Below are 72,089 nucleotides of genomic sequence, written 5' to 3'. Positions count from 1 at the left end.
ATGACAGGTACTTCAAGTCTTTGAATATAGAAATCAAAGATGACCTAAGTATTTGGAAAAATTTCCATACTCTTGGTATGTAGAGAATAAGGTCCGCTTGACAAAACCAGTCTAGAGATTTAGATGGGGTTTTGTCCCCATGAAAATCCCATCTAAATTTTTCAAAAGATGGTAAAACATTTCTTAAATTCTTCTGGAATAACAATAATCCCAATATAGGTAAAACTAATTTCATCAGTAAAAGCTGATTTAGGGGAACCAGTACCCTGTATCTCAGGCCGAACTACAAAGCAAAGTTTTAAATACTGCATGGTAAGAGCACAGTGACAGATAGGAAGATCAATAGAATTGATGTCCAAACCCACACAACTATGGCCACTTGATATTTGACAAAGAATAAAATCCATGCAGTGAGAAAAAGATAGCCTTTGAACCACAAACTGTGCTGTTCAAGTGAAGGTCAGCATGCAGAAGCATGTGAATACATCGAACTCCTTTTAATAAGTTCAAGTCCCAATATATCAGGGGCCTCCACATAAAAGGAGACACTTTGATACTAATAGAAAAAAAAAAAAAAAAAACAAAAACAAAAAAAAACTTGGGAAGAGCCTTGAGCTCCCAGGCTCAGGGAAAATTTTCCTAAACAGAACACCACTAGTTTATTCACTTAGATCAAGAATTGACAAATGATACCAAATAAATATAGAAAGTTACTATAAAGCAAAGGAATCTGTCAATGTGACAAAATGGCAACCAACTAATTGGGAAGAGATCTTTATCAAACAAATATCTGACAGAGGAAAATATCCAGTATATATGACTCAAAGGAATCAAATAAACCTATTAAAAAGTGGGGTACAGAGCTGACCAAAGAATTTCACAGGAGCAATATAGAATGGCTGAGACACAACTAAAAATCGTTGAACAATCTTAATCATCAGCGAAATGTGAATAAAAATGACTCTGCGATTTTACCCCCACAATTCAAAATGGCTAAGATTAAAAATGTAGGAGATAAGAGGTGCCGATTAAGATGTGGAGAGTGGGACGGTAGCGGCGGCGGCGGCGGCAGCTGTGCAGCAGTGGCTGGTCCAGCTGAAGGGCCATCAGCAGTGGAACCAAGGCAACACAGGGTCCAGTTAGGCCCTGCGCCCATGACCACTGACCTTCGCTGACCAGCCAGGCGGCAAGCAGCTGCGGTTGTGCGGCACCTTTCCTGCACGGAAGCCACTTCAGAACTCGGCCTCCCACCAGTCAGGAGAGGTGCATCCATCTTGGTTTCGGACTCCAGGGATCGGACAGACTGAGGTACACAAACATAATCCGAGGCCAACACCGCGGTGGTCTGAGCCTGACGGTCGTTGGCCTGCACCCAGGCCCTGGGCTGGTCGGGGGGCCATCAGGGTGCCAACCCAGCCAGGAGTTTTTTTGCCCAGGCCTGCGCACGCACCACCATTTTGCCTGCAGGATGACAGAGAGCTCTGGCAGGCAGACCTGTAACAGGCATAGCCTGAGGCTAACAAAGCGGGGGTCTAGGCCCCAAAAGGCACAGGACTGACCCCAAGAACTGGGCGGCTTGGTGGGCCATATGTGAGTCAACCCGCCCAGGAGGTTGTTAGTACAGCAGACTCTTCTGGCACTTTCAGGGAGCGTGGGCGCGCACACCCGCCATCCTAATCACCTGGCGGACCTAATTAACAGTCATAGCCCTAGGGGAACTTTGCTCGGACCTTGGCCTCCCAGGCTTTTGCCTGGACCCAGGGCCTGGGCGGCCAGGCTAACCTTGTGTGCGCCAGCCCAGTTGGGGGATCAGCTGCCCAGCAGAGTGAGCGGAACACAGGGGAGGTCACAGCAGCATACACCGTCGGCACTCCCTGGGGGTGCACACGGGCTCCATCTGGTCCACAGACACAATCTGGGGCAAGTCCTCAGGTGGGAGCCCTCAGCTCAACTCTCTCTGCTTCCGGATCCAGATCAGCCTGGGCGGCGGCACCACATCTCCAGGTCCTGCAAGAGGCTAGCTGGGCTTCCGGGTGGCCAGCAGGGAGAAGTCAGTGTGCTCCAGTGAATCCAGCGGGCCCCAGCGGGAGCCTTCGGGTGCCTGCTTTGGGATCTGAATAGAATGGGCAGCAGCACCCTGTCTACAAGCAGTGCAGGAGGTAAGCTGTGCACAAGAGGCCAACTGGAAAGGGGCAGCTTGCACTGGTGAGTCCAGCACTGCCAAGACAAACTAACACCAGTGAGAACTAGATGGCAAAAGGCAAACGCAGGAACGTCACTAACAGAAATCAAGGCAATATGGCAACATCTGAACACAATTCTCCTCTACCAACATTTCCTAGATACGCCATCACACCAGTAAAACAAGATTTGGATTTAAAATCACTGGTCATGATGCTGGTACAGGAACACATGAAGGACATACTTAAAGAAATTCAGGAGAAAATGGACCAAAAGTTAGAAACCCTTGTAAGGGAAACAGAAAAATCATTGAAAGAAATCCAGGAGAATACAAAAGCTAACAAGGAAGAAATGCAAAAAACACTTAAAGAATTACAGGAGAACTTTGGTCAACAGGCTGAGGCCATGAAAGAGGAAACACAAAAATCTCTTAAAGAAATACAGGAGAACTTTGGTCAACAGGCTGAGGTCATGAAAGAGGAAACACAAAAATCTCTTAAAGAATTACAGGAAAGCACAAACAAGCAAGTGAAGGAGCTAAGCAAAACCATCCGGGATCTAAAATGAGAAGTAGAAACAACCATGAAAACTCAAAGGGAGACAATATTGGAGATAGAAAACCTTGGGAAGAAATCAGGGGACAGAGATGCAAATATCAACAACAGAATACAAGAGATATAAGAAAGAATCTCAGATGCTGAAGATTCCATAGAAACCATGGACTCAACAGTTAAAGAAAATGCAAAATGCAAAAAGCTTGTAACCCAAAATATCCAGGAAATCCAGGACACAATGAGAAGACCAAACCTAAGGATTATAGGCATAGATGAGAGTGAAGATTTACAACTTAAAGGGCCAGCAAATATCTTCAATAAAATTATGGAAGAAAACTTCCCCAACCTAAAGAGAGAGATGCCCATGAATATACAAGAAGCCAACAGAACTCAAAACAGACTGGACCAGAACAGAAATACTTCCCATCACATAATAATCAAAACACCAAATGTTCTAAACAAAGAAAGAATACTAAAGGCAGTAAGAGAAAAAGGCCAAGCAACATATAAAGGAAGACCTATCAGAATCACAGCAGACTTTTCACCTGAGACTATGAAGGCTAGAAAGTCCTGGGCAGATCTCATGCAGACTCTAAGAGAACACAAATGCCAACCAAAACTACTATATCCAGCAAAACTCTCAATCACCATAGATGGAGAAACTAAGATATTTCATGACAAAACCAAGTTTACCCAATATCTATCCACAAACCCAGCCCTAAAAAGGATAATAGGAGGACAACACCAATACAAGGAGGGAAACTTCACCCTGGAATAAGTAAGATAGTAACCTTTCATCAAACCCAAAAGAAGTTAAGCATTCAAATTTAAAAAATAACGTCAAAAATGATAGGAAGTAACAATCACTATTCCTTAATATCTCTTAACATCAATGGACTTAATACCCCAATAAAAAGACACAGACTAACGGAATGGATATGTAAACAGGACCCTAAATTTTGCTGCTTACAGGAAACACACCTCAGTGTCAAAGACAAACACTACCTTAGAGTAAAAGGCTGGAAGACAATTTTACAAGCAAATGGTCTCAGGAAACAAGCTGGAGTAACCATTTTAATATCAGATAAAATTGACTTTCAACCCAAAGTCATCAAAAAGACCCTGAGGGACACTACTACCTGGTCAAAGGAAAAATACAAAAAGAAGAAATGTCAATCCTGAACATCTATGCCCCAAATGCAAGGGCACCCTCTTTCGTAAAAGAAACTTTATTAAAACTAAAAGCACACATTGCACCTAACACAATAATTGTTGGGTGACTTCAACACTGCACTTTCCTCAATGGATCGATCAGGAAAACAGAAACTAAACAGGGACACAATGAAACTAATTTAAGCTTTGGACCAATTAGATTTAACAGATATATATAGAACATTCTATCCTAAAACAAAAGAATATACCTTTTTCTCAGCACCTCATGGTACCTTCTCCAAAATCGACCATATAATTGGTCACAAGACAGACCTCAACAAATATAAGAAGATAGAACTAACCCCATGCCTCCTATCTGATCACTATGGAGTAAAAGTGGTCTTCAATAGCAACAGAAACAACAGAAAATCCACATACACGTGGAAACTGAGCAATACTCTACTCTATGATACCTTGGTCAAGGAAGAAATAAAGAAAGAAATTAAAGACTTTTTAGAACACAATGAAAATGAAAACACAACATACCCAAGTCTATGGGACACAATGAAAGCAGTGCTAAGAGGAAAACTCATAGCCCTGAGTGCCTCCAAATAGAAAATGGAGAGAGCATACATTACCAGCTTAATGACACACCTGAAAGCCCTGGAACAAAAAGAAGCTATTTCGCCCAGGAGGAGTAGAAGGCAGGAAATCATCAAACTCAGGGCCGAAATCAATCAAGTAGAAACAAAGAGAACCATACAAAAAAATCAACAAAACCAGGAGCTGGTTCTTTGAGAAAATCAACAAGATAGATAAACCCTTAGCCAGACTGACCAAAGGGCACAGGGAAAGTATGCAAATTAACAAACTTAGAAATGAAAAGGGAGATATAACAATGGAAACTGAGGAAATCCAAAAAATCATCAGATCCTACTACAAGAGCCTGTACTCAACACAACTGGAGAATCTGGAGGAAATGGACAATTTCCTTGACAGATACCAAATACCAAAATTAAATCAGGACCAACTAGACCATCTAAACAGTCCCATAATGCCTAAAGAAATAGAAGGAGTCATAGAAAGTCTTCCAACCAAAAAAAGCACAGGATCAGATGGCTTCAGTTCAGAATTCTACCAGACCTTCAAAGAAGAGTTAACACCAATACTCTTCAAACTATTCCACAAAATAGAAACAGAAGGAACATTACCCAATTCCTTCTACGAAGCCAGAATTATGCTGATACCAAAACCACAAAAAGATCCAACAAAGAAAGAGAACTTCAGACCAATTTCCCTTATGAACATCGATGCAAAAATACTCAATAAAATTCTTGCCAACAGAATCCAAGAACACATCAAAACGATCATCCACCATGATCCAGTAGGCTTTACCCCGGTAATGCAGGGTTGGTTCAATATACGGATATCCATCAATACAATCCACTACATAAACAAACTGAAATAACAAAACCACATGGTCATTTCATTGGACGCTGAAAAAGCATTTGACAAAATTCAGCATCCTTTCATCCTTAAAGTCTTGGAGAGAACAGGAATTTAAGGCCCATACCTAAACATAGTAAAAGCAATATATAGCAAACCGGTAGCCAGCATCAAACTAAATGGAGAGAAACTTGAAGCAATCCCACTGAAATCAGGGACCAGACAAGGCTGCCGCCTTTCTCCTTATCTTTTCAATATTGTACTTGAGATACTAGCTCGGGCAATTTGACAACATAAGGAGGTCAAAGGGATACAAATTGGAAAGGAAGAACTATCGTAATTTGCAGACGGCATGATCGTCTACCTAAGTGACCCAAAGAACTCGACTAGAGAACTCCTACAGCTGATAAACAACTTCAGCAAAGTGGCAGGTTATAAAATCAACTCAAGCAAATCAGTGTCCTTCCTATACTCAAAGGATAAGCAGGATGAGAAAGAAATTAGGGAAATGACCCCCTTCACAATAGCCACAAACAGTATAAAGTATCTTGGGGTGACTCTTACCAAACATGTGAAAGATCTGCATGACAAGAACTTCAAGACTCTGAAGAAGGAAATGGAAGAAGACCTCAAAAAATGGGAAAACCTCCCATGCTCATGAATGGATAGAATCAATATAGTTAAAATGGCCATTTTGCCAAAAGCAATATACAGATTCAATGCAATACCCATCAAAATCCCAACTCAATTCTTCACAGAGTTAGAAAGAGCAATTATCAAATTCATCTGGAACAACAAAAAACCCAGGACAGCTAAAACTATTCTCAGCAACATAAAAAATCTGGGGGAATCAGTATCCCTTACCTCAAGCAATACTACAGAGCAATAGTTTTAAAAACTGCATGATATTGGTACAGTGACAGGCAGGAGGATCAATGGAACAGGATTGAAGATCCAGAAATGAACTCACACACCTATGGCCACTTGATCCTCGACAAAGAGGCTGAAAACATCCGATGGAAAAAAGATAGCCTTTTCAACAAATGGTGCTGGTTCAACTGGAGGTCAGCATGCAGAAGAATGCGAATTGATTCATCCTTGTCTCCTTGTACTAAACTCGAATCCAAATGGATCAAGGACCTCCACATAAAGCCAGACACTCTGAAGCTTATAGAAAAGAAACTGGGGAAGACCCTTGAGGACATCGGTGCAGGGAGAAAGTTTCTGAACAGAACACCAATAGCGTATACTCTAAGAGCAAGAATTGACGAATGGGACCTCATAAAATTACAAAGTTTCTGTAAGGCAAAGGACACCATCAAGAGGATAAATCGGCAACCAACAAATTGGGAAAAGATCTTCACCAATCCTACATCAGATAGAGGGCTAATATCCAATATATATAAAGAACTCAAGAAGTTAGACTCCAGAAAACCGAACAACCCTATTAAAAATGGGGGTACAGAGTTAAACAAAGAATTCTCACCTGAAGAACTTCGGATGGCGGAGAAGCATCTTAAAAAATGCTCAACTTCATTAGTCATTAGGGAAATGCAAATCAAAACAACCCTAAGATTTCATCTTACACTAGTCAGAATGGCTAAGATTAAAAATTCAGGAGACAGCAGGTGTTGGAGATGGTGTGGAGAAAGAGGAACACTCCTCCACTGCTGGTGGTGTTGCAAATTGGTACAACCTCTCTGGAAAGCAGTCTGGCGGTTCCTTCGAAAACTGGGCACCTCACTTCCTGCTATACCACTCCTGGGCATATACCCAGAAGACTCCCCACCTTGTAATAAGGATACATGCTCTACTATGTTCATAGCAGCCCTATTTATAATTGCCAGATGCTGGAAAGAACCCAGGTATCCCTCAACAGAAGAGTGGATGCAAAAAATGTGGTATATCTACACAATGGAGTACTATTCAGCCATTAGAAACAATGAATTCATGAAATTCTTAGGCAAATGGATGGAGCTAGAGAACATCATACTAAGTCAGGTACCCCAGACTCAAAAGTGAATCATCATATGCACTTACTAATAAGTGGTTATTAACCTAGAAAACTGGAATACCCAAAACATAATCCACACATCAAATGAGATACAAGAAGAAAGGAGGAGTGGCCCCTGGTTCTGGAAAGACTCAGTGAAACAGTATTCGGCAAAACCAGACCGGGGAAGTGGGAAGGGGTGGGAGGGAGGACAGGGGAAGAGAAGGGGGCTTACGGGACTTTCGGGGAGTGGAGGGGCTAGAAAAGGGGAAATCATTTGAAATGTAAATAAATTATATCGAATTAAAAAATTTAAAAAAAAAGATGTGGAGTAAGCGGAACACTTCTTCATTGCTAGTAGGTCGCAAATTGGTAAAACCACTTTGAAAAATCAGTCTGGACCTTCGTCAAAAGACTGGGTATGTTACTACTGGGGAACCCTAATATACCAATCTTGGGCATATACCCAGAATATTCCACAGCATGTAATAAGGACACATGCTCTGCTATGGTCTTACAAGCTTCGTTTTTAATAGCGAGAAGCTGTAAAGATCTCAGATGACTAGAAACTGACAAATGCATACAGAAAAAGAGACATTTATAAACAATGGAATATTACTCAGCAATTAAAAGAAGTGAATTCATTAAATTTCCCAGCAAATGGATAGAGCTGGAAAATATGACCCTGAGTGAGGGAACCCCATCTCAAAATAACACACATGGTATGCACTCACTAATAAAATGATATTAACCCAGAAGCTTGGAAACCTAAGACACAATTCACATATAACTTAATCTCAAATTGAAGGAAGGACAAAATATGGATATTCTGGCTCTTCTTAGAGTGGGAAGAAAATACCGAGAGAAGGAGATTCAGGGACAAATTGTGCAGCACAGGCTGAATGAAAAAAATAAATACATCCAGAGACTACACAACTTAGTGATCCATCCCATATACATTAGAAACCACAAATAAAATAAATAATGCCCACAGGCATTTTCAGACTGTAGATGGATAGAGCTGTCACCTTGAATTCTTTGCTAGTGCATGACAAATATAGCACGAGATCATCTCAGCCAGCCAATGAACTGAGCACAGGGACCAATGTCAGGTTTCTAGAGAAAGGACCCAAAAAGATGAAGGGGTTTGCCTCACCATAGGAGGAACAATATGAGATCCAGATACTCCCAGAACACACAATGTAAAAAAAAATCAACCAATGTGTAGACATGGCTCCAGAGAAAAAGGCAGCAGAGGATGGACTTCTTGGACATCAAAGGAAGGAGAGACAATTTGTCCTGGAAAGTTTTGATGGAGCAGTGTAGGGGAATACCAAGATATGGAAGCTGGAGGTGGTTGATTGCATAAGTGGGGAGAGGAGAGTGTTGCACTACTTTCAGAGGTGTGTCAGAAAAAATAGGCAAAATCCTTTGAAATTTAAATAAATAATGTAACTAATAGAGGAAAATAGAGAGAAAAATGAATATGACCGTAAACTTCTATTACAGGCTAAATTTAATCATCAAATTGCTAAACACCATTTATTTATAGAAATTACAAATTTGAAATTATAAAATACTTCTTGCTCTCATACACATATTCAGTACATTCCAACCAAACTAATATGCCATCATCCATAACCAATTCTTCTATTTTATTACATTTTCTTTATATCATTATTTTTTTCCTTTTAATCTTTTTTTAAGTTTTCTGTTATTTAAGGTTTAATTAATTTATTATTATTGTTGTTTAAATATTTGTTTACAAGTACATGTTTGATAACATGTGTAAACAAGTTACAGTGAAGTTTTATATTCTGAAGTTTAAATATTCTGAATACCACTGATCTAAATTAATTCATCCAATGTATCTAAGTGCGTGTTTATAGGTTGGTAAGAATTTGAGAAATATTGAGAAAGGATACCTATATTGAGAAAGGATACCTAAGCCTATGTAGGCGTTGGTTTATATTTTCTTTATTTTTGTGAAGACCATATTGGCCTACAGTTCATGGTGATCTCCTTAGGGCTAAAATTGCACATATCCCTTGGACATACTAATTTTTGTCCTTTCCTTAAAAATACTCACTGATAAAAATCAATTCCTCACAAGAGAATCTTATGCATACTTTAGTTAGAGTTTTCAATCAACTTATCAGCTAAAAGTTTTATAATATTCGAACTAAGATTCTATCATAAAAATTTTCAGAGGCATATAGTTCTGCAGTTCACTTCACTTCTGGGGAGATTAAAGGAGACGGCCTTCATTATGTTCCTTATTCCCTATCTTTATGGTACAGTAGTTGTGAGATGCTACAGATAAGTCACTCAGGGAAAATTAAAGACAGCTTAAATTATTGGTTCTAGACCATGTTTCTTCTAGTGACAATCATGGTGCCTTGGAGGCTTCTGATGAGCAAACAGGGTTTCCATGCTCTAGGTTAACTCAGGACATATTACAAGAGTGCCGCGTGGCATAGCATGGTATGATGAATACCTTGGCATGACATGGTATGAAGAAGACTCACTTTTCTCCTGACCCTGAGTGATGGTCCTTTGTGAGAAGCATAAAACTTGCTTGTCCAGACAATGTATTTATGATTGGAATGGATGCACTGGCTTACTCATTGTGAAAATGATATTAAACATGTTTTGGAGAAAGAAATCCCCAGCGATGGAAGGTTATAGTTTTAAATCCATGTAGTGGCTATTCCTGGTTGTCAACTTGAGTATATTTTGAATGAACTACAGTCTAAAATTGGAAGACTTGCCTATGATCCTTATTTGGAGGCTCAGAGATATAAGTTTCTGGCCTGGATCTTGTTATAGAGATCTTGAAGCATAGTTGCTAAGACAAGGAGATTTCTGAGTTCAAGATCATTTGGGATTAAAGGCATGGGTGCACACACCTTTAATCTGGGCCACACCCTCTGCTGGAAAACTACAACCTTTAATCTGGGCCACACTCTCTGTTAGAACCTACAGCCTTTAATCTGGGCTACAACATTTGCTGGACATATAAGGACATTAGAAGAAGGAAGGTTTACTCTCTCTCTCTTCCTTGCCTGCTTGCCTCATGGGCCTAAGAAACTGCTAGATCCTTGTTCTTTCATCCACAGCTGATGCTGACCATTGTTGGGGAGTTGGACTATAGACTGTAAGTCATCGACAAATTCCCTAACTATATAAAGACTATCCATACATTCTGTGAATCTAGAGAACCCAAAGTAATACAATCCAGGTCTATATAAATATATTATTAGGATGGAGAACTCTAGATTCTATGCTTCCTCTCCTGTAAACAAGTTGTTCTTAGTGGTGTTCAAGATCTCCAGATCCAGCATTTGGATCTGGTCAAAAGCAATACAACTCCTGTCATTCTGACTTAAGAATTTGGGTATTAAATTTTGCAACTATTAAATAAATTTTCTCTTTCTAGTTTGACATCATGCCCATAAATCATTTGGCACTATTTAAAACATTTTGAAGGGATTACTAAAAACAATAGACCACTGTCTGCAAAAAGAAGCATGGTAAGATTTATGTTTGTGTACAGTGTGGATAATGGAAGAATTTTTCATTTCTTCCAGGAAGAAAAATGTTGTAATTTCAATTCTTATTGTAGAACCCATCAACAAACACAGAATACATAAAAAAACTTTTATTGAAGGATGGTTTTGGAGCAGAAGGTAATATCACCTTACTGGTAGGAGAGTATATGCTAAGGGGTAATGTTGTTGTACAATACACTGATTTAAGTGTCAAAATGTTTGATATTGAGTTTCATTAACAAATGACCTAGGATGAGGTAGCAGAACACCTAGACATGCCACTGAATAGAAACATATGGCTCATTACACACACATACACACACACACACACACACTCATGCACACATGCCACACACACACACACACTCACACATGCATACACACACAAACTAACAAAAACAATAATAAAAACAAAAAACAAATGTACACAGTATCTTTGAAAAAATCCAGAATTTCAAAGGATACTGAATAGAAAACCGAAAAAAAAAAAAAAAAAAGGAAGGAAACTACGCTTTAGAAAAGCAAGAAACTACTCAATAATAATTTTCAACACATCCACAGGGAGATAACTACAGAAACAAAGAAAATTACAGTAGAAATAGCAGGAAGTAAAAGTCACTATTCCTTAATATTCTTTTAATCAATGCACACAATTCCCCCAATGGAAAGACATAGATTAATAGACTGGATATGTGAACAGGACCCAATATTTTGCTGTATACAGGAAACTTATCTCAGTGTCAAAGACAAACACTACTTCAGAGTAAAAAGCTGGAAATTTTTTTCCAAGCAAATGATCCAAGGAAGTGAGCTGGATTAGCCATTCAAATAAAAGTGACTTTCAACCTAAAGTTGTCAAAAAAGACACAGGACACTTCATGCCCCTCAAAGGAAATATCCACCAAGAAGGACTCTCAATTCTGAATATTTATGCTCCAAATACAAGGTCACCTGCATTCATAATGGAAATTTTACTAAAGCTTAAAGCACACTTCACACCACACAATAATTGATGGTGACTTCAACACCCCACGATCTTCAATGGACAGATCAGGGAAACACAAAATAAACAGAGTAAAAATAACAATTTTTAGACCAAAAGGATCGAATAGATCAAAAGAATATACTTTTTAAGCTCCTCATGTAACTGTCTCCAAAAGATAGCCATATCATTATTCACAAAACAGACCTCAACAGATATTAGAGTACCCATATAATCCCATGCCTCCTGTCAGATTACTATGGAGAAATTTTTGTATTCAATAGAAACAATGACAACAGAAATCCTACATACACATGCAAGCTGAACAATGCTCTACACAATGATATATTGGTCAAGTTAGAAATATAGAAATAAAACAAAAAAATTGTTAATAAAGAAACAAAATAAATTTTTGGTATTTAATGAAAATGATGGCAGAGCATTCCCAAATTTATGGAATACTATGAAAGCTGTCCTAAAAGGAATATCCATAGTTCAGTGTGCCTCCAAAAGAAGCTGGAGGAAACACATACTAGTAAGGAGTTGGAGGAAACACACACTAGCAACTTAACAGCACACCTGGAAGCTTTAAAACAGAAAGGAACTAATACACCAAAGAGGAATAGAATGCAGGAAACCACTGAATCACTGCTGAAATCAAATAAGTAAAAGAAAAATAAGACTCTACAAAACATCAAGATATCATTGCATTTATCAACTCTTTCATTCTGCTTAGCGTAAGAGTAACATTTGTTTGTTTCAAACTCTTCAATCAGGGATATGTAGATTATTTCCAGCCTAATGTCTTTGACATAATAGGAAGCCCCCGTAACTGTTGTGAAAGAAAGGTAAATAAATTCAAATGTTCTGAAGATGTACATGAACCAATCACAATTGTTAAAAAAAAAAAAAGTGACTTAGATGATGTATAAAGACATTTTCTTATACTCCTAGTTTGGCATCTACTACAACCGTTATTATAGATGACTCCACAAGAAAACAATGGACTCATATGTAAAGACCAACAACTCAATATAAGTCAGAAGATTATCATACCTTATGAAGGGGATAATGAAGTATTTTAACAGCCAGAGATGTCAAGGATATAAAAATCAAAGCTAAAGAATCAACCTTACTCTGCTAATAGTGGTTCTATTTGACTGTTACAAAAAAAACAATGCATCTCTATGGAAACCCTGCATATTTATGTTATAATTTCTGTTTATATGGGTCTCAGATCAGAGGGAATAGGTACTGTTCCTTTTCCTTTTGCTTTTTTAATATCCACGTCTACCTAATAGGTTTTCTAGCCTAGCATCCTTAGGAAGAAATCTGAATAGATTCATTGCAACATTATCACTAGTACGCATATTTTTTTTTTAAATATGGACAAATGACTGGGTTGTGTGTGGTTTATGTTGTAGAAGAGATAAGGTTATAGAATGTGATGTGAGAGAACATATTAAATGAAAAAAAGACAGAAAGTCAGCATGTAGGGCTATAAAAATAAATTATGTTCAATGTTAGTCTCTATGGTAAAAATGAGCAAAACTTTCACAACTTAGGAAGGATTTATTTTCATAATGTTCTATTATAGTTTACTATATTATATTACTTTGAAGGGTTTTTAATTATATCTGTAGCACAATACAGGATTGTATACAAATCGATATACATATATATCGATTATATATATATATATATGTATCGATATACAGGTTATACTTGAGACACTATCACCTTGTTTCTACTTCCCAAGAATATGGGTGGAGAGAAGAAGGATTATAGGGCATCTGGGGAGATGGGGGACTGGGAAAGTTGAAATCATTTGGGATGAAAACAAAGAATAAAAAAGAAATGGGGCCACCAAGTATAACGAGGAAATTACTAGTCACTTAGGTTTGGGCTTCCTTCATGCTATGAACTCAATGTGTCAACTCTCTTTTCTCAATCCTATTGTTCCTTTAGCCAAAATCTATTGTTTTCTGACTTTAGACAGATAATATATACAGAGACCTATATCCAGGCAGACTTTTGTATGTTAGGTGTACAAAAGAGAAAAGCTAATCCAGCTCAAGGAATTTTCTTTGCTGTTTCTCCACTCTTTTAATTTCCTCGGCCTGGAATTAATCAAATGATTGCCAGCACCATCACTGCTGCATTATCTGTCAGTTAAGGAAAAGTGGGCATCTTTTAAGGATTTAATGGCTTCTATGACTATTTTTCTATCCAACATCTCACAATGAAATTTGTCTTGCCTGCTTTTCAAGGATGATTGTTCAGAAACTTGTACGAGACAGAGTGATTCTCCTCATGATTCAACATGGTTTGGATTTGTGGGACTATTTGGCAGTGAGTTCCAGGACAATCAGGGCAATACAGAAAAACTTGCCTCCACGAAAACTAACAAACAAGCAAACAAATGAAAAGATCTTCTGCCTTATTCACCATAGAGGACTATGAAATGGCCAGGAAACATGTACATAAATATACAACAACTAGTGGCCAGGAAAATATTTAAGAAATATACAACATAGAATGGCCAGGAAATTGTAGAAAAATTTACATCATCATTATTCCTTAGAGAAATTTAAAGAGGAATCACCCTGAGATTCCACCTAACATCTGTCACAATGGCTTATATTAAATATAGTGGAGAAAATATTTAGATAAAGAAACAATCTTCTTTAAATTGAAAAAACGAGTACATTCTTTCCAGACCTCTATGTAATTTTACATCATCTGAGTGAGCAAACCCAGACCCAGAATGATTGGCGGGGCATGTGTTAACTAATAAATGGATATAAAAAGTACAGATTAGAGGTGACAACACAAAAGCCGCAATTAATGTATCAAAAAGTATGGTATAAATGAGGAGACTTTAGTCCCACTTTAAAACAGGAACACAACAAGCACATGAGGGAGAGAAATGGGAAAACCTTTGTAGGATGCTATAAAGTAAGGGAAATGGCAGGTGCTAGATTCGGGATGTTAAAAATAGAAGATCACGGGTTCTGGAAAATGAATGGAATGTGGACATGATTACCTTTAATGAAGGTGTAATGGCTGATGGCTTGCAGAAATACATAGAGCATTGAAATGTAAGACATTTCTAAGACCCAATAGGTGTGAATTTTCTTTTTTCCTTATATGTAAATCTGGGTTATTTATGTGACATGTTTATGATTGTTAGCATGCTTATTTTGAGAAGAATTTCATGATATTTATGTAAAACAACATACCAAAAACCTACATTTAAATATAATTCATGGTGAGATGGAACCTGGAGATTACTCCTCAAGTATATTTTTAAATCCCACAGCCCCAGTAGATGGATGGGACAATATTCCTCACTTCAATATTTTTGACCCAGACTTCCTCACCTCTTAAAATATTGCAGGAGAAAAAAAATGATCTGAGACTTAAGGAAAAGCAAAGTAACATCTGACCTAACTTGGGTTCCATCCCATGTGGAGGAAGTGAACCCTGGACTATTATTTTTACTATGTTGTGATTGCAGGTTGGAGACTAAGAGCACTTTCTTCTGAATGGCTGTACCAGTAGAAAACCGAGACAAACATACATATTTATTACCAGACATCGGATTGAGGTCATGGAATACAATGTAAGATGGAGGGAAAGAGGTTAAGCTTCAAGTATCTTTGATCCCTTCGATTTCACAAAATCTAAAGCAGAAACATTCTTACAGTTGCAGATCTAACACTCCAGGTAAATTAGGGTGAAGTTCATTGCCTTATTCTCCTTTAGTTGTAGAGTCAATCTAGTAGAAACTCTATGATTTAGGGAATGGGGATATGAGGTAGATTTGCTTGGGATCAGCCTCTCACAGGACAATGAAGAAGGGCAGTTGTAAGAAACACTGAGAAAGGAGAAAAACATGTTTGATACAAATATATATTTAATAAACATTCACATCATCATTTAATATTTTTGTACACTTCCTAGAAGGCTCAAAAATTTTAATAATAAATTTCAACTCTCAGTACTTTAAGTTATTTCACATTATAGTAGATCCCAGAAACATTCATGATATGGATATTCATGGCTACATTTTTACTACAAATTTGTCTTCAACAAAAATAAGGAAATTTAATTATATCTCATTCTCAACTTAAATGGTGAACATAGAATATGGCAAAAAAAAAAATTCAGTTTTGTGTGATCCAAGAAAAAATTAAGAGTTAACAAATAATACATTATAAAAATCTGTTTCATTGAATTCAAATTTAATTATAATATCCATTATTATGTTATAAACAAAAAACGAAAAATAAAGTTAATATAGTGAATGTTGTACAGAAGGAATATCAGAAAATACAGAGTCAGGGAAGAGGTAAAATTATAAAGCTATTTAACTTTTAATATTATTAAATTATAAAAATGCTAATTATTAAATTGAAAATAATCTTAAAGTGACTTTTAAACTGCTTAGCACATGGATCTTTGCTTATTTTAAAGGCACCACGCAGAAGAACTAAGTGTAATTAAAGAAACACAGGTGAATTTTCTGATTAAAAGAACATCCTTCAGGTTTTCTTGGTTACTTCCTGTTGGATAAAGAAATGTGTCCATTTAATTAGAAGAATAATGACTGTTGAGTTGGTTGATGGGAAATAGTAAGGATCAAAATTTAGCTGGGTAATTTAATCCAAAATAAAATGTATTTTTTTCCAATAAAATCGATTCTCTTAACAATTTGAATGTAAAGGTGAATGAATACATACATGAAATCCCTAACACTTTACAGATCATTAGATTTTGATTTTGCAAAGCTAATTTTATGCTTGTAATGTCTATTATTAGTTGTGTGCACTGTCCAAATTTCAATTCTATTTGAGATGCATTTTAGAATTTCATTACCTTGCTTTTAAACTGTCACATTAGGAGACATTCTTTATGACTTCCTTCTGTTTTAAGACCTCCAAGCATATATTTTATAGATTTAGGGATATGAAACAATGTCTTGTGTTCCTTCTCACAAATTGTTTATCTCAAAATCACATATGAATACTTATATTTTGATTATTTTGTTTAATGAGAGAGTGTGTGTGTGATAGGCATAAATGGAAGAAAGGGTACGATTGCATTGTAATTCAAACAAAACTAAAATAAAAGAACAGTGGGAGGAGAATTTTTATCAGTCCTCAGGTGTATAAAATCAATTATCAGCCATTATAAAATTCTCTTAGTCTTATATACTTCTGCTGCAATATTCTATTTCAATTTTCCCTTTTGAATACATTGATTATTAATATTTTTCCATTTGTTTAGAAATCAGAAAAAAAGTCAGTTTAAAACAAAAATATGTGGCACTTTTTATATACAATTTTTGCGAATTCAATCCATGCAACAAATAATATTTTCTCTTCTTCTTGGGGGTAACATAAAAGATTTTTCTAGACAACAAAATGAATGGATTCAATCTGATTTTGAGACAAGTAAATATCTTATGCAAATGATAAAAGAGTAACAATATGGGTCTCTTTATTCATATATAATTTTGAGATTATTGCCAACCTTATATTTATAAATAGATATAGTCTTTATTTACATTTCAAATATTATCCCATTTCCTGGTTATCCCTCTGACAACATCTGATCCCTTCACTGCCTCCCAAATGGTCACCAAAGGAACAAATCCTACTTACCTATGCCAACATTCCACTCTAAGTGGTCATTGAGCCTTCACAGGACCAATGTTCCTTCTTTCCTTTGTTGTCCAAGAATTTCATCCTCTACTATATATTCAGTTGGAACCAAGGAACCATCCTTGTGTACTCAAAGGCTTAGTCCCTGAAAGACCTGGGGTTACCTGATAGTTTCATTTCTTGATCATCCTATGGGGTACAAGCTACTTAATCTGCTTGGATCCTTTCTCTAGCTCCAGCATTGGGGAACTTTTACTCAGTTCAATATGTGGTAGAGAACGCCCACCTCTGTATTTGTGGTGGCAATACACAGTTCTCTCATACTCATGTTAACAAGTGCTTGTTGACATTCACAATAGTGTCTGGTTTGGGGGACTGTTTATGTGAAGGATCCCCAGAAGGGGCAAGCTCTTTTTCTTCTGTCTTTATTAGTATGCCTTTCATGGCAAAAAATAATGGGCTTAAAAAACGTACGGTGTAGAAATTTGGTCACAAAGCTAGACTCAATTTCCTGTCTATCAACATTTTTGTATCTTTGACCTTATGAAATTTGCTTTCTACGTGGAATCTCATGGTGTAAATATTGTGTTCGACAGGAAAAGAACACTGGTGTGCTCTCTTACTTTGTTGGCCATATTCATTCTTCTTTGAATCTCTCCAGCTTATATTTTTATTTTGGTGGGGGGTTTTCTCAGAAAGACATGTTAAATATGAAGATAATTTAGTGAGACCATAGATGTTGAAGAGTACATTTATATGTTGATGTAATAAAACAAGTATGGAGAAATAATATTGAAAAATTAACTCTTTGAAACTAAAACTTTTATTTCACACAAATGTTTATATTAAACTCAATTGAATTAGTAGTTCCGATTTCTCTCCATGTATTGCACCTTTCAATTTATTAAATGGATTTAGTATAAACAGGGTATTTACTATCATCATCTCCCTTGCCTAGATGAAATGTTTTTATTCATAGATTGTTTTCAGAGTATTATAGCAAGCAAAATTGCTCAAAGAATGGAGATTTATAAAATTAAGTTTATGGACACAATTCATTCCATCTGCACTTAAGATAATGTGAATTAGAGATTACAACATAGCTAAAAATTAAGATTTGAAGCAAAATCTAGGAATGTTTTCAGGATGGCAGATGTTGCAAATCATGAATAAATAATGTGAATTTAAAAGATTGGTGGAATGATGAAGTTGAATGAAATTAATCTTTATATTAATTATTTGTTCTTTGATGATTTTGAATTTCAAATTGATAAATATAAGCTCACGTTAAGAACAGAGTCAGTAAAATGGCTCAAACACATTTTCTATCATTGCATAATAAAGGCCATATGGATAAGGCAAATACGCTGAGCTAATATATATATATATATATATATATATATATATATATATATATATATATATATATATATTGTAAATAATGTCACCAATTTTAACATAATTTTTAACACAGACTACAGGTATCTTATAATGAATAGGAAGTAAAATATATTTTATGACTAATATTTTCTGGAGGTCCTTGAAACAAACAAACTGAATGAGAATTGTACACTCCCAATGATTAATGGTCACTCAATATGAGAATTCACTAATTGTTACAGTGTATTTGTACTATTTAATAAATTGCATTTACATGGCAATAAGGGAATGCAATTTTTATTTTTATAATATTTATTTACTACCAATAATAATTCATTTTAATTAAAAATTAAATGTTCTCATATGTCTGCCAAAATATTAATTCTTTTGGAATATCTACAGTTTTAAAGCAATCCCAATTAAAATCATATCTAAATTCTCCCAAAGTTAGAAAAGCAATTCTTAAATTCTACTGGAATAACAAAAATTCCAGTAGAGGTCAAACAATTTTCATAAGTAAAAGTACTTCCAGGGGACTCAGTATCCTGGATCTCAGGTGATACTAAAAAGTGATAATGTTGAATACTGAATCGTAATAGTATAGTGATATGTAGGTAGATCAATGGAACAGAACTGTTGACCAAGCAATGAACCCATACACCGATGGTAACTTTATATTTGAGAAAGAACAAAATGCATGCAGTGAATATAAGATAGCCTTTTCAACAAACGGTGCTGGTTCAAGTGCAGGTCAGTATGCAGAAGCATGTAAATAGATACATTATCTTCTTTTACTGAACTCAAGTCCCTGTTGATCACGGACCTCCACATAAAACCAGACATATTTAAACGAATAGAAAGGAAACTAGGGAAGAGCCTGGAGCTCATGGTCACAGGAGGAATTTTCCTAAACAGAACACCAAAGATTTATTCTTTTAGATCAAAAATTGACAAATGACACCTCATGCAATAGAAAGATACTGTAAAGCATAGGACCTTGTCACTGTTACAGACAAAAGGAAATATCAAGGATACAAGACTTCAGAGAGTGAAATATCCTTATTTAAAACAGGTTACAAAGCTAACAAAAGAATTTTCACCTGAGGGATATATAATGGGTGAGAAGCAGCCAAAGAAATGTTCAACAATCTTAGTCATCAGGGAAATGCAAATCCAAACGACCTTAAAGATCTTAAAGAAAGTGAATTTCACTTCCCATAATTCAGAATGGCTAACATCAAAACTCCAGTAGATAAGAGTTGCTGGCTAAGATGTATAAAAAGAGGAATACTTTTCAACTGCTGGTGGGTCGCAAATTGGTACAATTACTCGGAAAAATCAGTCTGAAAGTTTATCAAAACCTGGGCATGATTCTACCAGAGTATCCTGCTATGCCAGTTCTGGGCATATAACCGGAAGATTCCCCAGCTGGTAATAAGGACACATGCTCCATTATGTTCATAGCAGTCAAGTTTATAATAGCATGAAGCCGGAAAGAAAAGAATAAAAGAATAATAAAAATCCTCTGTTGTCCCCCAACAGAGGAATGGAAACAGAAACTATGAAAAATATATCTATACACAATGGATCACCATTCAGCTCTTTAAAAGAATGAAGTCTTGAAAATTTCCAGCAATTGCATACAAATGGAAAATACGATCCTGAGTGTGGTATCCCAATCACAAAAGAACACACTCACTGACAATGGATATTAGCTCAGGAGCTTGGAATTCCAAAGACACAATTCACATCTAAAATTAACCTCAATTTTAAAAATAAGCAAAGTATGTAAAGGACGTGTATTCATTGCATTATAAAGGAATATACAAACATCAAAAATGCTGAGCTAAATTATGTTTACTTTTGTATATATTACGAGCAATTGCAAGATACTTTTCCACATATACTACAGGTATCTTAAATTATAATGGACACAATGTCAATTATATTTCACCAACAATATTTTCAGGATGTAACAGAAATAGTCAAACTAACAGGATGAGAAAAGAACACTCCCAATGATTAATGGTCTCACACACACACACAAAAAAAAAAAATCCTCCCGTGTATTTTCTATTCTGAATCAATTCAACTATGGAATAATCCTTGTCCAGAATTGGAATTCAAATGTTAAAATCTAGTCAAATAGAAGACATATACTATTTAGAATTTTCTTTAAAAATCATTTGGCAGCATCATGAATATGCTGTGCCATGCTTATACTGTAGAGGCAGGTCTGTTTCTGATTGACTTATTAGTAAATGTGAAGCTGTGAGAATCTCAACATTTTTATCTAGTAATTTCATAAAATTCTGGTATGTATTTACAAATAACATATTTATACTATATAATAAAATTCATTGGGAGTAAAGAAGTATATTTTTTAGTTTTATCATATTTATTTTGTACACCCTAGCATATTGAAAGTCCTCATAAATCTGCAAAACATACCTATTCTTTTGGAATATTACATGTACAGCATTATTAAATTTTAGAAAATGGGAAAGGGATGTAGTCGTCAATTTTTCTTAATTATGTATAAACTTTGATAAAATATATTATTTACAGCTCTTGAAAATTTAATTCAAATAATATCACTGAATGTTTTGAATAAATGTAAGTTGAACAAATGATCATGTGTCCAGTCATATAGTTTATTTTGCTTCTAGTCTTATCATTCAGATCAACTCTGTGAAGAAGAAAATGACAATGAAGAAAAAGGGTTAGTAAAAATGGTACTATTAAGCATGTTAATTTTTAAAATCTGATGTGGAAAATTGAGACTACTTTAGAAATTCAATTGTTATATAAAAAGTTTTGCTGGGGTAAACAAATGAAGAAACAAAAGAGAAATAATTTACTTAGGCTAAATAAAGCACGGGAAGAAAGTTTTTTGCTAATGACATTCTTGAATTCTCTACCTAACATTGAATAGTTTAAGTATACATACATCAAAAATGCTGAGCTAAATTATTTTTACTTTTGTATATATTACGAGCAATTGCAACATACTTTTCCACATATACTACAGGTATCTTAAATTATTTGGGGGTAATAAAATAATGAAAAATATAGCAAAATATTCTCTAGGTGTATGTCCCAATTATTTCTGCTATTGCATATGGTGGGTTATTTTCAACAATCTCAATGCAGTCAGGATCACAACGTGAGGCAAGACATATGATAAGGCAAAACCTATTCCAGACCAGTGATATTTTGAAGCAGAATATATTTTCAATGGATACTCACTAAATCTTAGATAGGGTTCCTTATATTGTTAGCTTTGCAAAGAATATTTGGAACATATCTTCACAGATCTTCAGTTTGCAGAAAGAGGCACAGCTGAAAACTTGTCTTGGCATGCCTCCAAATTCCTTCTGCTATTTTGTATGTTGCTGCTTCCTAGACATCTGTGATAGGTAAGGTTACCACAGCTGATTATTTGCTAAGCAGACACTACTGACCTGGACTGATGGTATAATTGTGAAGTGTTTGTCAGTGGCTCAGGGAAGCATCCTATAAAAATAAAAATAAAAAATAAGCTTTTATCCACAAATCCATCACTTCAGAGCATAATCATTGGAAAACATCAACCAAAAGAGGGATACCACACCCTCTACAAAGCAATAAATTAATCTTCTATTAACAAACCCAAATAAAGAATATAATTACACAAACATAAAAATTTTATCAAAAATAACAGGAAGCAACAATCACTATTCCTTCATATCTCTCAGCCATAATGCAATCTATTCTCCAATAAAAGATATAGACTAACAGACTGAATATGTAAACAGGACACAACATTTTGTGGCATTGAAGGATTGCATCTCAGTTTAAGTTATACCCGTTTAACCATATACCAGAAAGATTTAAAACAGAAACTAATACACACAAGAAGAGTAGAAGTAAGGAAATCATTCAACTCAGGGCTGAAGCCAACCAAATAGCAGGAGAAATAACTAGACAAGGAACCAACAAAACCATGAGCAGATTCTTTGATTAAATCAGCAAGATAGAAAATCCTTGCGCATACATACCTGAGGACACAAAGTAAGTGTCCAAATTAACACAACAAGAAATGAAAGGGAGAAGGAACAATAGAAAATGAGGAAATCTAAAAAAGTTAAACAAAAAAAATCATCAGATCTTACTACAAATGCATATATATCAATAAAAGTGGAAAATCTGGATGAAATGAGCAATTTCTTAGCCAGATACTAAATAGCAAATTTAAATCATGATCAGAGAGATCTTCTGAACATTCCAAAAGCCTCTAAAGGAATAGATGCACTCATTGTACCAGGGGAAAAGTTCCTGAACAGATCACCAATAGCTTATGCTTTAAGATCAAGAATTGACAAATGGGACCTCATAAAATTACAAAGTTTCTGTAAGGCAAAGAACACTGTTAAAAGGACAAAACGGCAACCATCAAATTGGAAAAAGATATTCACCAACCCCACATATTATAGAGGGCTAATATCCAATATATACAAAGAACTCAAGAAGTTAGACCCCAGGGAACAAAATAACCCTATTAAAAATGGGGTACAGATCTTAACAAAGAATTCTCACCTGAAGGTTTCGGTTGGCTGAGAGGCACCTTAATAAGTGCTCAACATCATTAGTCATTAGGGAAATGCAGATCAAAACAACCATGAGATTTCACCTTACAACAGTCAGAATGGCTAAGGTCAAAAACTCAGGAGACAGCAGGTGTTAATGAGGATGCGGAGAATGAGGAACACTCCTCCACTGCTTGTGAGGCTGTAAGATGGTACAACCACTGTGGAAATCAGTCTGGAGGTTCCTCAGAAAACTGGACATGACACTTCCGGAAGACCCTGCTATACCTCTCCTGGGCATATACCCAATGGATTTCCCAGCATGCAATAAAGTCGCATGCTCCATTATGTTCATAGCACCCTCATTTATAATAGCCAGAAGCTGGAAAGAACTCAGATGCCCCTCAAAGGAGGAATGGATTCAGAAAATGTGGTATATTTACACAATGGAATACTACTCAGCAATTAGAAACAATGAATTCACAAAAATTTTAGGCAAATGATTTGATCTGGAAAATATCATCCTAAGTGAGGTAACCCAATCACAAAAGAATACACATGGAATGCAATCTCTGCTAAGTAGATATTAATTAGCCCAGAAGCTCTGAATACCCAAGACACAAATTGCATAAAAAATGACTCCCATGAAGAAGTTTGGAGAGGGTCCTGATCCTGGAAAGCATCGATCTAGCATTGGAAGTGAATATAAGGACAGAGAAAAAGGAGGGAGGTGATTGGAGAAGGGATGAAGAGAAGAAGGTTTATGGGATATATGGGCAGGGAGGATACGGGAAAGGGGAAATCATTTGGAATGGAAACAAATAATATAGAAAAGAAAAATGTTAAAAAAGAAAAAAAAGGAAAAGAAAAAATAGAAAGTAAGTAAATAAATAAAAACGTGAAAAAAAACAATCAACAACAACAACAACAACAATAACAACAACAAAGCCCCTGTACCAAATAAAAAGACAATACCAGAGGGTATCTTTACAGAATTCTATCAGAACTTCAACATAGACCTAATACCAATACTTAGCAAACTCTTCTACTAAATAGGAGACAGAACCCTGGACAATTTGCTATATGAAGCCAAAATTACATTGATATTAAAACCAAATATTCAAAAAATATTCAACCAAATATTCAACAAATAAAATGAACTTAAGGGAGCATACAACTTGGTCTGGTGGAATGGAGCTTAGGTTTCAGTCCTGAGACCTCTGGCTGGAGCCTTCAGATATCCGCTTCTGGTTCCAGGACAGCCAGTGCTGCAACGCCACATCTCTAGGCCCTGCAAGAGGCCAGACGGGCACCTGCGAGGCCAGTTGGGAGGAGTCAGTGTGCTCTGGTGAGTCCAGCAGGCCCCTGCGGGAGCCTTTAGGTGTCTGTTTTGGGATCTGAACAGCCTGGGCCTCAGCACTCAGTCTCCAGGAAGTGCAAGTGGCCTGTTGTCCATCTGGAAGCAGACTGGGAGTAAACAGCTTGCTCCAGCATGGAGATTAGGTACCAGTCCTGAGGCCTCTGGCAGGAGCCTTCAGATCTCCACTTTGAGATCCAGAACAGCCTGGGCTGCCACGCAACATCTCTATGTCCTGCAAGAGGCAAGAGCGGCATCCCGGAGGCCGGGTGGGAGGAATTAGTGTGCTCTAGTGAGTTCAGCAGGCCCCTGCAGGAGCCTTTAGGTGTTTGCTTCAGGATCTAAGCAGCCTGGGCCACAGCACCGTGTCTCCAGGCAGTGCAGGATTTCAGCTGTGTATCAGAGGCAACCTGGGAAGAGGCAGCTTGCACTGATGATTCCAGCATTGGCAAGACCAATTAACCCCAGCGAGAACTAGATGGCAAAAAGCAAACGCAGGAATGTCACTAATAGGAATCAAGGCAATATGGCAGCATCTCAACCCAATTCTCCTTTAACAGCAGGTCCTTGATAGCCCATCACACTAGAAAAACAAGATTTGGATTTAAAATGACAGGTCATGATGCAGGTACAGGAAAACACGAAGGACATTTTTAAAGAAATTCAGGAGAAAATGGATCAAAACATAGAAGGCCTTACAAGGGAAACACAAAAATCATTGAAAGAAATTCAGGAGAATACAAAAGCCAATAAGGAGGAAACACAAAAATCACTTAAAGAAATAGAGGAGAACTTAGGTCAACAGGCTGAGGTCATGAAAGAGGAAACACAACAGTCTCTTAAAGAATTACAGGAAAGCACAAACAAGCAAGTGAAGGAGGTAAAGAAAACCATCCAGAGTCTAAAATCAGAAGTAGAAACAACTAAGTAGACTCAAAGGGAGACAACTTTGGAGATAGAATACCTTGGGAAGAAATCAGGGGACATAGATGCAAATATCAACAACAGAATACAAGAGATCGAAGAAAGAATCTCAGATGCTGAAGGTAACATAGAAACCATGGACTCAACAGTTAAAGAAAACGCAAAATGCAGAAACCTTGTAACCCAAAATATCCAGGAAGTCCAGGACACAATGAGAAGACCAAACCTAAGGATTATAGGCTTAGAGGAGAGAGAAGATTTACAACTTAAAGGGTCAGCAAATATCTTCAACAAAATTATGGAAGAAAAGTTCCCTAACCTAAAGAGAGAGATGCCCATGAATATTCAAGAAGCCTACAGAACTCCAAACAGACTGGACCAGAACAGAAATACCTCTCGTCACATAATAATCAAACACCAAATGTAATAAACAAAGAAAGAATATTAAAGGCAGTAAGGGGCAAAGGCCAAGTAACATATAAAGGAAGACCTATCAGAATCACAGCAGATTTTTCACCTGAGACTATGAAAACTTGAAGATCCTGGGCAGATCTCATGCAAACTCTAAGAGAACACAAATGCCAGCCAAAACTACTATACCCAGCAAAACTTTCAATCACCATAGATGGAGAAACTAAGATATTTCATGACAAAACCAAGTTTACCCAATATCTATCCACAAACCCAGCCCTACAAAGGATAATAGGAGGAAAACACCAATACAAGAAATGAAACGTCACCCTGGAAATGGCACGATAGTAACCTTTCATCAAACCCAAAAGAAGATAACCAATCACTTTTAAAAGATAACATTAAAAATGACAGGAAGTAATAATCACTATTCCTTAATATCTCTTAACATCAATGGACTCAATGCCCCAATAAAAAGACATAGACTAACCGACTGGATACGTAAACAGGACCCTACATTTTTCTGCATACAGGAAACACACCTCAGGGTAAAAGACAAACACTACCTTAGAGTAAAAGGCTGGAAGATAATTTTACAAGCAAATGGTCTCGGGAAAAAAGCTGGAGTAGCCATTTTAATATCAGATAAAATTATCTTTCAACCAAAAGTCATCAAAAGAGACTCTGCGGGACACTTCCTCCTGGTCAAAGGAAAAATACAAGATGAACTCTCAATCCTGAAGATCTATGATCCAAATGCAAGGGCACCCTCATTCATAAAAGAAACTTTATTAAAGCTCAAAGCACACATTGCTCCTAAGACAATAATTGTGGGTGACTTCAACACTGCACTTTCCTCAATGGACCGATCAGGAAAACAGAAATTGAACAGGGACACAATGAAACTAATTGAAGCTTTGGACGAATTAGATATATATAGAACATTCTCATCACCTCATGGTACCTTCTCCAAAATATACATGGAATGCAGTGTGATTAGTGGATATTATTTAGCCCAGAAGCCCTGAATACCGAAGGCACAAATCTTATAACAAATGACTCCCATGAAGAAGTATGACTTCCCATGACTTCCCATGACTTCCATGGGGAAGGTCCTGATCCTGGAACGGATTGATCTAGCATTGGAGGGGAATATAAGGACAGAGGAAAAAAGGTAAGAGGTGATAGGAAAATGGAAGGAGAGAAGGTTTATGGGACATATGGGGAGGGGGGATCCGGGAAAGGGGAAATCATTTGGAATGTAAACATAGAATATAGAAAATAAAAATATTAAAAAAAAAGAAAAAAAGAACTTAAGGCCAATATCCCTTAAAATATGTATGCAAAAATTATCAATAAAATATTTGCCCCCTGAATCAAGAACATATAAAACTTATCATTCATCCGAATTATGTAGACTTCATCCTTAATCCTTCAAATGTAGAGTTCTTTCAATATATGGAAATCGATCAATGTTATTTAATATATAAACAAACTCAAAGAAAAAAATCACATGGTCTTTTAATTAGATGCTGCAGAAACCTTAGAAAAAATTCAGCATCCCTTCATATGAAAAGGCTTGGATATAACAGGAATTCAAGGCCTATAAATAAACATAGTAAATACAATATGGAGCAAACCAATACCCAACATCAAGCTTCATGGAGAGAAACTTTAAACAATTCCTCTAAAATAAGTGACTAGACAATGCTGCCCTCTTGCTTTCTCTGTGTACTTACTCAATATAGTACTACAAGTCCTAGTTAGAGCAAAAAGAAAACAAATGGAGGTCCCAGGGACATGAATCCAAAATAATGAAGTAAAATTGTCATTATTAAGAAATGATATGATAGTTCAATTAAGGGAACCATAAAACTCCACCACAAAATATCTACAGCAGATAAACAAATAAAGCAAAGTGGCTGGTTACCAAATTAACTCAAGCAAATCAGTATCCTTCCTATACTCAAAGCATAAGCATGCTGAGAAAGTAATTAGGGAAATGACATCCTTTGTGATGCTTCAAACAATATAAAGTATCTTGGTTTGACTCTAACCAAGCAAGTGAATGATCAAAGGAGGTACTTCAAAGTCTCTGAATAAAGAAATCAAGATGACCTTAGAATTTGGAAAAATCTCCAATTCTTGGTTTGGAGAGTATAAGGTCCATTTTTCCAAAAGCTGTCTAGAGATTTAGTGCAATCCACATTAAAAAATCCCATCAAAATTATTCAAAAAGTATTAAATCATTTCTTAAATACTTCTTGAATAACAATAATCCCAATATAGGTAAAACTAATATCATAAGTAAAAGTAGTTCCAGGGGAATCAGTACCCTGGACCTCAGGCCGTACTACAAAGCAATAGTGTTAAATTCTGCATGGTAATAGTACAGTGACAGATAGGTAGATCAATAGAATAGAATTGCTGACTAAGCATCGAACCCACACAACTATGGTCGTTTGATCTTTGACAAAGAGTAAAACCCATGCAGTGCGAAAAAGATAGCCTTTCCAACAATCTGTGCTGTTCAAGTGAAGGTCAGCATGGAGAAGAATGTGAATACATCGATTCATTTCTCCTTTTAATAACCTTAATATATTCATAGCAGCACTATTTATAATAGCCAGAACCTGGAAAGAATACCTCAATGGAAAAAGGAATGAAAAAAATAAATAAACATAGTAAATGCAATATAGAGCAAAGTAGTAGCCAACATCAAGCTACAAGGGGAGACACTTAAAGCAATTCCTCTAAAATTAGTGACTAGACAATGCTACCCTCAAACTTTCTCTGTGTACTTACTCAATATAGTACTATACGTTATAGTGAGAGCAATAAGAAAACAAATGGAGGTCACAGGGATATGAATTCAAAAGAATGAATAAAATTGTCATTATTAACAGATAATATGATAGTTTACATAAGGTCACCATACAACTCTACCAGAAAATACCTACAGCTGATAAACAACTTCAGAAAACAGGCTGGTTATCAAATTAATTCAAGCGAATCAGTATTCTTCCAATTAGGTAAATGACACACTTTGTAATTGCCACAATAATATAAAGTACCTTGGTTTGACTCTAAGCAAACAAGTCAATTATCTATATGACAGTTACTTCAGGTCTTGAAATATAGAAATCAAAGATGACCTTAGTATTTAGAAAAATTTTCATCCTCTTGTTTTTTGGAGAATAAGGTTCATCTTGACAAAAGCAGTATAGAGATTAAGAGGGGATTTTTGTCCCCATCAAAATTCCATGTAAATTTTTCATAAGATGAACCTATATTGTGAAAGGATACCTAAGCCTATGTAGGCATTGGTTTATATTTTCTTTATTTTTGCAAAAGCCATATTAGCCTAGAGTTCCTGGTGATCTCCTCAGTGATAAAATTTCACATATCACTTGGACATACTAATTTTTATCCTTTCTGTAACAACATTCTCTGATAAAAATCAATTCCTCACATGAGAATCTTATTCATACTATTCATAGATTTTTCAATCAACTTATCAGCTAAAAGTTTTGTAAAATCTAAGTGTCACAATATTAGAAATAAGCTTCTATCATAAAAATTTCAGAGGCATGTAGTTCTGTAGTTCACTTCTCTTCTGGGGAGGTTAAAGGAGTATAAGCTAAGGGGCAATGTTGTACAATCCACAGATTTATGTGTCAAAATGTTTGATATTGAGTTTCATTAACAAATGACCTACGATGAAGTAGCAGAACACCTATGACATGCCATTGAATAGAAACAATTGGCTCATTTTCTCATGGAATATTTCCATACATAATGGTTCTAGTATATGTCTTTGACTTAGATGTAATTGCAAACAAACTGATAGTACTTTGTATTAACAAGAAATGAATAATTCTTTTATTTTCTGTGACTTTTTGCTCCTCTTTTTACTTTAATTTTGCCAGATGTTATCCTGTTTTATTTATCTGACTGGAATTTAAATATCAAAACAGTGAACAAGTCCATGGAAGATTGAAAAGGTGCTCAAGCAAGACTCTTGATGCCTTGAAAGCTTTTGAGTATGATAAGCTGTATGACAAGACCGGCAGTCTGATACATACAGAGAAATCATACAGTTAGATTGGCTTTTTATAGAGTTTAAAGATCTTTGCTCTCAGTGTCCTAATCTTCATTAATATCTTATCTTTGACTTTGTTTAGTGAGAACTGTTATTTGAAAAGATCAATTGAACTTTAAACTACATGTTATATACTCAGATATTTTAGCCTGTAAAACATCCTATTGATTACTGGATTAATTAAGGTGAGTGAATGGATGAGGGTTATTTTATCCTATTTAGATGGTTGTTGCCTATAGAATTACCAAAATTTAATAAAAAAGTTAATAATCTGTGTTGGCAGAACCTGTATTTTTCTTACGTGGATCAGATGTGTTTATGCTTTCTGGATATCTCTAGAATTCAGAGAATATTGAAACTTGAACAATTCTCCAACAAGTTCTTGTGCCTAAATCAGAGGTAGATAGAAAATATCACTAGATTTCTGCTACCAATTTGATGGGTTGGCTTATCTTTCCATCCATTCACAGCTTTTGCTAGTAAACATATTTGCATTCAGAACTCTCTCTCACACACACACAGACACACACCCCCGATTACCTATACCCGAACCACCAAAGGAAGGAGTACGCAGGGAGGATACCATGGTTCCACACATTTAGCCGAGGATGACATTGTGTGTTATCAATGTGAGATGGTACCCTTGGTTCTAAGAAGGCTGGAGGCCTCAAATAGTAAAAGTGAGGTAGGGAGGAAGCAGTAGGTGACTAGGTAGATGAAAACGCTCATAAAAAATGGAGAGGGGATATAGGATACAAATAACTTTTATTGTTATTGCTGGATATATGCTAACTTTAAATGTAAATAAAGGAGATGTTCAATGGAATAATGTGGTAGGTGAGAAAATAAACAAATCACATTCTCATTGTATGAAAATTGAAAGAACCCCGTTGCCAAGATGCTCTAGCTTTGAGTGTAAGAGGATTTCTATAAATGTGTATCGGTAGTCCTGAAAAATAGCACTTCAGAACAAAACAGTACAGGGTAGCATTAGCAGGAAAGTAGAGACACTCTATGTGAAATAAGTATTCCACTATCTGAACACTCTACTGTTTCTTGAAGAATACTTGCTATCTCCTGTGATGTCACCAGTGTTGTAACAATGCCAACTGTTCCTATGAATCACTGAGTCTCAACAGGGTTCAGCCTTATCAACAGTTTCAAGGCAGATGTCTCTACAAGAACAGAGAAACAGAAACACTAGAAATATCAAGATAGTGTAAGACAACATGCAGGAGTCTACTGGTTTTCCAGCATGTTCAATGAAGAAAGCTCCCACAACCATCCTACCTAACCAATGTATTTTTATTCCTCTACTACCCTCTGATCTCCAAGTGCTTCCAGCTCTAGTAGTGTCTCTTTGTCCCCAAAAGCCCGATAACATTGTATTACCTGTACATCTTTAAATGTCTCCAGATCCAAAAATGCCTCATTATCACCAAAGACCACAAATGATTCCATTACTCGATAGCCTATGATTGTCTCCCGGATCGACATTGTATCAAGGCTTTCAGGTTTTATCCTCTCCATTCGTTCAACTTTTGGGTCCTGAGGTCTGTCCAAGAGCACATGTTCCACGAAAGACTTCTGTAAGACCTTGGAGAAGGCGGACCAGGTATAGCACAGAACATAAAAATAAGATGAATAAATTCTTCTTGGAAATTTCCAAGTATCCTTCCTTTGAACAATGTAAGAAACTGGCAGAAAGCATTCGAGTGACAGAATAACAGGTCAGGATATGGTTTAATAGACGGAGGTGTAGATACTTTAGGGAACATCCCAATGAGCATAGGTCAACACCTGGGAACCAAAGTGTGAGAGCTCAAACTCACTTCCTCAGCAATGAAGATCATGCCCCAGTGAATGCTGTGGCCACTTATTATCCTATGTCCCCAAGATTAGCTGATGTAAGCTCCCTTCGCCAACATGGTGCCACCAATATCCTCATTTCCATTTGACATTCTTATGGCAGTGGAACATTCTGGATGTGGTATAGGCTGCCATAACCAGGCAAGAGCAACCACAGACCATTTCCATTAACTAAATCCGTGGACTCAGTTCAGAGTGATGCTGTTGAAGACACATCAGAATCACATCAAGAGATAAGATATAGCAATAGCCAAAGCCTTCCAACTTTTCCACCTTCAAAGTTCGAAGTACAAATCAGCATCACTCGAAATAATCAGATTTTTAAAGACATAGAGACTAATATACTTTATTACCCGACTAGTTCTGTGTTCAAAACCTATAAATGTTTGACATTACTCTAGAAACTGTGCAGTTATCAAATCTGTTTTCCCTGAATTTGCCCAAACCTACTTATTATGAAGATATTTCTGGAAATCCTTCTGTCTGCCTTTTTTATTTTATATTTTACTTTACTTAATTTTGTATTTTTAAATACGTGAGAAATTATGACACGGGAGTGAGGGCACTGAAATTCATCAATTGAAAATCACCACTATAAAGCACAGCCTTTGATCTGTACACCAATGCAGCGCTATGCCTTAAAATCGTTGACAGTATTCCTCCATTCATTTGTTCTCTATCCCATTAAGCACAGTTTCATTCTCTCTGAATTCAATGTCTCACTGTCTGTCTCTCTTTGTCTCTCTATGCCACTTTCTCTCTATATGACTCTCTGCCTCTCTCCCTCTCTCTCTCTGTCTCCAGTCTCTTTCTTATTCTCTTTTTCTCTGTCTCTCTCTCCTTTTCTCTCTACCTCTCTCTCTGCCCTCAATCACTTCATATACTATTCTCCATTTTGCTTTGTGATATACATTTTCTTATGTGAACATACTCCCATAATCTCACATTGAGTGTTCCATGTTAGGAAAATAACTTATTCTTTTGCACACTTATAAGGTTCGTAGAGTGTTGAATTGTCTTAGCCCCATTTTAATAAGCACCACATGTGGTGTACGTGGTCATATTGAATGAGCTTAGGAATGTCTTGGCAATTTTTAAAACTTTCCTTCATCAGAGCCTCTTTCCTAGAAAATGTGCAATATCTGCTTTTTGGGAAATGTTACCCAGGTTTATAGAAAACAGAAAACATAAAAAAGAAATGTTGTTCACTGTGGGCCAAGACCTGAAGTATGTGTTACGGAAAGCATAATAGAAAAGACTTCATCCCCCATGCCACTGAGAGAGCACAAGCAAATAGAATAGCATCCACCTGATATTCTTCACTGGAATACTTTCTAGAAGAAATTTTAGAACTACCATAAATTTCAAGGACATAGAATCTGTAATAATATAAGGCTTGTTGACAGTAACTTTTAGTATAGCTCCAATAAGTGGAGAAGACAGAGGAAAGTAAATCTGCTGGAACGCCTTATAATTAGCATCCATAAAATATGGTAGATACTTTGTTTACTCCATAGAGTAAATCACCTGGTCTTTGTGAAGTAACAGATACACAAAAAGTACTACTAATAAAGACATTAGAAACGAGATTAAAATAGTACTAGGTCCCAAAACACATTTTGCCTCTTTTTGTTTTTTCTGAAGATATGATTTTTGAATCTTCTTTTTTTTTTTAATTTTTTTATTCGATATAATTTATTTACATTTCAAATGATTTCCCCTTTTCTAGCCCCCCCACTCCCCGAAAGTCCCGTAAGCCCCCTTCTCTTCCCCTGTCTCCCATCCACCCCTTCCAACTTCCCCGTTCTGGTTTTGCTGAATACTGTTTCACTGAGTCTTTCCAGAACCAGGGGCCACTCCTCCTTTCTTCTTGTACCTCATTTGATGTGTGGATTATGTTTTGCGTATTCCAGTTTTCTAGGTTAATATCCACTTATTAGTGAGTGCATACCATGATTCACCTTTTGAGTCTGGGTTACCTCACTGAGTATGATATTCTCTAGCTCCATCCATTTGCCTAAGAATTTCATGAATTCATTGTTTCTAATGGCTGAATAGTACTCCATTGTGTAGATATACCACATTTTTTGCATCCACTCTTCTGTTGAGGGATACCTGGGTTCTTTCCAGCATCTGGCAATTATAAATAGGGCTGCTATGCACATAGTAGAACATGTATCCTTATTACATGGTGGGGAGTCTTCTGGGTATATGCCCAGGAGTGGTATAGCAGGATCTTCTGGAAGTGAGGTGCCCAGTTTTCGGAGGAACCGCCAGACTGATTTCCAGAGTGGTTGTACCAATTTGCAACCCCACCAGCAGTGGAGGAGTGTTCCACTTTCTCCACACCCTCTCCAACACCTGCTGTCTCCTGAATTTTTAATCTTAGCCATTCTGACTGGTGTAAGATGAAATCTTAGGGTTGTTTTGATTTGCATTTCCCTAATGACTAATGAAGTTGAGCATTTTTTAAGATGCTTCTCCGCCATCCGAAGTTCTTCAGGTGAGAATTCTTTGTTTAACTCTGTACCCCATTTTTTAATAGGGTTGTTTGGTTTTCTGGAGTCTAACTTCTTGAGTTCTTTATATATATTGGATATTAGCCCTCTATCTGATGTAGGATTGGTGAAGATCTTTTCCCAATTTGTTGGTTGCCGATTTGTCCTCTTGATGGTGTCCTTTGCCTTACAGAAACTTTGTAATTTTATGAGGTCCCATTTGTCAATTCTTGCTCTTAGAGCATACGCTATTGGTGTTCTGTTCAGAAACTTTCTCCCTGTACCGATGTCCTCAAGGGTCTTCCCCAGTTTCTTTTCTATTAGCTTCACAGTGTCTTGCTTTATGTGGAGGTCCTTGATCCATTTGGATTTGAGCTTAGTACAAGGAGACAAGGATGGATCAATTCGCATTCTTCTGCATGCTGACCTCCAGTTGAATCAGCACCATTTGTTGAAAAGGCTATCTTTTTTCCATTGTATGTTTTCAGCCTCTTTGTCGAGGATCAAGTGGCCGTAGGTGTGTGGGTTCATTTCTGGATCTTCAATCCTGTTCCATTGATCCTCTGTCTGTCACTGTACCAATACCATGCAGTTTTTAACACTATTGCTCTGTAGTATTGCTTGAGGTCAGGGATACTGATTCCCCCAGATTTTCTTTTGTTGCTGAGAATAGTTTTAGCTATCCTGGGTTTTTTGTTGTTCCAGATGAATTTGATAATTGCTCTTTCTAACTCTGTGAAGAATTGAGTTGGGATTTTGATGGGTATTGCATTGAATCTGTATATTGCTTTTGGCAAAATGGCCATTTTAACTATATTGATTCTACCGATCCATGAGCATGGGAGGTTTTCCCATTTTTTGAGGTCTTCTTCCATTTCCTTCTTCAGAGTCTTGAAGTTCTTGTCATACAGATCTTTCACATGTTTGGTAAGAGTCACCCCAAGATACTTTATACTGTTTGAGGCTATTGTGAAGGGGGTCATTTCCCTAATTTCTTTCTCAGCCTGCTTATCCTTTGAGTATAGGAAGGCCACTGATTTGCTTGAGTTGATTTTATAACCTGCCTCTTTGCTGAAGTTGTTTATCAGCTGTAGGAGCTCTCTAGTGGAGTTCTTTGGGTCACTTAGGTAGACGATCATGTCGTCTGCAAATAATGATAGTTTGACTTCTTCCTTTTCAATTTGTATCCCTTTGACCTCCTTATGTTGTCGAATTGCCCGTGCTAGTACCTCAAGTACAATATTGAAAAGATAAGGAGAAAGGGGGCAGCCTTGTCTGGTCCCTGATTTCAGTGGGATTGCTTCAAGATTCTCTCCATTTAGTTTGATGCTGGCTACCGGTTTGCTATATATTGCTTTTACTATGTTTAGGTATGGGCCTTGGATTCCTGTTCTCTCCAAGACTTTAAGCATGAAGGGATGCTGAATTTTGTCAAATGCTTTTTCAGCATCCAATGAAATGACCATGTTGTTTTGTTCTTTAGGTTTGTTTATGTAGTGGATTGTAATGATGGATTTCCGTATATTGAATCAACCCTGCATTCCCGGGATAAAGCCTACTTGATCACGGTGGATGTTCGTTTTGATGTGTTCTTGGATTCGGTTGGCAAGAATTTTATTGAGTATTTTTGCATCAATGTTAATAAGGGAAATTGGTCTGAAGTTCTCTTTCTTTGTTGCATCTTTTTGTGGCTTTGGTATCAGCGTAATTGTGGCTTCGTAGAAGGAATTGGGTAGTGTTCCTTCTGTTTCTATTTTGTGAAATAGTTTGAAGAGTATTGGTGTTAACTCTTCTTTGAAGGTCTGGTAGAATTCTGCAGTGAAGCCATCTGGTCCTGTGATTTTTTTGGTTGGAAGACTTTCTATGACTCCTTCTATTTCTTTAGGCATTATGGGACTGTTTAGATGGTCTAGTTGGTCCTGATTTAATTTTGGTATTTGGTATCTGTCAAGGAAATTGTCCAATTCCTCCAGATTCTCCAGTTGTGTTGAGTACAGGCTCTTGTAGTAGGATCTGATGATTTTTTGGATTTCCTCAGTTTCCGTTGTTATATCTCCCTTTTCATTTCTAAGTTTGTTAATTTGGATACTTTCTCTGTGCCCTTTGGTCAGTCTGGCTAAGGGTTTATCTATCTTGTTGATTTTCTCAAAGAACCAGCTCCTGGTTTTGTTGATTTTTTGTATGGTTCTCTTTGTTTCTACTTGATTGATTTCGGCCCTGAGATTGATGATTTCCTGCCTTCTACTCCTCCTGGGCGAAATAGCTTCTTTTTGTTCTAGGGCTTTCAGGTGTGTCATTAAGCTGGTAATGTATGCTCTCTCCATTTTCTTTTTGGAGGCACTCAGGGCTATGAGTTTTCCTCTTAGCACTGCTTTCATTGTGTCCCATAGATTTGGGTATGTTGTGTTTTCATTTTCATTGTGTTCTAAAAAGTCTTTAATTTCTTTCTTTATTTCTTCCTTGACCAAGGTATCATTGAGTAGAGTATTGTTCAGTTTCCACGTGTATGTGGGTTTTCTGTTGTTTCTGTTGCTATTGAAGACCACTTTTACTCCATAGTGATCAGATAGGAGGCATGGGATTAGTTCTATCTTCTTATATTTGTTGAGGTCTTTCTGGTGACAAATTATATGGTCGATTTTGGAGAAGGTACCATGAGGTGCTGAGAAAAAGGTATATTCTTTTGTTTTAGGATAGAATGTTCTATATATATATGTTAAATCTAATTGGTCCAAAGCTTCAATTAGTTTCATTGTGTCCCTGTTTAGTTTCCGTTTTCCTGATCTGTCCATTGAGGAAAGTGCAGTGTTGAAGTCACCCACAATTATTGTGTTAGGTGCAATGTGTGCTTTTAGTTTTAATAAAGTTTCTCTTACGAAAGAGGGTGCCCTTGCATTTGGGGCACAGATGTTCAGGATTGACAGTTCTTCTTTTTGTATTTTTCCTTTGACCAGCAAAAAGTGTCCCTCAGGGTCTGTTTTGATGACTTTGGGTTGAAAGTCAATTTTATCTGATATTAAATTGGCTACTCCAGCTTGTTTCCTGAGACCATTTGCTTGTAAAATTGTATTCCAGACTTTTACTCTAAGGTAGTGTTTGTCTTTGACCCTGAGGTATGTTTCCTGTAAGCAGCAAAATGTAGGGTCCTGTTTACGTATCCATTCAGTTAGTCTGTGTCTTTTTATTGGGGCATTAAGTCCATTGATGTTAAGAGATATTAAGGAATAGTGATTGTTACTTCCTATCATTTTTGACGTTATTTTTTAAATTTGAATGCTTAACTTCTTTTGGGTTTGATGAAAGGTTACTATCTTGCTTTTTCCAGGGTGAAGTTTCCCTCCTTGTGTTGGTGTTGTCCTCCTATTATCCTTTTTAGGGCCGGGTTTGTGGATAGATATTGGGTAAACTTGGTTTTGTCATGAAATATCTTAGTTTCTCCATCTATGGTGATTGAGAGTTTTGGTGGATATAGTAGTTTTGGTTGGCATTTGTGTTCTCTTAGAGTCTTCATGAGATCTGCCCAGGACCTTCTAGCCTTCATAGTCTCAGGTGAAAAGTCTGCTGTGATTCTGATAGGTCTTCCTTTATATGTTACTTGGCCTTTTTTTCTTACTGCCTTTAGTATTCTTTCTTTGTTTAGAACATTTGGTGTTTTGATTATTATGTGACGGGAAGTATTTCTGTTCTGGTCCAGTCTGTTTGGAGTTCTGTAGGCTTCTTGTATATTCATGGGCATCTCTCTATTTAGGTTAGGGAAGTTTTCTTCCATAATTTTATTGAAGATATTTGCTGGCCCTTTTATCTTCACTCTCATCTATGCCTATAATCCTTAGGTTTGGTCTTCTCATTGTGTCCTGGATTTCCTGGATATTTTGGGTTACAAGCTTTTTGCATTTTGCATTTTCTTTAACTGTTGAGTTCATGGTTTCTATGGAGTCTTCAGCATCTGAGATTCTTTCTTCTATCTCTTGTATTCTGTTGTTGATATTTGCATCTCTGCCCCCTGATTTCTTCCCAAGGCTTTCTATCTCCAAAGTTGTCTCCCTTTGAGTTTTCTTAGTTGTTTCTACTTCTGATTTCAGATCCTGGATGGTTTTGCTTAGCTCCTTCACTTGCATGTTTGTGCTTTCCTGTAATTCTTTAAGAGATTTTTGTGTTTCCTTTTTCATGAGCTCAGCCTGTTGACCAAAGTTCTCCTGTATTTCTTTAAGAGATTTTTGTGTTTCGTCTTTCATGACCTCAGCCTGTTGACCAAAGTTCTCCTGTATTTCATTAAGTGTTTTTTGCATTTCCTCTTTGTTGGCTTTTGTATTCTCCTGGATTTCTTTCAATGATTTTTGTGTTTCCCTTGCAAGGGCTTCTAACTTTTGATCCATTTTCTCCTGAATTTCTTTAAGTATGTCCTTCATGTGTTCCTGTACCAGCATCATGACCAGTGATTTTAAATTAAAATCTTGTTTTACTGGTGTGATGGGGTATCCAGGGCATGTTGGTAGAGGAGAATTGGGTTCAGATGTTGCCATATTGCCTTGATTTCTGTTAGTGACGTTCCTGCGTTTGCCTTTTGCCATCTAGTTCTCACTGGTGTTAGTTTGTCTTGTCAGTGCTGGACTCACCAGTGCAAGCTGCCCCTTCCCAGTTGGCCTCTGGTGCACAGCTTACCTCCTGCACTGCTTGTAGGCAGGGTGCTGCTGCCCAGGCTGTTCAGATCCCAAAGCAGGCACCCGAAGGCTCCCGCTGGGGCCAGCTGGTTTCACTGGAGCACACTGACTTCTCCCAGCTGGTCGCCAGGAAACCCAGCTAGCCACTTGCAGGACTTGGAGATGTGGTGCTGCCACCCAGGCTGATCTGGGCAGCAGAACTCCCAACCGGGTTGGTGCACACAAGGCTAGTCTAGCTGCTCAGGCCCTGAGTCTAGGCAAAAGCCTGACAGGCCAATGTCGGTGCAAAGTTCCCCTCAGTTGTGGGTGTTAATTGGGTGTGTCAGGTGGCTAGGATGGTGGCGTGCGCGAGTTCCCTGAGAGTGCTGGGAGAGTCTGCTGGGCTAACAACCTCCTGGCTGGGTCAGCACACAGATGGCCCAACGAGCAGCCCAGGGCCTGGGGGCAGTCCAGGGCCTGACCGTCTGAGACCCCTGCTATGTCCGCCTCGGGCTATGCCTGTTAGCTGGTTTGGTTTTTCCTGCTAGGTCTCTCTGGCTTCCCATAGGCAAAATGGCGGTGGTGTGCAAACTGGCCCGGATAAACAACCTCCTGGCCGGGTTGGCACACAGATGGCCCACTGAGCAGCCCAGGACCTGGGGGCAGTCCAGGGCCTGACCGTCTGAGACCCCTGCTATGTTCACCTCGGGCTATGCCTGTTAGCCGGTTTGGTTTTGCCTGCTAGGTCTCTCTGGCTTCCCGTAGGCTAAATGGTGGTGGTATGCAAACGGCCCCGATAAACAACCTCCTGGCCGGGTCGGCACACAGATGGCCCACCGAGCAGTCCTGGGCCTGGGGGCAGTCCAGGCCTGACCGTCTGAGACCCCTGCTATGTCCGCCTCGGGCTATGCCTGTTAGCCGGTTTGGTTTTGCCTGCTAGGTCTCCCTGGCTTCCCTTAGGCAAAATGGTGGTGGTGCGCGCGCCGGCCCGGGGGGAAAAAACCTCCTGGCCGTGTTTGCACCCCGGTGGACCCCCGATCAGCCCAGGGCCTGGGTGCAGGCCAACGCCCGTCGGGCTTAGACCCCCGCGATGTTGGTCTTGGGTTATATTTGCGTACGTCAGTCTGATTTCTCTGGCGACCGAGAACCAATATGGAGCCCTCGTAACTGACTGGCGGGAGGCAGAGTTCTGATGTGGCTTCTGTGTGTCATATTTTGCCTCTTAATTCCTGTTAATAGCCTTATACTGCTCATGCGTTCCTCACTTGGAATCTTCTGTATAGTGGTTGTTTGCTTTGGTAAATCTTATCAGATGGATAGATTGAACTAACTTCCTCTGTCTTCTGTATACTATATTTTAAAATCAGTATTTCACAGACTAAAGTATCTTTAGTAGACCATGGGGACTAAAACTTTTCTATTCTCTGCAACATAGCTAAATATTCAAAGTCTTTAAAATATTGTATCAGCCATACCAAAGGAACAATTTCAGGACTGCCAAATCAGTAACTTTACATAATACAGCCTGTCCAATAATTGTAGAAAATGAATGGAGTTATAGGCATGTAGGGTAATTCAGTGGTATATTGATTTACTAGTGTGAGCAATTCAGAGAAACAAATTGAGATCAAGGGCCATTCAGGGAAGTAAAATAAGCTTAATTATATATGACTCATAGATTACAATAAAAGGAATATCACTATAAATAAATTTAAGGCACTCTAAGTTCCAGCAACCTCATCACGTCCTCCATGCTTTCCAACATTTCTTTTGTATTATTATTAGGAGAAACCATCAATCTTGGGTGGAATGATCAGTAAATAATCAATAAAGCACACACACACATATATATAAGAATAAATAATTTATTATCAATTATAATATTAATGAATGCATATTTAGAGATATACATATGCAGAAATATACAGTCAGAGAGAGATAAAGAAGTGAGCAAAGATAAAATACAGCGAGAATAATGCAAATTTGAATACAGATATTTTTTGAAAATCATAAAAACATATAACTTATGAAACCCCTTGACAAAATAAATCAATTAATGTGATTGTCTGTAAGTATTGATACTTGCTGCCAGGTCTAAAATAATAGCGACTTCTCGGACTCACAAGTAGAAGTGAACAAAATTCCTATAGACAAAGCACTTTATGTGTGTTTATGTGTGTGTGTGTGTGTCTGTTTGTGTGTCTGTGTGTGTGTGTTTGTGTATATTTGTTTGTGCTTATGTGCAAGTTCCTTCATAAAACAACCATATGAATTTACAAAGGAATCATCCCTGCATCTCTGGGATTAAGACAACTTGAACACATTGAATGATCATTTTGATTTGTTCTTGGATTCAGATGGCAAGGATTAAATTGAGTATTATTGCATCAACATTTATAAGGGAAATTGGTGTGAAGCTGCATCTCTTAATAGGTGGGATGATATACCCAGAGCTTTGAGTGAATACTTATTTTGTGACTCTTGTGAATAGCATGGATCCTATGACATCACAGAAGATGTGGGTAGAAGATGGCTATAAATAGCATCAAGTTTAGAATATTTGATTACTCTATGATCTTAAGTCACCTAATGTTTATTACTGTCTCTAACTCTGACACAGAGAGGGACATCTAAACTTACCTTATACAGTAGATGAGATTTGATCATACAACACATCCAGGGTAATATCATATAAAGTTTGTCTCCATTTCCATCATTGTACTGGTAAGAGTCTAATTCTGGATATGAATTATTCAACTGTGTTTCATCAACATAGTGTCTGATGAATTAGTACATATCACCAGATTGATAGCCTTTATCTACTGGCATATGTTCAGTGTATCAACAGTGTCATATATTGCCTGCCAAAACATATAATAGTACTGAGTGTGACATAAATGTCTCTCCATTGTACATTTAGAAAACTAAAAATTTACCGTCTGGTAAGAACTCTCTACTTCACCCTCAAGATTCATTCCATGGGTTGCTAAATCTCTGTGCCTCCCCTACATTCTCTGGCATTATTCCCAGAATAAGAAGGTCATAAAGAGTTAGGTATGGAACAAAGGATAGAGAGAGAGAGTGAGAGAGAGAGAGAGAGAGAGAGAGAGAGAGAGAGAGAGAGAGAGAGAGTAGGTTCCAGAAATGCAAATGTTCCGTGTCTGTGACATTATATCAAAAGATGGAATTTTTTTTTTTTTTGAATTTCATGTGTCTACTTGAGATGAAAGGAAGGCAGGAGATATCCTGCTTCCTGTCTGGATTCTATGGGATATATGCTTTGTTCTTGTTAGGATATCTGGAACTCTTTGAGACATCAAGTTCTCTTCTCTCTGTGTCTATTGTCTGTCCTTTGTACACCATATTTCTGTCCATATAACTGTCATTTTATGTTTGTTCTTGCTGTGTAAATGATTAATTGTTATGTGTTTCATGTTAAAAAAAATTGGTAAAAACTTTATGTGCTCCACTGATACTGGAACCCAATTCGGGCCCATCATTTGACATCGTTTGTCTCATTACTTTTTCATTTGTATCCCTACAGTTTTTTTCAACCAGGAACATTTCTGGGTCAGAGCTTGAATGTAGAATTCCAACCCCATTCCTACAATTGTTCTCCTTTCTTTCTGCTGGTGGATTACTCTACATGTTTGCCCTCCCCATTATGAGCATTTCAAGCAATGACCTTCCATGTGAGTCCAGAGCATCTCTCACATCTGAGATCTCGTGTGCATTCTGGAGGCTCCCACTTTAACTTCCCATGTTGCCTGTGTCCATTCTGTCTGCTGTTGCTGCTCAGAACATCCGTCCAATTCCCTTTCCATTATCTCCTCATGTTTCCCCTTCCTCTCTGTCTTCTCTTTCACTATAATCCTTCCCTCCCACATATTCCACTTCACACACATGGGTCTTTCTTTCAGTCCCAGTTTGATTTAGGCATTGCCATTTGGGTATTTGACTTGTTAAACTTCTTGAATCATGTGTGTTGTGTAGGGTTTCTGTAATTTTTCGACTAATAATACATATTACTGAGTACATTCCATGCATGTCTTTTTGGTTTGGAATAACTTCCCTGAGGATATTGTTTTTTAGTTACCTCCACGTGCCTGCAACACTCATGATATTCTCAATCTTTATTCCTTACTGATATTCCGTGTGGTAAATGAACATTTTCTGTACCCATTCTTCCATTGTGGAACATCTGGCTTGTTTCCAGGTTCTACAATCACAAATGAGGTCATTATGACCATAAACTACTTGTTTTCCTGTTTTATGGTGGTCCAACTTGGGCATACATGCCCAAGAATGGTATACATTTGTCTTCTGGTAGAACCCATTCCCATTTAATGAGGAATCTCCAGATTGATTTCCCATGTGGTTATCTCAAGTTGCAATCCTATCAGCAATGGGCGAGTGTTCCTCTTTCTCTACATCATTGGCAGCAAGTGCTATTAGGTGCAAATTTGATATTAGGCATTCTGATAGTTTTTGGATTTTTAAAAAAACATTTTATTTATTTACATTCTAGACAATGCCCGCCATCTTATTCCTGACTCGAAAGAATAATTTGTCTTGACCACTTCAATACAAGCTTCATTATATGGTCACCAAATGATAGCCACTGTGAGATGGCCTCTCTTGTATTAAATCTTGGAGAACTGCTCTGTGGTATACATTTTATAGAGCCCAGAATGAGCTCTACATAAATGTCACCAAATTTGTGTGATCACAAATTAATTTTTATAAAGAGACAACAACACAGTAGAGATCTAATTACTGTAAACCTACATAAAAGATCTCTTAATTTGCACAACCTCCTAATTCAGATCATTACAAATTTAACAACATATTTTGGACATCCTAACAGTGGCCAAGAATTAGGAGTCATTAGTTATCCCAAAGTGACCTCTATAAACATATACATCCCCGTGTTGAAACACTCAATAGAAATAAAACAGTCTGTCATACCTCATCTGTCACAGTGTGACTAGCAATAATTGATTTTTATGCACTGTCTATTAAATGGTAGCCAACACTCAGTGGTCAATTGCCACTGACCTTCTGACAGTGACATGTATTGTTACTATTATAATCATTGTTATTTTACAATTTCTAAACAGTGAGAATCATTCAAAATATGAGTTCTCAACCATAATTACCTTGTGGACATCAGAATGTGACAATATTTAGTGAGCATGCCACATTGAACAGAAAAATCAGTTTTCAGACCGCATTATACGACAGAAAATGATCAACACACATGGATCACTACACTGTGACCATACACAGTGACTAATCACAAAGTGTCCATCACTCAGTGGATATCAATACAATCCACCCCAGAATACACACACACACACACACACACACACACACACACACACACACATAAACACACACACACATACACACACACACACATACACACATATATATGCTATATGTTATATGTTATATGTTATATGTTATACGGTATGTGTTATGTGCTATGTGTTATGTGTTATGTGTTATGTGTTATGTGTTTTGTGTTATATTATATTATATGTTATATCATATATCATATACCATATATCATATACCATATATTGTATATTGTATATTATATATTATACTATATACTATATACTATATACTATATACTATATACTATATACTATATATTACACATTACACATTACATATTACACAATACACATTACACATTACACATTGTACATTGTACATTATACATTATACATTATACATTACACATTACACATTACACATTAAACATTACACATTGCACATTATATATTATATATTATATATTATATATTATATATTATTTATTATATATATTATATTATATTATATTATATATAATATATTATATATATTATATTATATTATATTATATTATATTATATTATATTATATTATATTATATTATATTATATTATATTATATTATATTATATTATATTATATTATATTATATTATATTATATTATATTATATTATATTTATTATATTATATTATATATTATATATTATATATTATATATTATATATTATATATTATATATTATATATTATATATTATTATATATTATTATATATTATATATTATAATATATTATATATTATATATATTATATTATATATTATATATTATATATTACATATACATATGTGTGTGTATGTTAATCTGTCAAAAAATTTCAAACACTAATCATCATTTAAAAGAAGATAATCTCAGAAATTTTTCTTTGAGATATTAAAATGTACAGCTTATTCTCTGGGTTTCTATTTCCTATCTTTCTCTCACACACACTCACAGATACAGAAATGTTTATGACTTTCTTGAACATTTTCAATTGTTAATTTGCTTGAAATATATTCACAAGAGTTCCAATGATCTTCCAATATCATGAATTGAAAATAAGATCTTAAGCCAGGCAATGGTGGTGCACACCTGTAATCCAAGCACTCTAGGAGGCACAGGCATGAGATTTCTTAGTTTGAGACCAGCCTGGTCTACAGAGTGCGTTCCAGAACAACCAGGGCAATACAGTGAAACCCTGTCTCCAAGAAAACTAACAAAAAAGTAAGCAAACAAAAAGTAAGATCTTTTGCATAATTTCTCTTGAGTTATCATGAATGTAAATTATATTCTATTGTTAAAAGCCTGGGAAACCACAACTCATTAAGACTGGAAAGATTGGTATTCTGTTCAGGAACACTAATAGGGTATGCTCTAAGATCAAAAATTGACAAATGGGACCTCATAAAATTACAAAGTTTCTATACAGCAAAGGACACCATCAAAAGGACAAATCAGCAACCAACAAATTGGGAAAAGATCTTCACCAATCTTACATCAGAGAGAGGGCTAAGGTCCAATATATATAAAGAACTCAAGAGGTTAAATCCAGAAAACCAGACAACCCTATTAAAAATTGGGTTACAGTGTTAAACAAAGAATTCTCACCTGAAGAACTTCAGATGACAGAGAAGCATCTTAACAAATCATCAACTTCATTAGTCATTAGGGAAATGCAAATCAAAACAACCCTGAGATTTCACCTTACACCAGTCAGAATGGGTAAGATTAAAATTCAGGTGTTGGTGAAGATGTGGAGAAACAGAAACACTCCTTCACTGCTGGTGGGGTTGCAAATTGGTACAACCACTCTGGAAATCAGTCTGGCGGTTCCTCCGAAAACTGGGCACCTCACTTCCAGAAGATCCTGCTATACAACTCCTGGGCATATACCCAGAGGATTTCCCCACTATGTAATAAGGATACATGCTCTACTATGTTCATAGCAGCCCTATTTATAATTGCCAGATGCTGGAAAGAAGCCAGGTATCCCACAACAGAAGAGTGGATGCAAAAAATGTGGTATATCTACACAATGGAGTACTATTCAGCCATTAGAAACAATGAATTCATGAAATTCTTAGGCAAATGGATGGAGCTAGAGGACACCATACTAAGTGAGGTAACCCAGACTCAAAAGGTGAATCATGGTATGCACTCATTAATAACTGGATATTAACCTAGAAAATTTGAATACCCAAAACATAATCCACACATCAAATGAGGTACAAGAAGAAATGTGGAGTGGCCACTTGTTCTGGAAAGACTCAGTGAAGCAGTATTCGGCAAAACCAGAACGGGGAAGTGGAAAGGGGTGGGTGGGAAGGACAGGGGGAGAGAAGGGGGCTTATGGGACTTTCGGGGAGTGAGGGGCTAGAAAAGGGGAAACCATTTTAAATGTAAATAAAAAATATATCGAGTAAAAAAGAGAATGAAACTTAGGCTACCACACTGAAAACCTCAACAAAGTAGGACTTGGAAAACCAATAGAAGAAAAGAGCTCAAGAGAAGACACAAGAAACTGAGACATATTTTTACACATTCAGGATTCTCATAAAAATACTAAAGAGTAACATAGGTTTTGGGAAGATTTTGTACACCCCAGTACACGCTATGTTTGCTGCCTCGTTGTCTGTGTATATAAATAAGTTTTGATCAGTTGACTTAGAACGTTTTGTTTTCCTTGTGTTTAGTCTAAACTATGGAAAGTGTATTATTCATTCTTATTTTTCTACTTCAGAATTCCCTGAGCTCTGAGGAGGGGTATTTAATGGAGAAATCTCATATGGAGTTGGGTGCTACACTTTCGCTCTCTCTCTCTGTCTCTCTGTCTCTGTCTCTGTCTCTGTCTCTCTCTTTCTATCTTGTTCTCTGTCTGTCTCTTTCTCTTTTCTCTGTGTGTGTCTGCCTGTCTGTTATACTTTCTGTATGTATCTCTGTCTCTCTGCCAGCATAATGTCTGATTTTCTGTCTTTGCATTTTCCCCAAGATAATCAAGAGAAACTGGGAAAGATCCTTGAGGACATGGGCACAGGGGGAAAGTTCCAGAACATAATGCATATTCAATTAATGACTTCATTGTACCTTTTAAAATGGTAAAAATATAAAATACAAAAATGTAAAAAAAAAAAAAAAGACTGGCAAGATTGTAGTGAGCATTAGATTGAAAATGTTTCTGTGAAATTTTGCTTTTTTTAATAATCACTGTTAATTCACACTTGAACGTTTGAAATCAGTTCCAAATTTCTATATTTATAGGAGAATAACTATTGAATTCACAATCGACAATAAGATCTGCTCTAAAATTTTATGTATTTTGAAATGGGAATAATTTGTAGGAGTATACTGAGTTGTAGAAATCACATAGTTTGCTGGATGAGAGCATTGTTATATTAACAGTGACAGCATGAATTTTAATCAGTAATGTCCAGGGCAACTAAAACTACACTGAAACTTCTTAACACATTTGAGCATAAATTTACTTATATATACATATACACACACAATTTTATATATGTATGTATATATACATATATAAATTATATTTAAATATAATGTATATATATATACATTATATATAAATGTATAGATACATTTAAATATATAAAAATAAATTAAATATATTTAAATATAAGAAAAATTAAATAATTATAAAAGATGAAATGATGTTATAAGGAAGAGGTGATGAGACATCTAAAGGAATTAAGGAAAATGTCACATTAATCTGATTTGAATATATTGAATATATGTATGATAAGGAATGATTTTATATTTTACAATTTGAAATTTGTAAAAAATTATGTTTGACAACATTAATTCACTAAAGTTTTCATACCTATTATAGAAGCTTATGTCTAATGTCTTATAAACACTAAAAATAATAAAAAATTTGAACCTACTAATATGCAGAATTTCTCCTAATGCTATTTCTTCATTAGCTACTAAGTAAGTCTTATTAAAATTTCAGACCACTCACAAACACTTCACTCATATATCAGCAGTGTAAATCAGTAGAGTCAGAATAACAAGAATCATCTGTCATAGCACAACCTAGAAGATACTGCCAGGACTCAGCCTCATTACAGGTTAGCATGAGGAATTAGCAAGAGCACCTATAGATAATCTCAGCTGAGCTTCTCTCTGCTAAGTAAAAATTAGTGATGATATGAGACCTGTAATGTTTGCACAGCTTTCTCTATAAGAAATACTATCTAAGGTTTAGTGAGTAAACTTTGAAGTGTTTTGATTCTCCCTCCAAATGTGAAGTTTACTCCACAGGTTTTCATCAACACAGGTCTTACCTCAGCATGTGAGCCTGACCAGTATGGCATGGCTGCCAAGCACCAGCATATGCTGAAACAGAAACTATTTGACACATCTCCAGAAATATTCTTAATATATTTCTGGTTATGGTATCCATACAAATGCATGTCAACTGTTCAATGTGAAGTGGAACAATTATAAGACAAGAATCCTCCCTTACCTTCGTCCTTTAACCTAATATCACTTCTCCTCTCTATCATCATGTGCTAACATCACTTTTCTGTATCTTCATGTGTTTGTTCCAGCAAAACACCTTCCAGTCCAACTGATTTTCTAAAGAACCTTTAATATACAACTGCAAGTTTAAAAATATGGATACTCTATAGTACAAGTTTGTGTGTTTCTATTAAACATCCTATTTTTCTTCTTCACAGACTTCTAACTGAAAGATAAGACTAGTATCAAATTATATACTAGGACTGGACACGTGATCAGATCTACTAAATTATTACATATATTGAAAACATCCTATGAGATTATATGACTTGATTTTTCAAATTGCTGTACATAATATATTTTATCCAAATTTTTTGTAGAATTAAGAAAATTCTGATATTTTATACCTGATATTTTATACCTCAACAAAATCTGCTCCTGAATATTCCAAAACACTGAATTGTTATCTAGACATATTTTATGTTAAATTATTTAAATGAAATTAACTATGATAGTGAGTAAAACTAATTTGATAAAATAAATATTTGATTCCCATATCACAATGAAAATATAATTTAATAAATATTAAAATGTGTAAAAAACCGAACATTATGAAACTGCAGAAAAAAGTGATTCAAGGTTCTCATGCACTTACATTTACTTATAAGACAATTATAAACAAACCTAACCAATATCCATAGCGTTACAACCTAAACCTGGGGTCGAATATTGGTGGTGTCTCAAAGTGCTTTTCAGAAGCAGAATCTAAATAGGCTATAGCTGGTAATAGAGTTGCTTTGGTCCTTTCCATTCCCATTCTTGTCATGGTTCACTGTATGGATGTATAGACTCTGCAATTAGGACACTTTTTTAGGAATTCTCTCTTTATTTGACCATTAATCATTGACAGTGATGATTTCCATCCTATATGTTTGATTATTTCCATTTAATCTTTCTCAAAGTCATTGATGTAATTTGTTTGCAAACTTGTACATTATGATAAGACATACTTGTAGCAAATGAGGATTAATATGATGAAGCTAATGACATAATGTACCAAACTAAATATATTATAACTCAGCGTTTTTTTATTCGATATAATTTATTTATATTTCAAATGATTTCCCCTTTTCTAGCTCCCCCACTCCCCGAAAGTCCTGTAAGCCCCCTTCTCTTCCTCTGTCCTCCCACCCACCCCTTCCCACTCCCCCATTCTGGTTTGACAAATACTGTTTCACTGAGTCTTTCCAGGACCAGGGGCCACTCCTCCTTTCTTCTTGTACCTCATTTGATGTGTGGATTATGCTTTGGGTATTCCAGTTTTCTAGGTTAATATCCACTTATTAGTGAGTGCATACCATGATTCACCTTTTGAGTCTGGGTTACCTCACTTAGTATGATGTTCTCTAGCTCCATCCTCTTGCCTAAGAATTTCAGGAATTCATTGTTTCTAAAGGCTGAATAGTACTCCATTGTGTAGATATACCACATTTTTTGCATCCACTCTTCTGTTGAGGGATACCTGGGTTCTTTCCAGCATCTGGCAATGGCAATTATAAATAGGGCTGCTATGAACATAGTAGAGCATGTATCCTTATTAAATGGTGGGGAATCCTCTGGGTATATGCCCAGGAGTGGTATAGCAGGATCTTCTGGAAGTGAGGTGCCCTGTTTTCGGAGGAACCGCCAGACTGATTTCCAGAGTGGTTGTACCAATTTACAGCCCCACCAGCAGTGGAGGAGTGTTCCTCTTTCTCCACGCCCTCTCCAACACCTGCTGTCTCCTGAATTTTTAATCTTAGCCATTCTGACTGGTGTAAGATGAAATCTTAGGGTTGTTTTGATTTAGAATCAACTGTTTCAAGATTTCATTAAGATTATAATTCTGGTGGTCATTTATTTCTGTCCATGTAAAAGGTCCTTTCTCAAGTTTTCTCTTACTAAATTAATGCCATTGATGTTATTGCTCCAATTGTTTTTCAATATAATGGTTCCCAAGAGTTTATGGAAGTTCTGTGTTTATGTGTCTTTATTTTGTTTGTTTTTATTTTCTTTTAGCATTTTACTTCAATTGCCTGTTGTCTATTAAGTAAGAAAAAAGTGTTGTGAATAGTATTTATGAATGATATTGGAAGGTAAAATATCCTTATAGCAATACATGTGAAAAAATATTCAAATTAAATTTTAAAATGGAATAAAATTATTCAAGTCTTTTCTCCTTTCTAAGGATTTGTTTCCTATGCAATATGCTTTTATTGGTTATATACAATGAAGTAGTAAATATTTATTTATTTTTTGGAAAGCCCATTATATCCCTGAACAGAGAAGTATGATTTGGAATTTATTTCCTGTTTCTCACGACTGCAATTGTATGTGTGCATGTAACACTTAAACTACTCAATGATATAAACATCTATTGAAATAGTAGTGTTGAATCTACCATTATAGAAAAACCTGATAATAAATGATTACTGCTAAATCGTAAATATATCTGTGTTGAAATTGAATTGTAATTTCAAAATATGTTAAATTATAACTATATTACAACAGATAAGGAATAGTTTATAAGACTCATGTAGAAAAATATTTTTTTTTTAAAATTTCAGTTACATCTGATAAAAGTATGTAAATCAGTACCATTTTACCATACACCATACTAGATTTAATACAAAAGACAGGCAGGGTTGTTGTGGCATATGCCTTTTTCCCAGCAATTGGGAGGCAGAGGCAGGAGGATTTATGAGTTCAAGGCATGTCTGGGCTACATAATTTGTTCCAGGACAACAAGAGCTACACAGAGAAAGCCTGTCTCCCAAACCCAAACAAACACACAAAGTGACAAGAAAACAAAAAACAAAACAAAAAGAAAAAGAGAGAGAAAACAGATAATAGACACCACGATAATTTTTTTCTTTCCAGAAAGAACTTGCTTATATATTGGATATAATAAAACAAAACAAATATTGAGGGAAGTCTATCCTAAATATTTCTCTATGATTTTAGGGGAAGATAGTTAAAATGACATACAAACAAACAAACAAAAACTCAATCATCGAAGTGACACCAGAGAAATATTGTCTTTTCAGAAAAAAACATGCTTATTCCTATAATATAAAAACAAAACAAATATGGATAGAAGTCTGTCCTAAATATTTATTATTTTTGTGAAGATTGTTAAAAGGATTAGAAATGTAAAGAAAAATGAATGGAAGAGCTTATTGATAGTTATATAAATAATAATAACAAAAGAAAATCCTTACACAGCATATGGCTAAGGAGTGCCTTTAAGACTTTTGCAGTGAGAACTCATCATAATTATTGCATGTTTGCCTTGGATACAAAAGAAAATAGAAGGATTTATAATTAGTTAATATATAAGTATCATAGATGGAAAATTGGAATGCGATATGTATGAGGAGGCAAGTTCATTGTAAAAGTTTTTAAAACAAGAAACTGACAAATACACCACTGTTGAGTTATGGCGAGAAATTTTACATTCTCTACAGCTAAATGAAATAAGATTATATATGATGAAAACATGATACCTCAAATTGAATAAAACATAAAATAGAGAAGTTTAAATCGCATAGGCAAAGGGGAAACTTTCTTTAAAAGAACAGTTTTGTCTCAGGTAGGATAAGCATCATATAAATGGGAGTAAAAGAATCTGAAATGCTGTTATAAGGCTAGTTATCATGTCCATAGTACACAGAAACCATATGTAGATTTTAAAAATGTGTTCACTAAACCTACTTCTAATTGTGGGCTAATATCAAAAATCTTTACAAATTGGAAGGAATTTAACTCTCAGAAACAAATTTATCCAAATAAAAATTTGGATAAAAAATGTAAAGAGAATTCACCATACAGGACTATGAAATGGCCAGGAAACATGTACATAAATATAACATCTAATGGCCAGGGAAATGTATAAGAAATATACAACATCGAATGGCCAGGAAAATGTACAAAAATTATATCATCATTATTCCTAGAGAAATTAAAAGAGGAATCTCCCTGAGATTCCAACTAACATCAGTCATAATGGGTTATATTAAATATAGTGGAGAGAATAGTGAGATAAAGAAACAATCTTCTTTAAATTGAAAAAAAACTGGTACAACCTTTCCAGACCTATATGTAATGTTACACCATATAATTGGTATTAGTGCTAAGTGAAGACACAACTATATTGGTCCTCAAACTATACCCAAAAGATGCTTTACAATACAGCAATAAAATATGCTCCACTCATGTTTTACAAGTCATTTTTGTAATCGCCAGAGTTTGGAGACAACCCAGTTTTCTATTAGCTGAAAAATGAATACTGAAATTGTGGTTAATGTAAAATATAGAATTCTATTCAGATATAAAAAAGAAGTTGCTGATATCATGCATAATATGTGTCAAACTAGAAAATATCATACTGAGGGAGCAAACCCAGATCCAAAAAGATTGGCAGGGCATGTATTAACGAATAAATGGATATAAAAACTACAGATTAGTAGTTACAACCCAAAGACCGTAATTAGTGTATCAAGAAGTATGGTACAAATGAGGAGGCTTTAGTCCCACTTTAAAGCAGGAACACAGCAATCACATGAGGGAGAGAAATGGGGAAACCTTTGTAGGATGCTGTACAGTTAGGGGAAATGGCAGGTGCGAGATTAGGGATGTTAAAAAATAGAAGATCAAGGGTTCTGGAAATTGAATGGAATGTGCCCTTGAATAACTTAAACTTCAATGAAGTTGTAATGGCTGGGAGCCTTCCAGAAATACATAGGGCTGTGAGATGTAAGATATTCAGATCAATGATCTGCATATCTCGTTAACCACCATGTCTGTTAGCATGCTGCTTCAGCATACTGTAGAAAAAAACACAAACCTGTCCTCTTCCCATACTCAGAGCTCTTTGGATTTGAAATTCTAAAAAAATTGTTTTGTATGGAGGTATGATTCTCCTTTGTTTTGTTTATAAAAATATTATTTTAAAGTTCTATGGGCTTGTTCCAAAATATCCTGTCCTTGAGGATTATAAGGAATCTCAGTAATATGCCTAATAGTATATTGTAAACAAAACATCTAAAATGACTTATTGTAAATGACAGTTATAATATTGGTGGTAAAATTATTGAAACATCTAGCATAGGAAAACAACATATTCAATGACTAATTCAATTTTAAGTGATTCTCTTGTTACGACAATTATAATTAGAAAGCTTGAAAACATTTTTAATTAATTTTTTTAAATCACAAATATGAGCTACATCTGTTTCTTTTGATTAGGTACAAATCCTCCAGTATCAACACTATTGTGTGGTATATGAAGAACTTGTGGACACTGAGGACAAATCTTTGTAATTTGACTTGTGCATTTCTAGAAACATTAAATTATTGTCTTAAGCTATTATTATTATTTTGATGATATAAAGAATGAAACCTTTATGTAAAGTCTGTAATCTGACTGATATGTAAATCTGCTGTGGCATTGTTGGAAAATGTAGGATGAGTTTTAAATGTCTTAGAAGCAAGAGAGAGTATATTTTTCTAAAATTAAACTATAATTCATATTCATATAAAATTTGAAAATTAGCAATATATATAAAAATATAATGTTAAGCAATTGTAAGTCATGAGATATTTATTTTAATTATAAGTCTACAAATTAAAACCTTGATTATTAACATTTTAATAAACAGTGGCTATACCAAATCATTTACTAAAACTATTCTCAACAACTAAAGAAATTCTGGGGGAATCAGTATCCCTGACCTCTAGCAATATTACCGAGCAATACTGTTAAAAACTGCATGTTATTGGTACAGTGACAGGCAGGCAAATAATTGTAAGAGGATGGAAGATGCAGAAATGAACCCACACAGCTTTTGGACACTTTAAGAGCTGCTTGTGTAGATAGCTAGCCCCTAGCAGGATTTCTCTAATTGTAGGGTAACTTAACAGTTTCTCTTATGCTAATTGAAACTGCCTTTTAAACAAGATAACTAAATCAAACCACGGATAGCCAGCACATAAAGTTTTAATCATTTTTTTAACATGAAACACATAACAATTAATCATTTACACAGCAAGAACTAACATAAAATGACAGATAAATGGACAGACATATGGTGCACAAAGGACAGACAATAGACAGAGAGAGAAGAGAACTTGATGTCTCAAAAAGATCCAGATATCCTAACAAGAACAAAGGATATCTCCCCTAGGATCCAGAGAGTAAGCAGGACATATCCTGCTTTCCTTTGTTCTCCAGTAGATACCTGAAATTGCAAAAGAACATTTTCCTTCTTTTGATATAATATCACAGACACGGAACATTTGCATTTCTGAAATATACTCTCTCTCTCTCTCTCTCTCTCTCTCTCTCTCTCTCTCTCTCTCTCTCTCTCTCTCTCTCTCTCTCTTCTTTGTTCCATATCTAACTCTTTATGTCCTCCTTCTTCTGGGAATTATGCCATATAATGGAGGGGAGGCACAGAGATTTGGCAACCCAAGGAAAGCTTCTTGAGGGTGAAGTAGAGATTCCTTTCAAGATGGGAAATTTTTAGCTTTCTAAAAGTAAAATGGAGAGACATTTATGTCACACTCAGTACTAGTATATGTTTTGTAAGGCAATATATGATTGTTTTGACACACTGAACATATGCCAGTAGACAAAGGCTAACAATCTGGTGGTATGTACTAATTCATCAGACACTATGCTGTTGAAACACAGTAGAATAAGTCATATCCAGAACTGGAGTCTTACCAGTACAATGATGGAAATGGCGACAAACTTTATATAATATTACCCTGGATGGGTTCTATAATCATATCTCATCTACTGTGTAAGGTAAATGGCCCTTTCTGTTTCAGAGTTAGAGACAATAGTAAACATTAGGTGACTTAAGATCATAGACTAATCAAATATTCTAAATTTGTTGATATTTATAGCAATCTTCTACCCACTTGTAATGTCATAGGATCCATGCTATACACATGAATCACAAAATAAGCATTCACTCAAAGCTCTGAGTACATCATCCCACCTATTAACAGATGCAGTTTCACTCCAATTTCCCTTATAAATGTTGATGCAAAAATACTCAATTTAATTCTTGCCAACTGAATCCAAGAACACATCAAAATGATCATTCAACGTTATCAAATTGTCTTAATCCCAGGGATGCAGGGAAGATTCTATTGTAAATACATATGGTACTTTTATGAAGACTCTTGCACATAAACATACACATTGATACACAAACACACACTCAGAGGCACACACACAGAAACACACATAAAGTCCTTTGTCTATAGGAATTTTCTGTACATCTAATTGTGGGTCAGAGAAGTAGCTCTGATTTTGGACCAGGCGGCAAGTATCAATACTTACTGATAATCACATTATTTGAATTATTTTCTTAAGGAGTTTCATAAGTTATACGATTTTATGATTGTCAAAAACTATCTGTATTTAAATTTGCATTATTCTCGCTGTTTTTTGTCTTTGTTGACTTTTTTATCTCTCTCTGATTGTATATTTCTGCATATGTATATCTCTAAATATGCATGAAATGATAATATAATTGATAATAAATCATATATATATATATATATGTGTGTGTGTCTGTGTGTGTGTGTCTGTGTGTGTGTGCTTTATTGATACTTTGCTTATTATTCCACCCAAGATTGATGGTTTCTCCTAATTATAATATACAAGTAAATTGGAAAGCATGGAGAATGTGATGAGGTGGCTGGAACTCAGAGTGACTTAAATTTACTTATATGGATATTACTTTAGATGTAATCTATGAGTCATTTGTAATTGAGGTTATTTTACTTCCCTGAATGGCGCTAGATCTGAATTTGTTTCTGAGGAATTGCTCATATTAGGGAAATGCTATACCAGTGAAACACAGTATATGCCTATCACCCCATTCATCTTCTACAAATATCGGACAGGCTATATTATGTGAAGTTACTGGTTTGGCAATCCTGAAATTGGTTCTTTGGTATGGCTGATAAGATATTTTAAAGACTTTGAATATTTAGCTATGTTGCAGAGAATAGATAGGCTTAGTCCCCATGGTCTAATAAAGACAGTTTAGTCTGTGAAATACAGATTTTAAAATAGAGTATACAGAAGATGGCACTAGTAGAGGAAGGTAATTCAATCTATCCGTCTGATAAGAATTACCGAAGCAAATAACCACTATACAAAAGATTCCAAGTGAGTAAGTCATGGGCAGTATAAAGCTATTAACAGGTACTAAGAGGCTAAAATGTGTTTTGAGACCTAGTACCATTTTAATTTAGCCTCTAATATCTTCCTTAGTAGTAATTTCTGTGTCTTTGTTAATTCATAAAGACTAGGTGATTTACTGTATGGAGTAAACAAAGTATCTACCATATTTTATGGGTGCTAATGTTTTAAAAAGTCCTGAGGTGCCATCTTAAAAGGCACTTTCAATTCCCCTTCATATATTCCAAGCATATCCATAAAGGCGTTCCAGCAGATGTACTTTAATCTGTCTTCTCCACCCATTGGGGCTATACTAAAAGTTACTGACAACAAGCCTTATATTATTTCATATTCTATGTCCTTGAAATGTATGGCAGTTCTAAAACTCCTTTTCCAGAAAGAATTCCACTGAAGAATTTGCCTGTGCTCTCTCAGTGGGATGTTGGATAAAGTCTTTTCTATTATGTTATCAGTAGAATATACTTCATATCTTGGCCCACTGTGAACAACAATTCTTTTTTCTGATTTTTATAAACATGGGAAATTATTCCCGAAGAAGCAGATATGGCACATTTTCTCGGAATGAGGCTCTGATGAAGGAAAGCTTTAAAAATTGCCAAGACATTCCAAAGCTCATTCATTATGACCATGTACACCATATGTGGTGCTTATTAAAAAGGGGTTCAAACAATTCAACACTCTATGAACCTTAGAATTGTTCAAAAGAATAAGTCATTGTTCCTAACATGGAACACTCACTGTCAGATTATGGGAGTATGTACATACATGAAAATGTATATCACAAAGCAAAATGGAGAATAGTATAAAAAGAGATTAAGAGCAGAGTGAGGTTGAGAGAAAGGGAGAGAGAGAGTGAGAGAGAGAATGAGAAAGAGACAGGAGACAGAGAGGGAGAGAGACAGAGAGACAAAGGCATAGGGAGATAGTGAGACATTGAAAGAGAGACAGAGAATGAAGCTGTGCTTACAATGGGATAGAAAACATATGAATGTTGTAATATTGTCAAGGATTATAAGGCATAATATCGGACTGGTGTACAGATCAAAGGCTTTGCATTATAATTCTGATTTTCAATGGCTGAATTTCAGTGCCCTCATTCCAGTGTCATAATTGCTCATGTATTTAGAAACACAAAATTAACTAAAGTAAAATATCAAATAAACAAGGCAGTCAGAAGGCTTTCCAGAAATATCTTCATGATAAGTAGGTTTGGGCAAATTCAGGGATAACAGATTTGATAACTGCACAGTTCCTAGACTAATGTCAAATATTTATCGGTCTTGAACAGAATTTTTCCATTAATAAAAGTATATAAGTCTGTATGGCTTTTAAAATCTTATCCTTTTGAGTGATCTTGATTTGTACCTCGATCTTTGAAAGTGGTAGAGTTGGAAAGATTTGGCTATTGCTATATCTTATTTCTTAGTGTGATTTAGATGTGTCTTCAGCAGCATCACTCTACACTTTCTTGAAGATATTGGAGGCACCATGTTGGAGAAGTGAACTTATATCAGCTAAGCTTGGGGACATAGGATAATGAGTGGCCACAGCATTCACGAGTGCATGATCTTCATTGCTGAGGAAGTGAGTTTGAGCTCTTCCACTTTGGTTCCCAGGTGTTGACCTACTCCATTGTGTAAATATACCACATTTTCTTTATACATTTTTCTATTGAGGGATATTTGTGTTCTATCCAGTTTCTGGCAATTTTTAATAGAAGTAGAAACATGCTAATTTGTTTGGTGATTGCTATCTTCTAATACAAATTGCAGAAATATATAGTGAAGAGATAGGACAGTGGAACACAAATATGCTACTTTTTTTTTTTCTATTTCATTAGGAACATGAAATGATGCAGCATATATAACCATGAATATTTCCTTTTATTTAGTTTATCTATTTTTCCGAGATGTACAAGTATGCTTTTTTTTATTTAGTAAGTAAGTCAGCAAAGGAGGATTTGTGACATTTTAAAGAGAAAAAAAATGTTTTGAAGTGTTTCAAAATGCCTCTTTATGAATCACACTGCATATTTCATACAGTGTAAGAGATAGATGTGATACACACTTGTATTTTTATTTATATGAAAGATGAGTGATTGAGTCCTTTTACTTTCAAATATCAGGAAACAACACCGTAATATAAGTTGAAAAATAATTTTGATTCTTTAATGTACAAACGTGGCACAAACATAAATTTCATTTGGTATAACAAATCAAAGGGAATGTTTCAAGATTTCATTAAGATTATAATTCTGGTGGTCATTTAATTCTGTCCATGTAAAAGGTCCTTTCGGTATTTTTCTCTTAATAAATTAATGCCATTGATGTTATTGCTCCAATTGTTTTTCAATATAATGGTTACCAATATTTTATGGAAGTTCTGTGTTTAAGTGTTTTTATTTTGTTTGTTTTTAATTTTCTTATAACATTTTACTTCAATTGCCTGTTGTCTATTAAGACGAGAAAAAAGTGTTGTGAATAGTATTTATGAATGATATTGGAAGGTAAAATATTTTTATAGCAATATATATGAAAAAATACTCAAATTAAATTTTAAAATGGAATAAAATTACACAAGTCTTTTCTCCTTTCCAAGGATTTGTTTCCAATGCAATATGCTTTTATTGGTTATATACACTGAAGTAGTAAATATTTATTTATATTTTTGGAAAGCCCATTACATCCCTGAACACAGAAGTATGATTTGGAATTTATTTCTTGTTTCTCACGACTGCACTTGTATGTGTACCTGTAACACTTAAACTACTCAATGATTATAAACATATCTATTGAAATCATAATGTTGAATCTACTGTTAAAGAAAAGCCTGATAATAAATGATTACTGGTTAAATTGTAAATATATCTGTGTTGAATTTGAACTGCAATTTCAAAATATGTTCAATTATAATTACATTACAACAGATAAGGAATAGTTTGGCCTCTTTTAAGACACTGTGATATAAAATACATAAATCAAAACTGAATAAATATTTGAATTGAGTGACTTGTTCCCAATTCCAGGATTTATAAGTTGCCACAGTAAGGAATGTAAATGACTATAAAAATTAATGCCATATCACTCCAATTCTGAATATTTAAGTCATGTCATATAGCATATATCATGGATTTTGAAAACAAATGTTCAGAATAAACATCTCAATTTTACTAAAATAGCAATTTATAAGACTCATGTAGAAAAATAATTTTTTTAAATGTCAATTACATATGATAAAATATGTAAATCAGTACCGTTTTACCCTGCACAATACTAGATTTAATACAAAAGACAGGCAAGGTTGTTGTGGCATATCCCTTTTTCCAAGCAATTAGGATGCAGAGTCAGGAGGATTTCTGAGTTCAAGGCAAGTCTGGTCAACACAATTTGTTCCAGGACAACAAGAGCTACACAGAGAAAGCCTGTCTCCCAAACACAAACAAACACATAAACTGCCAAGAAAACAAAAAACAAAACAAAAAGAGAGACAAAACAGATAATAGACACCACGATAAATTTTGTATTTCCAAAAAGAACTTGCTTATATATTGGATATAATAAAACAAAACAAATAATGAGGGAAATCTATCCTAAATATTTCTCTATGATTTTAGGGGAAGATAGTTAAAATGACTTACAAACAAACAAACAAAAACTCAAAGATCAAAGTGACACCAGAGAAATATTGTTTTTCAGAAAAAAACATGCTTATTCCTATAATATAACACAACAAAACAAATATTGCTGGAAGTCTATCCTAAATATTTATTATTTTGGTGAAGATTGTTAAAAGGATTAGAAATGTAAAGAAAAAATGAATGGAAGAGCTTATTGATAGTTATATAAATAATAATAACAAAAGAAAATCCTTACACAGCACATGGCTAAAGAGTGCCTTCAAAACTTTTGCAGTGAGAACTCATCATAATTTTTGCGTGTTTGGCTTGGTTATATAAGAAATTAAAAGGATTTATAATTAGTTAATATATAAGTATCATTGATGGAAAATTGGAATGTAATGTTATGAGGAGGTAAGTTCATTGTAAAAGTTTTTAAAACAAGAAACTGACAAATACACCACTGTTGCGTTACAGCGAGAAATTTTACATTCTCTACAAATAAATGAAATGATATTATATATGATGAAAACATGATACCTCAAATTGAATGAAACATAAAATGGAGAAGTCTAAATCGCATAGGCAAAGGGGAAACTTTCTTTAAAAGAACAGTTTTGTCTCAGGTAGGATACGCATCATATAAATGGGAGTAAAAGAACCTGAAATGCTTTTATAAGACTAGTTATCATGTCCATAGTACACAGAAACCATATGTAGATTTTGAAAATATATTCACTAAACCCACATCCAATTGTGGGCTAATATCAAGCATCTTTAAAAATTGGAAGGAATTTAACTCTCAGAAACAAATTTATCCAAATAAAAACTTGGATAAAAAATGTAAAGAGAATTCACCATACAGGACTATGAAATGGCCAGGAAATATGTACATAAATATAGAACATCTAATGGCCACGAAAATGTATGATAAATTCACAACATCGAATGGCCAGAAAAATGTACAAAAATTACATCATCATTTTTCCTTAGAGAAATTAAAAGAGGAATCACCCTGAGATGAAGTTGTAATGGCTGGGAGGCTTCCAGAAATGCATAGGGCTGTGAGATGTAAGATATTACTAAGACCAAATAGGTGTGAATTTTCTTTTTTTTCCTTATATGTGAATCTGGGTTATTTAAGTGACATGTTTATGATTGTTAGCATGCATATTTTGAGAAGAATTTCATGATATTTTATGCAAAACAACATACCAAAAGCCTACATTTAAATATCATCCATGGTGGTATGGAACCTGGAGATTACTCCTCAAGTATATTTTTAAATCCAACAGCCCCAGTAGATGGATAAGACAATATTCCTGGCCTCAATATTTTTGACCCAGATTTCCTCATCTCTTAAAGTGTTTCAGGAGAAAAAATTAATCTGAGATTTAAGGAAAAGCAAAATAACATCTAACCTAACTTGGGTTCCATCCCATGTGGAGGAAGTGAACCCTGGCACTATTATTATTACTATGCTGTGCTTGCAGTTTGGAGACTAAGAGCACTTTCTTCTGAAAGGCTGTACCATTAGAAAACAGAGACAAATGTACATATTTATTACTAGACATAGGTCTGAGGTCATGATATTATGTAAGAGTGAGGGAAAGAGGTTATCATTGTTGAATCGATACAACTACAAAGTAATCCTTGCACAGAATGGGAATTCAAATGTTGAAAGCTACTCACAAAGCAGACAGAGCCTATTTCAATTTTTGTATTAAAAGTCTCATTCTGAATGATTTATTAGTAAAAGTGAGTGTGTTACAACCTTAACTGTTTGTTCTCAGTAATTTAATAAAATCATGGTTTGTATATTTACTTTATAATACAAATGCAATATTTGTACTATTTAATAAATTGCATTTACTTGGGAGTAAGGGAATGCAATTTTAAATTTTATGATATTTATTTGTTTACTACCAAGAATAATTCATTACAATTAAAAATTAAATGTTCTCTAATCTGCAAAAATATTAATTCTTTTGGAATATTTCAGGTACAGCATAATTCAATTGTCCAAAAAGAGCAAAGAGTGTACTCTTCAGTTTTTCTTAATTATATAAAAACTTTGATAAAATATTTTAATTACAGATGTTTGAGAAATTAATAAAAATAATATCATTCGTGTTTTAAATTAATTTAAGTGATTTGCACACCTGAAGAGTTGTCCAGGCTTATGTTGGTTTCTTTGTTTTTACAATTACAAATCTCTCAATTACAAATCTGTGAAGAAGACAAAGACAATGAAGAAAAAGGATTACAAAAATTTGTACTATTGAGCATTTTTATTTTTGATAATCTAAAGTGGAAATTTAAAATTTCTCAAGAAAATGAGTTATTATGGAAAGAGTTTTGGTGGGGGAAACAAATGAAAGAACAAATGAGAAATAATTTTATAGGCTAAATAAATCAGCGGAAGAAAGATTCTTTGTTATTGACATTCTTGTATTGGTCCATCTAACACAGAATAGTTTACATCCATTTGGAGTAATAAAATAATGAGATATGAATTAAAACATTCTCTGGGTGTATGACCCAGTTCTTTCTGCTGTAGCATATAGTGGAAGAATTTCAATAATCTCATCTCAGTCAGGATCACAAGGTGAGGTAAGACATGTGATAAGGCAAAACCAGTGTTATTTTGAAAGAGATTACATTTTCAATTAATACTCACTCAGCTTAAGATAGAATTTTTTATAGAGCTAGCTTTGCAATGATTCTTTGGATCATACCTTCACTGGTCTTCTCTTTGCAGAGAGAGGCACTGGGGAATTCTTGTCCCGCTATTCATTCAAATTCCTCCTGCTAACTTGTATGTTGAGTGCATCCTGGACATCTATGCTTGGTATGGTAAAAACTGCTAATTCTTAATTGTTTCCTGATTCTACTGACCTAGACTGCTGTTAATAGATCAGGAAGCATGCAATAAAAATAAGAAATTACGAAACATGTTTCCACTATTCCAGCATTTCAACGCATAATCAATGGAAAACAACAATAACAACAAAAAAAGATGGAAACCACATCTTAGAAAAAGCAAGATATTGATCCTCGAATAATAAACACAAAAGAACAGTATAAAATTCACAAAAATAAAAATTCTAGGAAAAATAACAAAAGCAATAATCCCTAATCCTTAACATTTTATAACATCAATGCTCTCGATTTCCGAAAAATAAGATATAGACTAACAGACTGGATATATAAACAGGACCCAATATTTTCCTCCATAGAGGATATGAATCTCAGTGTCAAAGACAAGCTCTACCACAGAGTAAAAAATTGGAAAACAATTTTCCAAACAAGTGTTTCCTGGAAACAAGATGGATTAAGAATTCCAATATCCAGTAAAATAGACTGTCATCCAAAAGTCATCAAAAAAGATACAAAAGAACACTTTATACCCATCAAAGGAAAAATACACCATGAAGTACTTGCAATTATGAACTTATATTCTCTTAAAACAAGGGCACCCACATCTATGGAAAAAGCTTTACTAGAATTCAAAGCATGCATTGAACCTCACACAGTAATTGTGGATGGCTTCAACACCTGTTGCTCCTCCATGGACAGATCAGAAAAGCAAATTTTTCAGAAACACAGTAAAATTAACTGACATTTTGTACCAAATGGAGTTAATAGATATTTATAGAACATTTAATCCCAAATCAAAAGAATATACCTTCTCCTCAGACCATCATGATACCTTCTCAAAAATAGAGCACACAATTGCTCACAAAACAGACCTCAAACGATATAAGACGATAGACATTATTCCAGGCCTCCTATCAGATTACTATGGAATAAAGCATGACTTGAAATTATCATTATTTGCAGATGATGAGAGAGTATACATAATGGACCCATAAAATTTCACCAAAAAACACCTACAACTGATAAACAACTTTAGCAAAGTGCCTGGATATAAAAATAACCCAAGCAAATCAGTAGTCTTCCTATACTCAAAGGAAAAACAGGCTGCAAAAAAAATTAGGGAAATGACACCCTTTGTGAAAGCCACAAATAATATAAAATATCTTGGTTTGACTCTAACCAAAACACTGAATGATCTATATGAGAGTTACTTCAGTTTGTTGAATAAAGAAATTGACGAAACCTCAGAATATGGAAAAAACTCCTATGCTCTTGAATTGGCAGGATTGATAGACTAAAAATTGATATATTGCCAAAAGATTCAAAGCAATCCCAATTAAAATCATATCTAAATTCTTCTAAAGTTAGAAAAGCAATTCTTATATTCTATTGGAATAACAAAAATTCCAATACAGGTCAAACAATTTTCATCAGTAAAAGTACTTCCAGGGGAATCAGTATCCTGGAACACAGGTGATACTAAAAAGTGATAGTGTTGACAGTGACATGTAGGTAGATCAATGGAACAGAATTGATGACCAAGCAATGAACCCACACACCTATGGTAACTTTATATTTGACAAAGAGCAAAATCCATGCAGTGAATAAAAGACAGCCTTCTTAACAAACGGTGCTGGTTCTAGTGTAGGTCAGTATGCAGAAAAATGTGAATAGATACATTATCTTCTTTTACTGAACTCAAGTCCATGTGGATCATGGACCTCCACATAAAACCAGACATATATAAACTAATAGAAAAGAAACTAGGAAGGAGCCTGGAGCTCATAGTAACAGGGGGAATTTTCCTAAACAGAACGCCAATGATTTATTCTTTTAGATCAAGAATTGACGAATGACACCTTATACAATAGAAGGATACTGTAAAGCAAAAGACCTTGCCAACGTGACTAAATGCAAACCAACAAATTGGGAAAAGATCTTTGCAAACCATATTACAGAAAAAGGAAATATCCAGTATATAAGACTCCAGAGAGCGAAATATCCTTATTTAAAACAGATTACAGAGCTAACAAAAGATTTTTCTCCTGAGGGATATAGAATGGGAGAGAAGCAGCCAAAGAAATGTTCAACAATCTTATTCATCAGGGAAATGCAAATCAAAACAACCTTGAAATTTCACCTTTCATAATTCACAATGGCTAAAATCAAAAATCCAGTAGATAAAAGTCGCTGTCTAAGATGTATAAAAATAGGAATACTTCTCAACTGCTTGTGTGTCACAAATTATCAAGCATTTGGAGAGAAATGGAAAATACTATCTTGACTGTGGTAACCCAATCAGAAAAGTACACACTCACTGACAAATGGATATTAACTCAGGAGCTTGGAATTCTCAAGACACAATTCACATCTAAAATAAACTTCAAATTAAAAAAATAAGCAAAGTATGTAAAGGACGTATAATCATTGCAGTATAAATAAATATACATATGTCATAAATTCTGAGCTAAATTATTTTTACTTTTGTATATACTACAAGGAATTGCAACATACTTTTCCACATATACTACAGGTATCTTAAATTATAATTAACACAATGTCATATATATTTCATCACTAATATTTTCAGGATGTTCTAGATACAATCAAACTAACAGGATGAGAAAAGATCACTCCCAATGACTAATGGTCTCACAAAAAGAGAAATCCTTCCGTGTATTTCCATTTCTGGATCGATACAACTATAGAATACTCCTTGTCCAGAATTCGAATTCAATTGTTAAAATCTAGTCAAGTACGAGACATATAATCTTTAGTATTTTCTGTTAAAAATCATTTGGCAGCATCACAAATATGCTCTGCCCTGCTTATATGGTAGAGGTATACACATTGGATGGTCTGTTTCTGATTGACTTATTAGTAAATATGAAGGTGTGAGAATCTCAACTTTTTTTCCAGTAATATCATAAAATACTGGTTTGTATTTACAAATAACATTTTTATACTATATAATATATTTCATTGAGAATAAAGAAGTATATATTTTAATTTTATCATATTTATTTTGTACACCCTAGCATATTGAAATTTCTCATAAATCTGCAAAACATATTCATTCTTTAGAATATTTCATGTAGAGCATTATTAAATTTTAGAAAATGAGGGCGGAATGTACTCTTCAATTTTTCTTAATTATGTATAAACTTTGATAAAATATATTACTTACAGCTCTTTGAAAAATTAATTCAAATAATATCACTGGGTGTTTTGAATAAATGTAAGATGAACAAATGATCATGTGTCCAGTCATATGGTTTATTTTGTTTCTAGTCTTATTTTTCAATATAACTCTGTGAAGAAGAAAATAACAATGAAGAAAAAGGATTAGTAAAATTGGTACTATTGAACATGTTATTTTTGAAAATTTGAAGTGGATATTGAGATTACTTTAGAAATTCAGTTGTTATGTAAAAAGTTTTGCTGTGGGAAACAGATGAAGAAACAAAGGAGAAATAATTTACTTAGGTTAAATAAAGCACGGGAAGAACGGATTTTGGTAATGACATTCTTGAAATGTCTAACTAATATTGAATAGTTTAAATCTATTTAGAGTAATAAATAATGAAAAATATAGCAAAATATTCTCCAGGTGTATGTCCCAATTATTTCTGCTACTGCATATGGTGGGTTATTTTCAACAATCTCATTTCAGTCGGGATCACAATATGAGGCAATACATGTGATATGGCAAACCCTGTTCCAGACCATTGATATTTTGAAGCAGACTATATTTTCATTGGATACTCACTAAATCTTAGATAGGGTTCCTTATATTGCTAGCTTTGCAAAGAATCTTTGGAACATTATCTTCATGATCTTCAGTTATAGAAAGACTTATAGCTTAAAACTTGTCTTGGCATACCTCCAAATTCCTTCTGCTACTTTGTATGTTGCTGCTTCCTAGACGTCTATGATAGGTAAGGTTACCACAGCTTATTACTTACTAAGCTGACACTACTGACCTGGACTGATGGTATATATGTGAAGTGTTTGTAAGTGGCTCAATGAAGCATCCTATAAAAATAAAATAAAAATAAATAATAAATTTTTATTCACAAATCCAACACTTCAGAGCATAATCATTGGAAAACATCAACCAAAAGAAAGATACCAGATCCTAGAAAAAGGAATCCATTTATCTTCTATTAACAAACCCAAAAGAAGAATAGAATTACACAAACATAAAAATTTTATCAAAAATAACAGGAAGCAGCAATCACTGTTCCTTCATATCTCACATCCGTAATGTACTCTTCTCCAATAAAAGATATAGACTAACAAACTGAATATGTAAAAAAAACACAACATTTTTCAGCCTTTAAGGATTGCATCTCAGTGCCAAAGACAAACTCTACCAAGGAGTTAAAGGTTGGTAAACAATTTTCCAAACAAGTAGTCCCCAGAATCATGATGGATTATGGATTCCAATTAACAGTAAAATAGACTGGCAACAAAAAGTCATTAAAAAAAAAGACATGGAAGGACAATTTGCAAACATAAAAGAAAAATTATAGCATAAGCATGAAGAACTTTCAATTATGAACATCTGTGCTCCAAGTACAAAGGCACTATCATTCATGAAAGAAACATTACTGGAGCTCAAAGTATGCATTGCACATCAGGCAGTAATTGTGCGTGACTTCAACAACAGAGTCTCCTTAATGGACAGGTCATGGAAACATAAACTGTACAGAAGCACAGTGAAAATAACAGCAGGTTTATTTTACCAAATGTATTTATTAGATATCTGTAGAACATTTCATCCTAAATCAAAAGAATATAACATCTTCTCAGCACACCATGATACCTTCTCAAAAATAGACAAAATAACTGGTCAAAAGTCAGACCTCAAAAGACATAAGCTGATTGAAATAAGTCCATGGAACCTATTAGATCACTATGGAATAAGGGTGATCTTCAATAACAAAAGATAATAATTGAAAACAAACATACACCTGTAAGCTAAACAATGCTCTACTTAATGATAAATTGTTCAAGAAGGAAATAAGGATAGAAATCAAAGCCTTTGGTGAATTTAATTAAAATAAAGGCTCAACACAGTCAAAATTATGTGACACAAAGAACACCGTGCTAAGACCAAAATTCATAGCCCTGAGTGCCTCAAGAGTGCACATTCTACCAGCTTAACCATATAACAGAAAGATTAAAAACAGAAACTAATACATACAAGAATTGTAGAAGGAAGGAATCATTCAACTCAGGGTTGAAGCCCACCAAATAGAAAGAGAAATAACTAGACAAGGAACCAACAAAACCATGAGCCGATTCTTTGATTTAATCAGCATTATATATACCTTGCATAAACAAACACGAGGACACAACGTAAGTATCCAAATTAATACAAGAAATGAAAAGAGAGAAAGAACAAAAGAAAATGAGGAAATCTTAAAAAAAATAAATAAATAAAATAAATAATTATCCAATCCTAGTACAAATGCATATAGCAATAAAAGTGGAAAATCTGGATGAAAGGAACAATTTCCTAGCCAGATACTAAATAGCAAATTTAAATCATGATCAGACAGAACCGCTAAACAGTTCCAAAGACTCTAAAGGAATAGAAGTGCTCATTGAAAGCCTCTCTACCAAATAAAAAGACAATACCAGATGGTTTCTATGCAGAATTTTATCAGAACTTTAACATAGACCTTATACCAATTCTAAGCAAACTATTCTACTAAATAGAAGGAGACAGAACACTGCCAAAGTTGCTGTATGAAGCCAAAATTACATTATTACCAAAACCAAATATTCAACAAATATTCAACCAAATATTCAACAAATAAAAAAGTACTTAAGACCAATATGCCTTAAGAATGTCTATGCAAAAATGTTCAATAAAATATTTGCCTCCTGAATTAAGGACATATCAAACAAATCATTTATCCCAATCATGTAGACTTCATCCTTAATCCTTCAAATGCAGAGCTGTTTCAATATAGGGAAATATATCAATGTTATTCAATATATAAACAAACTCAAGGAAAAAAAACACATGGTCTTTTCATTAGATGCTGCAGAAACCTTAGAAAAAAATCAGCATCCCTTCATATTAAAAGGCTTGGATATAACAGGAATTCAAGGCCTATAAATAAGCATAGTAAATACAATATAGAGCAAACCAATAGCCAACATCACTCTACATGGAGAGAAACTTGAAGCAATTCCTCTAAAATAAGTGACTAGACAATGATGCCCTTTTGCTTTCTCTGTGTACTTACTCAATATAGTATTAGAAGTTCAATTGGATGTCACAGGGATATGAATTTAAAAGAATGAAGGAAAATTGTCATTATTTACAGATATGATAGTTTACTTAAGGGAACCATAAACATCACAATAAAACACCCACAGCTGATAAACAACTTCAGCAAAGTGGTTCGTTATCCAATTAGTTCAACCAAAACTGTATTCTTCCAATACTCAAAGGATAAACATGCTGAGAGAGTAATTAGGGAAATGGCACACTTTGTAATAGCCACAAACAATTTAAAGTCCTTTGGTATGACTCTAAGCAAACAAGTGAATGATCTGTATGACAGGTACTTCAAGTCTTTGAATGTAGAAATCAAAGAGGACCTTAGAATTTGGAAAAATCTTCCATACTCTTGTTTTGGAGAGAATAAGGTCCATCTTGACAAAAGCAGTCTAAAGATTTAGTGCAATCCCCATCAAAGCCTGTCTAAATTTTTCAAAAGATTGTAAAACATTTCTTAAACCCTTCTTGAGCAACAATAATCCCAATACAGGTAAAAGTAATTTCAACAGTAAAAGTAGTTCTAGGGGAGTCAGTACCCTGGACCTCAGGTCATGCTACAAAGCATTAGTGTTATATACTGCATGGTAATAGCACAGTGACAGATACGAAGATCAATAGAATAGAATTGATGAAGAAGCAATGAACCCACACACCTATGGTCACTTGATCATTGACAAAGAGTAAAATCCATGCAGTGAGAAAAAGATAACCTTTTCAACAAACTATGCTGTTCAAGTGACGGTCAGCATGCAGAAGCATGTGAATAAATCGATTCTTATACCTTTTTAATAAGTGCAAGTTCCAGTAGATCAGGGGCCTCCACATAAAATGAGACACTTTGATACTAACAAAAAAATAAACTGGGAAGGTGCCTTGAGCTCATAGGCTCAGGGAAATTTTTCCTAAACAGAATACCAATAGATTATTCACTTAGATCAAGAATTGACAAATGAGACCACATAAAATTACATAAAGGTTTCTATAAAGCAAAGGACTCTGTCATTGTCACATAATGGCAAACAACTAATTGGGAAAAGATCTTTATCAACCATATAACTGACAGAGGGAAATATCTAGTATATATGACTCAAGAGAATCAAATAAACCTATTAGAAACTGGGGTACAGAGCTGAACAAAGTATTCCACAGGAGAAATATAGAATGGCTGACACATGACTAAAAATTGTTGAACAATCTTGATCATCATGGAAATGTGAATCAAAACGACTCTGAGATTTCACTCCCAAAATTCAAAATAGCTAAGATTAAAAACGTAGGAGATAAGAGGTTCTGGCTAAGATGTGGAGAAAGAGGAAGACTTCTTCACTGCTAGTAAGTCACAAACTGGTACAACCACTATGAAAAATCAGTCTGGAGCTTCATCAAAAGCCTGGGTATGATACTACTGGAGAACCCTGATATACCACTCTTGAGCATATACCGATAAGATTCCAAAGCATGTAGTAAGGACACGTGCTTTGCTATGTTCTTTGCAGCCCTGTTTGTAATAGCTAGAAGTTGTAAAGATCTCAGATGACTAGAAACTGACAAATGGATATAGAAATTATGACATATAGAGACAATGGAATATTCCTCAGCAATTAAAAGAGGTCAATTCAATAAATTTTTCAGAAAATGAATAGAGCTGGAAAATATGATCTTGAGTGAGGGAACCCAATCATGCCCATAAATCATTTGGCATTATTTAAAACATATTGAAAAGTTTATTAAAAACAATAGACCACTGTCTGCAAAAAGAGGCATGGTAAGATTTAGGTTTGAATATAGTGTGGATAATGGAGAATTTTTCATCTCTTCAAAGAAGCAAACTGTTACAATTTCAAATCTTATTATAGAACCCATCAATAAACACAGAAGAGAGAAAAAAACTTTTATTGAAGGATGGTTTGGG

This window comes from Apodemus sylvaticus (assembly GCF_947179515.1).
Source record: "Apodemus sylvaticus chromosome Y unlocalized genomic scaffold, mApoSyl1.1 SUPER_Y_unloc_1, whole genome shotgun sequence".
NCBI lineage: Eukaryota > Metazoa > Chordata > Mammalia > Rodentia > Muridae > Apodemus > Apodemus sylvaticus.
Note: the sequence above shows the minus strand (reverse complement) of the source record.